Source organism: Parus major, linkage group LGE22 (genome assembly GCF_001522545.3).
Source record: "Parus major isolate Abel linkage group LGE22, Parus_major1.1, whole genome shotgun sequence".
NCBI classification, from domain to species: domain Eukaryota; kingdom Metazoa; phylum Chordata; class Aves; order Passeriformes; family Paridae; genus Parus; species Parus major.
Genome location: NC_031798.1, coordinates 9768 through 74659, shown reverse-complemented (window position 1 = coordinate 74659; position 64892 = coordinate 9768). Strand labels below are relative to the sequence as shown.

Sequence of the window (64892 nt, the reverse complement as noted above, 5' to 3'; positions counted from 1 at the left end):
GATTCAGGGTCCCGGGGGATCAGGGTGGGAACGGGGACCTTGAGGAGTGGGATGGAGATTCAGGGTCCCGGGGGATCAGGGATGGGAATGGGGACCTTGAGGAGTGGGATGGGGGATTCAGGGTCCCGGGGGATCAGGGTGGGAACGGGGACCTTGAGGAGTGGGATGGGAGATTCAGGGTCCCGGGGGATCAGGGGTGGGAACGGGGACCACGAGGGGTGGAATTGGAGATGTGGAATTGTGCCAGACGCTGGGAAGGGTTGGGGGGTGTCAGCCCCACTCCCTGGCCGTGATTACAACCCCTGGTCCTGGATGCTCTGGGATGTGCTGGGAGGGAGGTGGATGTGCCTTTGCCAGGGATGGAGAGCTCCGATGTGCAGGTGTGGCAGTGACACCCCGCACCAGATCTGCCCTCCATAACACACAAGAATTATTTCACGGAAAGGATGATCAGGCATTGGAAGGGGCTGGGTGATGGTGGAGTCGCCATCCCTGGAGATGTCCAGGGGACAACTGAACGTGGCACTCAGTGCTCTGGTGGGGATCAGTCACAGTTTGGACTTGGTGATCTTTTCCAACCTCAGGGATACTAGGATCTTAGCAATGAAATTTATGGGGGAAACAAAACGGCCATGCATGGGTCCAGTTTGTGCAGGTTCAGGCAGAGCAGCAGGAAAAGGAATCCTGTCTCCCCTGGGGTTCCACAGGGAGCAGGAGGTTGGAGTTAAAGGCCACTTTCTGCAAGTATTAACATTAAGTTCCTTTTCCCTGAAGCAGTTTCATATGCTCAGAGAGAAAAGGGACACAAATCCAGCATTAATCCATGGAAAAAGCCAAGTGCGCAGTCACACCACGAGTATTAATTAAACAATTAATGATGATCATCTGATGAGCGCTGCCTCCAGCCTGGGGGTCCCAGCTCAGGGAGGACGTGGAGCTGCTGGAGCAAGTCCAGAGGAGGCAACAGGATGATCAGAGGGATGGAGCAGCTCTGCTGGCAGGAAAGGCTGGGAGAATCGGGATTATTCAGCCTGGAAAAGAGGCTCCGGGGTGACCTCGCTGCGTCCTTCCTCCTTTCTCCTGCCCCCAGGGTTTGGTGGAACAGCTTTGGAAATGCCTCCCCTGCACCTGCTGACGGCTCCAGGGAAACTTTCCTGCCCAGCCAGCCTGGCCCTGGCTGCAGGACAGCAACACCCAGGACTGTGGGATTGTCCCTCAGCGCCTGTTGCCAGCGAGGGGGAACCGGGAATTCTGACCCGCGAGGGGCGGTGGTGGAATCTCAGCATCCCCACAGACCCTGAGTGGGCTGCGTGTCTGTGGATCCCAAACGGGCTGAAGGTTCCCAGATCCCAAAGAGTCTGGAGCTCAGGATCCCGACCAGGCTGATGTTCCCAGCTCGCTCCTGCTGTCCCAGGGTGCTCCAAAGGAGCCTCGTGCCTGGAAAGAGCAGCTTTTGCGCGCCCCATCCAGGAGCGGCTCCGGGCGGTGCCTGCCCGGTACCGGCTGCTGCTCCACGGGAATTGCCGGGCTGTGCTGCCCCGGAGGCTCACCGAGCCCTCGGAGAGCCGGGCTGCGACAGATGGACGGGGTGACCTGCTCCCAGCACAGCCAGCAGGTCCAGCCGGGGGATTACAGCCCCCGGAGCCGGGGGCAGCGCCGGGGAGGGAGCGGGCACGGCTCTGGCTGTGATGAATCGCATTCATTAACGCGCTCCTGGCCCCGCCGTTCTCCTTCAAATCCCACCCCCTGGCCCCTGCAGCACCGGAGCGCGGTGAGACGCTTCTCGTTGAGATGCAGAACACTCCTCTGCCATTTCCAGGAGCCAGGGGACACGGTCGGAGCCAAGGGACCGGGGGAGGGTGCGTGTGTGTGTGTGTGCGTTGGCATTTCAGCGTTCCCTGCCCACTCCCACTCCCTATTATTCGGTCTCCATGGAGTCCCGAGGGCTCCGCTGTTGGATCTGCTCTGTTGTTACTTTTGCTCTCTGTAGCTGGAAATTTTTAGGACAGAAGGTGTGTTTATATTTGGGTTGTGCTCCCAGAGCTCCTGCCAGGGTGGAATTCCACCTGGCGACTCCTGTTGGAGCTCAGGCGGGTCCCAAACCACGGATGTGTTGGAGTTGTCAGGGATTAAGAGCTCCGTGAGTGTTAATTCTCTTTTCCCTGCTCGGGAGCAGAAATCAGCTCCCTCCTCCAGCCCTGCGTGCCTCGGGAGGAGCTCCTGGGGAAGGCAGCGAGGCTGGAGCTCCACGAGGAGCTCCCAGGAAAGGGAGGCTCAGCTTTCTCTGACCCAGAGCACACTCTGCACGTCCCAGGCAGCACTAAAGTCTGGCCCAGAGCTTTTTCCTCCCCCTCCCTTTCCCTCGGCTCCAGGAGCATCATCCCGGGATGCGGCTGTCCCCACCTGCCTCCTCGGGGGAGCATTTCCAGCAGCTCAGCAAGAGAGAAAGGCTCGGCGTGGGGGAGTTATATCATTTATATCATTCTTTATATCATCGTTGTTAAGAGTAGCAGGTATTGATGTACAATGCATCTGTCATCTTATTGTGCTTCCTATGAAAATGTGTGTACATAGTACAGATACCGGAGAGAATTCCACACTTTATACACTTGAAGGCATTCAGAGATCAGTAACAGAAAAAAAAATGGCACAAGAACAAGGCCTAAACTCTACTGAATGGGTATCTACACTGGCATGATGCATATAGAGAGATATATATATATATGTACACATATATATATAGTCATATATATTATATATAAGAAATATAAAATGCCGATGATATAACAACAAAAAAGCGTTTTCTTCAACAGGTGAGCCTCAAGGTCAAATCCCAGCCCCATCTTTAAAAGCTTGAATGGGAAAGAGAAAGAAAGAAAATAAATAAATGAAACGAGATGAAACGTTAGGAGAAATCCATAAGAAAATTTATGGATGTGGCCGACCCGTCGTCTTTGGGTGATTGCTGGATACAAAGGACTGACCCCCAGTTCCTAATTTTGGTCAGGAAGCAAATAATAAGAATAAAAATGACAAGAATAAAAACCCAAAACTGCAGTTTAGAAAAAAGAAAAAAAAATTACTAAAAAGACTTATTGCAAAAGCTCTTAAAGATAAGTAGCACTTGGGCCCGGGGAGGGCTCTGGCCTGGGGGCTTGAAGATGGGCTGGGGGGCCAAGCAGGGACCCCAGAGGGGAGTGGTGGGCGCTGACAGGCCCGGGGGGCAGCGACCCAGTGGCCACGGACCCCAGCCAGGGCAGGGCTGTGCCAGGGAAGGGGCAGTGGTGGCCCTGGGAACCCACAGACACCCCAACCCCCCCGGGGCAGCGGCTGTCGGGGCTCAGCGGGGCTGGAGCTGAACTCCAGAGCCCCCCAGGACCCCCGGGGGGTTTGGGGCTCCGGTGCCCACCCAGCCACGGTGGTGCCAAGGGGGTGTCCCTGGCTGGGCCGGGCTGGGGGCGGTGGCCACGTGGGGCCAGGGGTTTCCTTCTGCCTTTCTCCCCAAGGATGGCTGGGTTTGGGGTCACCTGGGAATGGGGGGGCTGCAGGGCAGTGCTGGAACTGGCCAGGCTGCCCAGAGCCCAGGAGGGGTGGACGGGGAGGGACAGTGGCCGATGTCCTCAGAGCTGAGGTGGCACCTCCCAGCTGAGCCCCTCCGGTGCTCCCGGGACTGATCCCGGGACTGATCCCAGGGCTGATCCCGGGACTGATCCCAGGGCTGATCCCAGGGCTGATCCCAGGGCTGATCCCGGAGCTGATCCCGGGACTGATCCCAGGGCTGATCCCAGGGCTGATCCCGGAGCTGATCCCGGGGTTGATCCTGGGGTTGATCCCGGGGCTGATCCCGGGACTGATCCCGGGACTGATCCCAGGACTGATCCCGGAGCTGATCCCGGGGTTGATCCCGAGGCTGATCCCAGGGCTGATTCCGGGACAGGGGCCAAGGAAGACGTTGTGGACAGGTGGAGGTGCTGCGTCTTCGTGCTGGGAGCTCCCGGGCGAGCCGGGGCTGCGGTCCTGGGGGACAGAGGCGCTCTCAGGGGACTCCCAGCTTGCTGCCCTGGGCAGGGCACACCGGGGGCTCCCCGATGATCCCCCCACCAGGCACAGGGGGCCCGGCAAGCTCGGCCAAGGCATTGGAGTAGGATGAGCATGGAGACGACGGAGGACAGACGGACAGGGCTATGGATGGAGACTGCGGCCGAACGGCTGCTTCTTCTTGGCTTCTGGGTTTTAGTTAAAAAGGCCGAGGGGAGCCAAGGGGGAGCCGGGGCAGGCCCGTGCCCTGGCCCACTGTGCGTGTCGCTCCCGCTCCGCGGGACGGCCGGGCTGGAGCGTCCTGGAGTCTCTGAAGGAGCAGAGCAGGCGCAGAGCAGCTGCCGCGGGGGCTGCGCCGGGGTCTGGCATTGCCCGACCCCACTGCCCGCCCCGAAATCCGAGGCCGTCGCTCTTGTCCGTGTCCCACCGTGCCGAGGAGCAAAGGCCCCCTAGATGTGTCTCTCCGCTGGCGCCGGCGGGGAGAAGGGCAGCTCTCGCAGGGCTTTGGTAGCTCAGGTTGTACATCCAGACGTCGGTTAGCAGGTGAAGTCCTCAAAGGTACCCCGGGCCGGGTGGTGAGGTAGGATGTTGGCTGCGTACGTCATGCCTGCTGGGTGCCCCCGTATGCTTTCACAGGGATTCTGCAGGATAAACGGGACGTTGGGGCCGCTGGCTTCATCCAGGTCCTTGCACAGACCCAGCGCCATCCCCCCACAGCATCTCTGCCTGGGATCTCTGCTCCTTTCCCAGGCGCTCCCCAGAACTGACTCCACACCCCACAGCGCCTCTCGGGCAGCCCCTGAGGAGCAGGAGGGGATGAACAGGAGGGGATGAACAGGAGGGGATGAGCAGGAGGGGACCGTGCTGTGCCCCACACTCACGTGGCGCTTCACGTCGTCCATGCTCAGCGCAACGCCCTTGTCTGTGTTGTTCCTCTTGTGGTTCTTGCGGCACTTGCCCCGCCGGCACAGCCGGTGCTTTATCACCTGCCAGAGCCACGTTTCAGCACCATGGGGCTCATGGGTGGCTCTTCCCCATGTCCCACACGAGCACAGCTGTGGGATGGAGGAGACTCTCACCTCGTAGGCGTAGTCAAACAGCTCCAGCACTGTGAGGATGCTGGCCCCGATGAACAGCCCCATCTGGCCTCCGATGTCACCTGCAGAGGAGAGGGAAACCATCAGGGTGGCCTGAGTCCAGAGTCGGGGGGCAGAGGGAGCAGAGAAAGGGGCAGAACTTGTCACCGCTGTGACCTGGTCACGGCAGTTGGGTGCCCTGTTCCACGTCCCAGTGCTTTGGGAACGGGCCATGGTGACAGGGCCAGCACGAGACCACCCGGCTGGGGGACTCTGGCTGGGGACTGTCACAGGCTCCCCACAGCCACCAGCACTCACCCAGCAAACCAGCCACCTCGTACGCCTTCTTCTGCTCAATTGTCTCGTAGTTCAGGGCCTCAAAGAAGATATCCAGCACCAGGATGTTCTCCCTGCTCAGGACAGAGCGGCATGAGGCTGAGGTTTGGGATGGAGAGACCCGAGCCTGCCCCACCACTGCGGCAGCAGTGCCTTACCCGATGTACTGCTCCGACTTGTTGTACTTCTTGGCCAGGTATTTGGCCGAGGCCTTGCTGGGGATCTTGACCATGGAGAGCTCTTTGCCGTAGCGGGTCATGTTGCAGGGCATCTCGCAGATGCAGTACTCGTTGTCCTTCTCCACCAGGAAATCTGTGCAGGGAGAGAGGGGCATGGCGAGATGGAAAACCCCAGCGCCGCAGCTCCGTCCCACGGGGCCGGGCAGCCTCACCTAAGGCCGGATCCGCGCACTCCTTGTACTGCTCCGGGGTGCAGTAAGGGGCATCGCCTGGGGAGACACAGAGCAGGTTTTCCAGGTGGGACCACACTGGAGGGCTGGGCGGGGGCCAGGCCAGGCACGGGGCTCACCTGGCATGTGCACCATGCGGCAGTTGCAGTTCTCCACCAGGTAGCGGGTCTCGCAGTCGATCCGACAGGCCGTGATGCTGTAGGTGTCGTAGAACTCCGAGTCGCCCGCCACGGCCTTGCAGTCGCCCCAGGGAGGCGGCAGGTAGATGAGCTGGAAGGGGACAGAAGCCAGGAATGAGGAGAGAACACTCTACAGTGTGGCAGGGGACAGACACCCTCGTGGTATTGCTCCCCAGGACCATGCCCTCCTCTCCATCCAGCGTGGGGACACGGGCACAGCGAGGAGGATCTGCTCGTGCAGGGTGGGAGGGAACATCCCAGACCTGCCCGGTTCCTACCCGCTGCTCCTGGCAGGACACAAAGGTCTGGAAGCCGGGAGCCACCCCGAAGCCCAGCTGGTCGATCAGAGGAGGCTCGTCCTGGCTGTGGATCTGCACCTTGATCCCGGCTTCGAACGAGGTCTCATCTGTGGCAGAGAGAATTGGGGTGAGCACAGCGCTGTCCCTGCTCTGAGGGGCTGTGCTGAGCCTGCTTTGAGAGGGACCACAACTTCTGCCTCCCACGCTTCCCCTGGGCCAAGTCATTCATCCACGTGTCCATCCATCTGTCCATCCACTTGCATGTCCTTGCCCCCTCCACCCCGACCCCCCTGCTCCACACCCGGGAGTGGCAGGGAAAGTATTTGCCTCTATTTATAAACAAGTGATGGCTGCGTCTCTAAACGATGGGGAGTTGCCATGGCAAAGAGCAAAGACAAGGAGGAAAAGGGAAAGAAAAGACCAGAAGTGATGAGAAATGGAAGGAGGGTGGAGAAGGGAGCCTCAGGGATCTGGATCTGTGCTCTGGGGAGCTGGGAAGGGGCTGAGGAGGTGGGTAGGGGCTGGGTAGCACCCCAGGATTGAGTGGGCCTGCTGGGGCAGTGGCTGACCTGTTTCCCCCCACACTGGCAGGTACTCGTCCTGCTGGATGTCCAGCATGATCTCCAGGCCATTGCCAGTGCCCCCCTTCATGGTGATGAGCCGTGGCTTCCCGTCCTGCCCCGCATTGAAGGTGTAGCACTTCCCGTAGCGGGTGAAGACCTGCAGGAGAGGACACGGGGTGAAGCTGGGGCCCCTCTGTGTGGAGCACGGGGCCAGGAGAGCGTCCCCAGCCCCAAAACTCAGAGATGGACTTGGAGGAGACACTGCAGATTCATGGCACCTCAGCCCCAGAGAGCCCACGGCAGCTGTGGCTCCCCAGGGTGGTGGCACTCAGCCTGGTGCCTGCACCGGTGCCTCCTCCAAGCCCTCCTCCACCCCTGCAGAGGACGGGGCTGGATGGGATCCTGGACCTCCCCATCCCTCCTCGGCCGTTCCAGCTCTCTCCTCCGGCAGCCGGCACGGCCCCAGCACCGTGGAGCTGCTGCCAGCCCGGGGCATGTGAGGGCAGTGGGATCTCACCACAGGGTGCCCCACAAACCCTGATGTCACCAGGACGGAGGTGCCGGGCACCTCCTCAGCCATCACAGCCCCGGGGATGTGCTACATGTCCCATCGGAGGATGTCCACAGCCGGTGCCATCCCCAGCCCCGGCAGATGGGGCTGAAATATCAGCCTGTCCCTGAGCAAGCTCCAAGGGCAGCATCACCTGCCGTGCCTGATCCGACACCGATCAGCTCCAGAGCTGCTCCCCGTGCCGGGCCACCCTGGGGCTACTCACCGGCGCAAAGTCCCCGGGGCCGCAGCGCTGGCCGCGGTAGCTGCAGCTCAGCAGCATGTCCTCCAGCTGGTGGCAAGTGCGGTTAAAAAACCCGTACAAATTTAGGGGCTCGTCCTCCTCCCAGGGGTCGGGCTGGGCCGGGGTGAAGCCCAGCTCCATCCCAGGCTCGTAGTCGACCAGGGGAGCCAGGTAGAGCAAGTCCTGGTGGCTGAGCTGCGAGAGCCGCACACGGTTGATGTTGCAGAAGGTGACGGCAGGGAAGATCATCTCGGGGCTGTCCTCCTCGCTGAGCAGCGTGACGTGGTGGTACTCCAGGTAGTAGGCGATGCGGTCGGCCACCTGGTAGAGGAAGACGGAGAGGGAGAGGAGGAAGGCCAGCGCCCACAGCGCCTGCCGGGCGCCCAGACTGCCTTCCACGAAGATGTGGCTCAGCCCGTGCAGGGTGCAGCTGCTGGCAAAGGCCACGAAGTCTGTGGTCGCCCCTGTGTCCTCCTCATCATCTTCATCCTCCTCCTGCCCATACAGGAACTCATCTGCTGCATCTTCTCCCTTCCCAGTGGCTGCAGCATCTTCTGCTTCTTCCTCACTGGAGAAGGAGATGGTGCAGAATATCTGGAGAGGCATTGCCCAGCCTGGGGGTCCCAGCTGTAGTGTGGAGTCCTGGCTCTGGTGTGGGGGTCCTGGCCCCTGCCCTGGCCCAGCCTGGGGGTCTTCAGTCAGTTCCTCGGTGGAGAGAGCAGGGGAGGGGGAAGGAGAGGAGAAATGGAGAAGGGAAAAGGAATGAGGTGAGCGGGAGTGAGGGAGAGGAGCAGAGGGATGCTCGGAGCGGCCGGAGCCAGGAGGGTATATCAGGAGCAGCAGGAGGGGAGGAGGAGCGAGGGGCGGTTCCGCGGGCTCCCCGGGCCCCCTGGGACCGGCCGGCTCCGGCTGCCAGGACAGAGCAGAGACATCACCGGCTCCAGAAGTGCCGTGGGAGCTCCCAGCACTGCCTGGGGGCCCGACGGGCTCCCGAGGGGCACACGGGGTGTGCAGGTGTGCAGGTCCCCACACCGTGCCCTCCATCCTTGCGTGGTCTGGCCCTGGCAGCCCAAGCGGCCGCTCCAGCCAGGCCCAGGCTCTCCCTGCTGGGTCCCCGGCTGTCTCCAGAGCCACCATATGCCAGGCTCTGTGCACTCATCCCCAGGGCAGCTGGAGCCAGAGGTTTTCCCAAAATGCCTGGTTCAGTGGTGGATGCTGTGGTGTCCTCAGGCTCCTATGATGCATTCCTCCTCCTGCCCTGGCATTGCCCATCCCTGCAGGCTCATCCCCCTGTGCTCAGGGCACTGCCGTGTGCCCGTGAGAATCCGGCAAGTCCGACGTTCCGAGTGCTGTGAGTTCCCCTCCGAGCAGGGCTGGTCTTGGTGATTTGGGGCAGGATTTGGGTGCTGTGCTGGCAGTGAGTCCTTCTGCAGAGCCTGGTCGGTGCTGGACGTGTCACCTCGTGCTTCAGACCCCAGTGGGGCACAGGGAGCCACCTCTTCCCTCAAGGAATTGCATCCATCCTGAGCCAGCTGGGCTGGGGGTCCCAGGGAGCAGCTCTGGTGCAGGATGCTGGGATGGAGCTGGCGTCTCCTCTCTGCAGCAGCGCAGCCCCTTCTCGTGGTTTGCTGTTTTCCTGTGCTCAGCACTTCATAAAAGCATCCAGAGACCACAGAGCAATCTCCAGCCCCATCCCGGCACCGCCATCACCGGCTCAGGGGGAGAATCTAAATCTGGCAGCACTTGGATGTGCAGGGGCTGGATGGGAGGTTTGGGCTGGTGCCTGGGTGAGAGAGACTCACCCCAAGCCCTCAGTTCAGCCGCTGTGTCTCCTCCCCTGTGCACCCTGCAGGGTTCCTGAGAACATCCCGGCACACACAGACACCACAAATTGAGAGAACAAATCAGTCAGGAACGCAGAAAAAAAATCTGATCTGGTACCAGCACAGTTATTGAGATTCCTGGGCAGGTGATGCCTGTGGGACAGGCACTGGGGGATCCCCACCAGGAGCAGGGATCTGTGATGTGACAGAGGGCTGTCCCATCCTTGGGCTCCCCAAGCTCAATATTCCCTTCGGTAGGGCCCTTGTGTAAGAGGGGAGCTGGCAGATGCTGCTGGGGACCTGGGAGAAAGTGTGGATGACCTTGAGGGTGAGCGCCAGCGCCACAGGATGAAATTTCATCAGGCCAAGATCAAGGTTACACCTTTTGGGAGCATCCCAGAGAATCTGAGATGAAAAGTCCTCCTGGAAAAGAGAGTCAGGAACATCCCAGAGAATCTGAGATGAAAAGTCCTCCTGGAAAAGAGAGTCAGGAACATCCCAGAGAATCTGAGATGAAAAGTCCTCCTGGAAAAGAGAGTCAGGAACATCCCAGAGAATCTGAGATGAAAAGTCCTCCTGGAAAAGAGTCAGGAAGGTGGACTGAGTGGCTGGGAACAATCAGGACGTGGGGCCAGGTCCCAGGTGCCCCGTGTCTGATGGGGACAAGCTGCAGGGCAGGGCTATAACAGCACCAGGGCTGCTCCTGGGAGGGGGTTTGCAAGACTTTGGCTGGTTCAGCCCTGTGGGAGCAGTCTGGGAACACACTGGGCTGATCCCACACACACACTGGCACCGGAGGATGCTCTGACAGGCAGGAGCAGGTAGGAGCAGTCTGGGGTTGGGCTGGGATTCCTGGTGCTCCTGGGTTCCTGTGCCCTGGCTGTTAGCAGGGAGAGGAGAAGGGAAATGGAATGAAGGAAATGCAGGCTGAGGGGGTTGTTTGGCCCCGGCGGGGCTCGGACAGGTGAGCGGTGCTGCCCGGGGCCATCAGCCCGTCCCCGACGGTGCGAGCGAGGGGCGGATCCGCTCCCGGGGCGCGGGGAGCTTTAATGTCTCTTCTTGCGAGCAATTGCAGCAGGGAGAGAGAGTGAGAAAGCTGCTGTAATGAAAACATTCCATCATCGACTGGGGCCATTAACCTGCTTCGCTCGGCTTAAACAGCTCGCGGGGAGCGCCGGGGCTGGTTCCCAGCAGCCGCGTGGGGCGGGAGGACGAGCAGGACCCGGCTCCGGTTACCGCCACCTGTCCCAGCACCGACACCCGAGCCGGGCTGAAGGTGACCGGGGACAGCCGCAGCCTCGAGCACGGTGGCACCGGAGCCAAGGGGAGCGCGTCCTGACCCCCAGATCGGGGACAAAATGTGTTGCAGGCAGGGAGGTGCCGTCCTGGTTTGTGCGAGTTTTGGAGATGCTGGAGGAGTCCTTGGGCTCGTTCCAGCTCCTCCCTCGCCGGGAGTTATTTTTACCCTCTCTCAGGTAAAGCTTTGGCGGGGGCGAGGGACGGGGGAGGTTATAATTAGCCGTGACATCAGCCCCCGTGGCGGGTGCTGGGATGATGCCGCCACACCCGACCCGGCGCTGGGCCCGGGGATGCTCCGCGCCCTCCTCCCCGCCCCAGCGAGAGGTGTGGGCTGGCAGAAGGAAATGGGATTTTCCTGCCTCCAGCGCCGTGTTTGGCCGCTGTCCCGGGGCGGTTCGGCCCCGCTCGATGCTCTGCAGCTCCTCACGGGCCTGGGAAAGGAGGTTTCCCGGAGCGGGGGAGCACGGAGGCGGCGGGGGGGGAAGCGGGAGCGGGATTTGACGGCAGCAACAGCACATTTCACAGCCTGTCACGCTTTAATGGCAGAGGAGATCAAAGCCGGGATGGAGTTATTCATAGAGATAAACCAATCCCCGAGGAGGCGAGGAGAAAACAACATTGCAAGTTCTGTTATCCCAGGTCTCCGAGCCCCGGGGAGGCTGTCGCCGAAAGCGCCCCGGGAGCTGGACCCGCTCGGTTTTGTGACGGGCGCTGCCCGTCCCTGCCAAAGCCTGGCTGAGCTGCCCACCACATCCCTGGGGGTGGCCGGAGGTCGGAGCTGGCTGCTGGGAAGGGATGGGATGAGGGAGGACATTTGGGGCAGATGGAGACCCCACAGCCGGGCTGTCCTGCTCCCACCGCGCACCCGGGCGTGCCAATCGAAAAGGAGAAAAATGAGGTTTTTCCACGCGTCTTGGCCCAGGGATGCGCTTTGCAGCTCCCAGAGCTGCCAAGGTGGTGGTGGAGGCACCGGCAGTGCTGCCACGGCCGCTCCGGGCGGGATGAGCCGCTCTGGGACGGCTCCAGGGCTGCAGATCCCTCCCTGACCCTGACGAGAGACAGAGCAGAGGCAGCCAAGCAAGGTGGGATTGCCCGGGCAGGCGGGATCTGTGCCGGGACTAATCCTGCACCCCTTATCAGATGCTGCCACCTTGCCTCAGCTCGCTCCGCCAGCCAAGCCGGGCGCAGCTTGTGTTATCCGGCCCTTTATCCCCCAGATTAGACGCTTCACAGTGGATTAGCATGTCACATTCTAATGCAGAAAAATTGATGATTAAAAAGGAGTTTTTCCTCTGTATTATTCCCCACCTCCGCCTCCTCTCCACCCCGTCCCTGCAGGCCCACCAGCCCCAGCCTCGGGCACGGCTGATGCCGGAGCCGCATCCCCGGATCAAACAGGGGGTGGGAACCAGGAAGCCAAAGGTGCCTTTTCCAAGCCTCATCCCGGCTGCTTCTGGTGGTGGGTCCGGCACTCCAGGTCCCTGCTCCATCCCAGCCCCGCGCTCCCCGCTGCACACTCAGCACCTGCAGCACAGGACTTTAATAAAAAGCACATTATGGTGAGTAATGTGCGAACTGGACTTCATTATAGAGCCAGGGCCTCCCTGGATCCCGTTGTTCCATATGATTTCATATCAGATGAGCCTTATCTCCTCTCCAAACGCTTCCATTTAAACTCTATTAATCTTTCAAAGCTTTCCTGGGCAGGCTCTTCCCAGCCAGCCCTGCCGGGTGCCAGTGCTGCTGCCCTGGGCACTGAGGCCACCTGCAGCCACCCTGGCTCGGGGGGCTCAGCCAGGACCCCCCCGCAGCTCTGTGAGCAGCCGAGCGTGTCCATGGAGCCTCGGCTGTGATCCGCCGTGACGGCTCCGCGGCCGCCGCATCCTCCTCTCCAGGATCTGTTTACGCTCCTGTAATTGAAGCAGTTTGTACCGCTGAGAGCTTGCCGGTGATTTAGCCGCTGGCAGAGTCCCTTTGTGCCGAGCAGGGGTCACCAGGACTCCGCCAGGACGCCGAGGATGCTGCCGAGGTGTCGCTAATTCCCGTGCATCCAGGCTTGTCCCTCCGACCCTGATCCCGACGCCTTCCCGTGTTTCCCGTGGATCACGAATTACCCCTAAGCAGGTTGCGATTTTTTCCGACATCCTTCACAATCGCTCAGACAGTTCATGCAGGCAGATTCGAGCCGCCGCTTTTATTGGAGGGGGGAAAAAACCCACGGTGTTCCGGTCTGGTTTCCTTGCTGTGCTCGCTCCGGCTCCGCACGTATCACGCTTTTCAAATCTAATCTAATCCAAGCAGAGCAGTCACACAGCCCTGGCATGTGGTGCCTCTGGAAGGGTCTCCCTGTCCCTGCCAGGAGAGCAGAGGCTTAAAATCCCTGATAAATCACAGAGTGGGTGGGAACACCCTGCTCCAGCCCTGTCCTTGAGCTGAGAGCCTGGATGCAAACACACCAAACCCTCCATACAGAAAAAAACCCTCCAAAAATAATTAATTGGTTATAATATCCAAGTGTCTGGGCTGTATCAATAAATAAAAGCCGGTGAGGAGCTCCTTGAGCCCTGGCTGGAGTGGGAATTGCAGCGCTGCCTCGGGAGCTCCCGCCAAGCTCCACAGGCGATAAAACACAGGTGGCTTCAGCCAGAGAAATTAAACTGAGGCAAAAAGGCCATGAGACAGTTCATTCCCTGGTCTCCCTGTGGAGATCTGTGGCTCCAGAAACTCAGGGGATCTGCCCCCTCCAGCCTGGCTTCTCCCCACTTGATATCAGGCAGAGAGGGAAAAATGGCACCAGGAGGTTCCTGGGCAGCTCCTTTGGAGCCCTCAGAGAGCATTTTGCTACTGCCCAGCCTGGAGCTGGGAAAAACACCAAAAAGAGGCTGAGGGGAACGACTTGGAACCCCTCATATGCTGGTGCTGCCCAGGGCTGTGCTTCCAGCCTTTGGATCCCTTGGGACACACGTGCCCTGTCCTCAGCTGTGAAATCCTCACCTCCATTGCACTCAGATACCACTCGAAAGCCTCCTCATCTCTTCCAGCAGCCACAGATGCCATTAGAGCTTATTAATAATCATTAATAATTCATTTGTTAATGAGTCTTTGTGTGAAAAGGCGTTGCAAGAGGAACAGGATTGGTCAAGGGTGAAGCTGAGATGCTCTGAGCTCTTGGTGTGACACCTCTGGGGGTGTGGGACCCCTCCGGGTGTGCAGAGTGCTTTGGGGGGTGACATCTCCACGTGAGCAAGATGTGTGTGACCCCCCTGGGTGTGTGCAGAGCTTTGGGGGTGCGTGACCCCTCCGGGTGTGCAGGGGGAGCTGCCTGGGCTGGGCACGGTCCCTGGGCAGAGCCAGGGACTGAATGACACCGGCTGAGCCTGATCCTGATCCCGCAAGTCCTTCTCCTGTAATCCCACCAGAGCTGTGAGGTTCAGGATGTGCCATTCACAGCTTTAATGAAGTGGCTGTGAGGTGCAGGCACGTGGCGGCCTCTCACTGTGCCACGTCAGGGCTGTGTTCTCATCCCTCTTGTTCCTGATCCTCTTCTGCCCCGTCTTGGCTGAGACCAGTGGTGGTGGGCTCGGTGGTGCTGGTCCCACGGCTCCGGGGCTGTGGCATCACCATCCTGCCGCAAAGTGAGGAACACCCCGGCTTCCCGCAAGAATTCCCGTCCGCCTTCGTGTCAGTGCGGTGAGCAAAGCCACAAACAGCCCAGGGCTCCCCGGTCCTGCCTGACCGGCTCTGGGAACGTTCGGGTGAGGCTGGGACAAGGAGGCAGCTGAGGAGCAGCGCCTGAGCATCTCTGCTCCGTGCCCGAGGGTGAAACAGCTCACGGCTGCTTTCTGGATCATTTGCTTTGAGCAAAATACGGTGATACGGGAAAATCTCCGAGCTGCTGAGCAGACAACAGAGTTGGGGCACTCCCAACCCGCTGCGCTTCCCGGGAGAGCCGAGAACCAGCAGCAAACGGCTGCGGTCCCGTGCGCGGCGCCTCCTCTGCTCCATCACCTCCGATTATCTCGTGCCGTGTCCCGCTGGCTTTGCTCCATTCGTCTGGAAAACGGGGCAACCTCGGGGGTCAGAATCCGGGAGAGGGGGATGAGCCCGGGCGGAGTTTGCCGATGATCCAGGTGAGGATGCTCAGCCGGGCCCCTGGGAACACCAGCGGGATGCCCGAGGTGAATCAGTGCTCGGAAAGAACGGATACATGCCAGCAGTTTCCAACGCTTATAAGTTATTTAGGAGCCTGTGTGCCGCTTTAAAAAGTGATTTGCATAAATCACTCGAGTGTCTTACAGAATTTGTAAATGCACCGGCTCCGTTGGGGACTGTGGGGGATCTGCTGGGGCTGGGAATGCTGCTGGGAACCAGCCCCAAACCAGGACTATCGGGGGCCAGTGGCTGTGCCTGGTGCCTGCACGCTGTCCCCAAGTTGTTTTTCCAGAGCCAGATGGACCCATGCAGTTTGTTTATTAACTGTCAAAAGCTCCAGGAAATGTCTGGTATCAGTAATTCCCGCGCCCGGTCTCTCCAGCTGCGTTGGAGATGCTTCTCACTCCGGCTCCGTGATTATCCACTAACGCTGCGCCACGGGGGAGCTCCGCTCGCCACGGGGCTCCGGGCTTGTGACTGCTCTGGGGCCGTGTGGGGCCAGCGCTGCCTTTGGGGTCCCCTGGAAGGGGCTGGAGCCTGGATCCCGTGGGGCTGGGAGCCAAGGGAGCAGAGGAGCAGTAGCAGCCCCCGACTGAGGACCCCTGAGCTACCGTGCTCATCCCACCGGGATCCCAGGGGTGCTGCAGGACACCCCAGCACCCACCAAGAGGGCAGGTTTGAACCACACCAGGGGTTTTGTTTCAAGGGGAGAAGGCACTCGTGGTGGCAGGAGCAGAGCTCCAACACCCTCAAGCTGGAGCGAGGGCTGAGCAGGGAGCCCAGGGGTGCAGAGAGGTTTTGGGGGTGCAGAGGGGCACACATTGGGGTTTAGCAGAGTCTGAGGGGCACAGCAGGATCTGGAGGTGTCTCGTGGGGTTCACCAAGGCACAGCAGGGTCAGAAGGAGGGTGGGGAGGCTCAGCAGGGAGCAGTGGGGTGCTGTGGGGAGCAGGATCTGTTCTCCATCACAGGAGCTCCTGCACTGCTCTGGAGATGGGAGAAGGAGGAGAGGAGGAGTGTGGTTGGGGTTTGCTGGGACTCTGCAGACCCTCCCCGCTCCCTCCCTGGCTCTCTCTCTGTGCTCCCGGTGTTTCCAGGGCAGAGGATGCAGAATCCAATGCAAAAGGCAGCGGCATGATCTCCACGTCAAACTCAATTCTCCCTAGTGCCAGCTCAGCCCTGGAGCCTCATGGAAACGGTCCAGAGGTCTTAATCCTCTCCAGCTCATCGAGGCTGTCCCATGCACGCTGCCCAGGGCTCTGGGCTCGCCTGCCGTGCCCCGGAGCGGGATGGGGACATGGAGCTTGGGATGGGGCTCTCCCTGGCACGGGTTCACAGGGTGTCAGAAGGAAAAGCTGTGAAAGCACATTGTGCCACGCCAAGGCAGCGGCACAGCCAGGCACAGCCACTCCTGTCCCCCCCTGGCTGCACCGACCACCCAAAACGAGCTTCCCAAGCACGGGGCACCTCCCCGAGGTTTTGTGCAGCCACAATTCTCATACTGAGGGGTGGAAAGGAAGCTCATCCTCTGCGTTTCTCCTTCCTCCCTGGGATTTAGAGCCCAGAGCCAACACTCGTGGGCCTCTCCCTTGCTGGCTGAGGATCCCTGTGGATGTGCGAGGCTCCAGGGGAACCTCACGGGGAGGGAGGAAGCGCGAGTAGGGAGCCGGGGGGGAGCCGCGCGTTCCCGCAGCAGGGGGAGGGCTCCAACTCATAAATAATGAAGGAGGAAGAGTGAAACATTGATCTGTGCTGCTAATGAGGGTGTCAGGGAGCGTGGCCCCGAAATGGGGAGACAGGGAGAGCCCCCTCCTGCAAATTCTGTGCCCTGCCTGTCCCATCCCTGAGCGAGGCTCTGGGCACAGCCCTGGGGATGGGGACATCTCAGCCCATGTCCCTCGGGGCTGTGTCGTGACAGGGAGGTCAAGATGTGCCCCCCAGCTTTGTGTTTGCCTCTCCAGGCTTTAAGGTCATGCCAGGGTTTTGGGGAGTAGGTGACAGCACCTCCTTAAGTGTCCCTGTCACTGTCCTGGGCTGGACAGGAGGGGAGCTTTGGTGGACACCAAGCACCGCCCTGGTGCTGGAGGGGCTGTGGAGAGCCAGGGCAGAGCTGGGGTGGGCCAGTGGTCTTTTCAGAGGGTTCACTCTGCAGTATGGGATGAGTCTGAGCCTGGTCAGCTCCACCAGAGTGCCCCTGTACCCTGGTGGGGACACGGAGGGGGATGAGCAATGCCAGGACCCCCGATGTGGCTGCCAGTGACACAGGATGAAAGAGGAGGTGGGAAGAGCTCAGATCATCCCAGGCTGGGCTCCTCACGGCATCCAGCACGAGCCCCTTGTGCCAGGGGAGCCCTGTCCTGGCTGCAGATGGTTCTGTGAGCTGACCCTGGGCTGCTCCGGGTGGGCGCTTTGGGGGGACACGGGCAGTGTCCCCATCACGAGGGGACCCTGCTGCGGTGCCTCTGCTCCCCCGTCCCGGCAGCAGGACCCGGGCAGGAGGCGGCTCCTCCTCTTTTCAGGTCAGCCCAGGTATTTCGGCTCCGGCAGCCCCTCATCTGCATTCGCCGCGGCTGCCCCGAGCCCTCCCTTCTGCCAGGGACAGATAAGGCGGCACCGCGGCGTGTCGGGCCCTGGCGCTCCATCAGCATGCGGCCAGCATCGCCCCCCGGCCGGCCCCGGGACCCCCGCCTGGCCCCACGGACCCCCGGCCGGCCCCACTCATCTCCAGGCTGTCCCCATCTTGTCCCCTGCTTGTCCCCAGCTGCCCCAGGCTGTGGGGTCTGGGCAGCCCCCAGACTCCCCCTGGCTGGATCTGTCTCCATCCCCTCTGGATCAGTGAGAGAAGAGGGGCAGCCCTGGATGCAAAAGCGTCCCTGGACACTGAAGGGGCTCCCCAAAGTGCAGAGGGCCCCCAGCCCCTGTGGGCAGCGTGGGCTGATGGTTCATGCCCAGGGGCTGGACCCCAGCCCCCCCAGCCTGGCCAGGGCCCCCAGGCCCAGAGCAGCAGCGAGCCTGGCTCAGCCCCTGGAGAGGGAGCAGCAAGGCAGCAGGGATTTACTGGTGAGACAATCCCCTAGAAGCCTCTGAGAGTGCCAGGAGCCCATCCCAGCACCATGCCAACCCCTGCACACACAGATCTCCCCGTGCCGGGCTGCCAGGGGACCCCAAAGAGCAGCAGGGATGTAGCAGAGAGCCACAGCTTCCTCTAATCAAATCCATTAAATCATCCCAACCTGCTCGCGAGGAATAATCCAGGCAGGAATAACAGAGCAGCTGCGAGTCTGTTTGGCTTTTGCCGGTTGAAGGGGATGCAGAACACAGGGATTTCGAACCCAACAGATGAAGGGAGGGAGCTGGGATGAAGGTCCCTGAGGATGGTTCGGCGCAGAAAATGCTACGGTGCCCTGGGAAGAGCCAGCGTCGGAACCGGGCTCAGGCTGGAGCTGGCCCTGCTGGAGGGGATCCAGCCCCCTCCGGGCTGCAAAGTGCCTCCATTTAACAAATAAAACGCCTCATGGCTGACAACAGACACCTGCTCGTGGAAAGAGCCCATGATGGGAATTTAATGCTGATGATTAAAATCACCCAAACCGTGCCGGGACCTGGGCGGCAGCTCCACGTAAACCCAGCCATGACACAAAGGGGACAGCCCTGGGCTGGTGACGAGGATGGGGACCCCGAGGAGCGCAGGGCCACGGGCTCCAGCTGCTCGGGAACAGCCACCGCGGCTGCCGAATTGATTAGGCAGCACCCGAATAGCCGGCACTGTTCCATTCCCAGCTGGATGGGGCCGGGCAGGCGCAGGGATAAAGGCTTTATTGTGTGCTGGATCCACCAGCACAAGAACAACCTCCATGGCAGGGCACAGCACGGAGCCGCTGGGACCCGTGTTCCCAAGGGATTCGGCCATCCGTGCTCTCCCTGCTTTCCCACTGGAGCCTCCTCACCATGGCAGCTTCCAGCCTGGCACAACCCTGCTTTGCAGAGCCCAAATGATCCCGGGGAGCTGTGCCCACGTGGGAGCAGCCCAGGGAGCTGAACGGAGCCACACGTGCTCCTGGGGACAAGCTAGACCTCCCCAAACCCAACAACACCCCCTTAGTGACGGTGCTGCTGGTCCTCTCCGAGCTGGAAGGAGGCAGGAGCAGCTACAGGTGGACAAACACCCTCCTTGCATGGGGGAAAGGTGGCACTGGGCAGGGCCCACGGGTCACTCACCACTTTGAAGTCTTCGGGGGTGCATTGCTCCCCACGGAAGAAGCAGGACAGCAGCATCTCCCGGATGTCGTGGCCAGCCCGATCATAAAACTCCAGCATGTTGAAAGGTTTGGGCTTGAAGTTTCGGAAGTTGGCCTTGTCCTGCAGGATTTCCAGCTGCTTCTCATCGGCTGTCTGGATGTCTGGGATCTCATATCTTGGGGGAAAGAGCAGGGAGAGGCTCAGGCCTGGCTGTGGTGGCTGCTCCTGCTGGCAAAGGCTGCTTGGGGTTGCCAGGAACTAGCCCTGCCTGGGCTCAGCACAGCCCCACCTTGCACGTGGCATTCCCAGAGCATCCAACAGTGCAGAGTGGCCCAGAGGCACACGAGAGATGGCAGAAGGATGGATGAGGAGAAGCTGGGCATTTGCCACATTCCAAACCCATCCCACTTGCCCCGCTGCTGGTCCAGCAGCACCAGCCCTGGTTGAGGCCACCCAGCCACCTGCCCTGTGTGGTGTCCTGGTGAGGTGGTGGCCTTGCTGGGTGAATGTGCTGGCTCTCAGCTCTGTATCATGCCTGAAAACCCCTCTCTGGGGCATGAGTGGGGACAGCAGTGAAGCCCCTTGGCATTGGAGTGGGCAGGGAGTGCACCAGGCTCTTGACAGTGGCTTGGAGCCACCACAGCCATGGGTGAGGGGCTTGCCTGAGGCATGGCACCATCCTGGGCTGTGGGTCACACTCAGTGGCTTCACCTGCTGGCACCACTGGCCTTGCTGTGTGGGTTGGTACCCAGGACATGGCACTGGAGCCAGGAGTGATGGCACCCAGGACATGGCACTGGAGCCAGGAGTGATGGCACCCAGGACATGGCACTGGAGCCAGGAGTGATGGCACCCAGGACGTGGCACTGGAGCCAGGAGTGATGGCACCCAGGACATGGCTCTGGAGCCAGGAGTGATGGCACCCAGGACATGGCACTGGAACCTGTATCAACCCCACAAGACCCCAGGGGGTGGCCCTGGCCTTGTTGCATGTGCTGCACACTGGGGATGGGAGCTGCGTGCACTGGAGCCATCTGGGGCAGCCTGGTGTGGGAGCCACGTGCCCAGGAGCATCAGCAGGACCTGGTGGCTCTCAGCTGCACCCAGACTAACTGAGATGTCACTTGGGGCCACCTCCAGGCACCAGCACCCACCTGTTATTGAGCAAGGCCAGGAGCTCTCCGGCGTGGTACAGGTCATTCTTGGTCACTCGGCTGAAGCGAAACTCGTTGAGGTTGCAGAAGGTGACGGCGGGGAACGTGAGCCTGGTGGCCGCCACCTCGTCCAGCTTGGTGACGTGGGGGTACAGGAAATAGTACTGGATACGGTTGGTGCAGACGAGGGCGAGCAGAGCCAGCGAGCCCAGGAAGCAAAGTGCCCAGACCACGCGCTTCAGCGACAGCCGCTCGTACGAGAAGATGTGCGAGAGCCCGTGCAGGGTGGAGCTGCTGGCGAAGGCCTGGATGCTCACCGGCTGCCCGCTGTCCACCTCCTCCTCGTCCACTTTCAGGTCCATCATGGTCAGTGCCAGCACGCCGGGGTGGCCACTCTGCCAAGAAGGGAGCCCGTGGATGCCTCGTGGGGGCTGAGGGTGCCCAGCCCACGGCAGCCCCGGGCAGGGACGCGCCCGGCAGCGCCCGCGAGGGGCAGATGCTGCGCTGTGCCCTGCTCTTGCCCCCGAGCCTACATACATACATATATATATATATATAAATACACACAGACATGCATATATATATATATATACATACATATATACATACATTTATGTGGATGCAGCCTCTTGCATTTCCTCCCCTCCCATCTCCTCCCTGCCCTCCCCATCCCACGGCAGGACTGGGGTGCTGTGCCCCCCCCCGCCCCCGCCTTATCTCCCCCTCCCCTCCCACCTGCCCCCGCTCCCCCTCCACCTCCCACAAATGGCACCGGCGCATCGACAAACAGATGAAGGAATCGGGGATGCAAACCTGGAATCAGGGCCGGCGGCCGTGGCTGGAGCTGGGTTCGTGTCGCTGCCGCTGCGCCGTGGGAGCCGGGGCTGGGATGAGCCTCTCGCCGCCGGCTGGGAACACGGGAGCGGGAGATGTGCAGGCACCGAGGGTGCTGAGGCACCGAGCCCGGCAGCGGCGGGTGAACCGGAAAAGAAGGGGGGGGAATAAAAATAGCCTCGTTGGTACCTTGGTGCAAGCGTGGGAGCGGGGATGCGCCGGGGCCTCGCTCAGCGCCGCGCGGGGGGACCGCAGGCGACCATCGCTGGAGAGGAGGCAGCTGCCGTGTGCGAGGAGATAAGAGGAGGAGAAGGAAGGCGAGCAGGAGGCTGCTTCCCTGCCAAACACATGGATACCTCCCCCTGTGGCTATCTGGGAGCTGGTGATTTCTTCAGATGCATAATCCGCATGAAGTCATTGTCTGAGCGCTGGTGGGGCCGGAGGCCGCGGAGCGGTGAGGGGTGCCGCAGGCCGGTGGGCAGCGAGGAGGAGGAGAAGGAGGAGGAGGAGGAGGAGGAGGAGGAGGGAGAGGCGCAGGAGCGGCGCTCCAGCGATTGCAGGCGCTGGCAGGGGCTGTTGGTGCTGCTGCCGTGTGCATGTGGGTAATGTGTGTGTGCGTGTGCGTGTGCCGCTCCCATCCCCCAGCGCCTTCCAGGGATGCTCCGGCTCCTCGCTCCTCGCTCCGCCGGAGCCCCCCGGCCCCCCGCCACAGCCCTGACCCGTCTCTCCCTCTCCGCGGCCTCCCCCGCCCTTCAGCCTTCACCCGTGGTGGTCCCAGCGGCGGGGCGGGTGCTGGGACACCCCGGCCTTGCTCCTTTTTGGGGGGCACCGGTGGCCTTCCAGCTCTTTTCTGGCCGTGGGGAGCGCGAGTGTCCACTCGAGTGTCCGCCCCGGGCTCAGCCCGTGCGGCCCCGCTCTGCTGCCCGCGGCTGGTCCCTGTCACGCCTGTCACGATGACAGGGACTGACCCTGCTGGAGGCTCCGGGCCTCGCTCAGGACACGCCGCCCCTTTCCCAGCACCGTCCTTGTGCCGCTGTCCCCGGGCCAGGAGGCACCGGGCGCTCTGCTCCTCCCCGGGGCAGAGCGGGGGGGGTCGCACAGCTCTGCCCAGCTCCCCCCAGTGCCAGCACATCTCCCACTGTCCCCGGCAGGAGCGGGGTGCCCCCGTCACCCCGGCTGAGCCCCCCTGGCAGCGGCTCTGGGTGCGGAGGCTGCGGCAGGCGCCCGCCCACTGCTCCCAGTAAGGCGGCTGCAGTCAAATGGAAAAGGATGCTTCAATGTCCTTTACAAGTGTGATGCTGGAAAGGGACAGCCAGACCCCAGGGTTGTCACAAGCTGTGTCCCTGCCCAGAGGTGCCTTCCCAGCGCCGTGTCCCCACCTGAACCGCGGCAAACGGGAGCGTGGGCATTTAGGGATACAGCAGGGTGAGGTGCACGGACCCTGTTCCCAAAATCCCACGGCTTGGGCAGGCTTGGTTTGGTCCTTTCCTGGAGCATCCTCTCCCCTGCCCGAGCAGGAGCCCTGGCTTTTACAGCGGGAGCTGCTCGGGAGCAACACAGGTGGGGCACAGGGACACCCCCTGAGGCAGTGCCCCCCTTGCTGGGCTCGGGGACAGCCCTGCCCTGTGTGTTGTTGTGTCCCCAGTGCTTGGGGACGTGCCTGCGAGGCCGGGAGAGCAGCATTAGCATTCCCAGTTGGCACCAGCTCTGCCTTTCCCCTCCCCGCTCCGTTCCGCAGCCGGCATCGCTCCTTGCCGGGCCGACAGCCTGAGAGCTGTCCCTCCATTAGCGCTCCTGATGGGAGCCCGGAGAAAGATGTGCTGCTGGGATAAGGGAGAAGGACGTTTAGGAAGTGGTTGTTCCCTCCTCCAGATCGTTCTTTTCTTCCAGATGAGAAATCACTCTCCTCAGGGGTTTTATTGACATTAAATCCCCCGGCAGCACGGGCAGGGGGCGAGGAGGTCTCAGGCTGGAGCAGGTGAGCACCTGGACGTTCTTGGGAGTCCTTGATTTCTACAAGACACCCCAGGAAAGAGGCTCTGCTGCATCCCCGGGATGGAGGATGTTTCCTGGGGGGTCTCGTGGAGCTTTTGGGGCCCCAGAGACCCCCAAGGACCCTTTTCTACAGGAGCCAGGCAGGAGGAGAACGGCCAGAGGAAACTTCCTCACCGCTGGCCCTCATCCAGGGAGAACGCAGCTGCATCCTTGGAATCGAGTGGAGCGTGGGGACTGGGAGCGTTTCCGTGTTATTTTTTGGGGAAGCCACGTGAGGCTTGTGTTAATTCCTGCTGGAAGAGACAGCGGAACCAGCCGAGGGCTGTGGGATGGGTGAGGAGGTAACAGCCCCAGGTGACAACTGCAAGACACCAAGGTTTAAAGGGGCGGGTTAATGAGGGGTGGTGAGGCTGTGAGGGAGTCCTCCTGTTAAAAATGGGTGCTCAGAGCACGGATTCAGTAACCAGGGCTCCCCTCAGCGTGCCCTCAGATCTAATTAGAATGGAAAAAGTAATTAAGGGAAGGTGCGACAGAGCTGAGGCTCCCAGCGAAGGCTCTGGCAGACAGGCAGGAATCTGGGAACACCTCGGGAGTTTGGGCCAAGGGATAACTCAGGGCCTGGGGCTCTTTTCTCACCTTCCCAGCAGAGCTTGTCCCTGCTCCACCACACACACCCCAATTACGGGAACCAGCTCCCCTCCTGCTTCTTGGAAGAGCGTCCCCAGGGCAAGGATGGATAAGTGATGCTTTTCCACGCTTTTTTGGTGTCGTGTGCTATCCCTCCCTCCACGGAGGCAGCCCTGGATTGTAAATCGCTTCTTTACCTGCATCCGCTGCTGTCCAGGAGGCAAATTAATTAATAATGGTCAATTAGTGCTGTGGGTGCTGGAGGTGCTGGGCACCGCTGTGTCCCTTCCTGGAGCATGAGGCTCTGGGGGTGCCTGGCTCTGCAGTCCGGGACTGTATTTGTGTATTTAAGAGATTTAATTCAGAAGTCACCCTTGGCATGTGGCAAAGCTGCAGAGGCAGCCCTCTCCAGGACATCCAGGACAAAAATTCCAAAGGAGAGGGGGAAAAGTTCCATCCCCCCATAAACGTGGACCGAGTGATGTGTAAAATATCTTCACAGCCGATCTCTGCTAATGGGTTGCAAATTGCTTCCATCAGCTCCAGCATTACAGATTGCCGTCTGAAATTGCTTCCAGGAGCCCATTTTGGGGCCAAACACTTCCTAGCTTGGGGAAATAACCATCAGCATCATTAGCGACAGTAAATTGTATTCAAATGAGGCACCGTGGGGCCTTATTAGGACTTCTTATGTGTGCCTTTCTCGCTGGTGGGGCAGCTCCAGCGTTAGGGACTCTTGCACCTGCACAGAATCCTTTAAATGGAAAAGACTTCCAAGATCATCCTCTGACTGCCAAGGCCAGCACTGAGCCACGTCCTCAAGATGTCCTTTAAAACATCTTTGAATCTTAAATCCCTCCAGGAATGGTGCCTCCACCACTGCCCAGGACTGCCTGGGTTTGACAACATTTTCCATGGAGAAATGTTTCCTGTTTTCCAGCTCCAGGTGTTGGGTAGCTGGAGGAAAAACTGGTCTTGCCATTAAAGATGGGCAAAGTCGGCCTCTGCCAGTCCCTGCTGGCCATTCCCATTGCTTTGTGCTGCTCCTCGAGGCAGCGCTTTGCTCCAGCTCTGAACCAAGAGCAGCTCCGTTGTCTCCACAGAGATCCTGGTAGAGGTCCAGGGTTTCCTAATTCATGAGCACATCGTTAATTATCTGCTGGAAGCCAGAGCCTCGGCATCTTGGTGAGACTAACGAGGCTATTAACAGAGCTGCTTCTTGCCATGCTGGCTTGGGCTGGCCCCGAGCGCGGTGCTGTCCCGGGCGGGTGAGCAAAGGCAGAGACAAGCTTTGTATCACATCCCCTGGCACCTGTTCGCCTTCCAAACCACATCTGACCACTGCTGAGACCTTCCCAAAGGAAACCATCTGAATCCCGGGGACAGAGAGCCCAGCACAGTCAGCTCGGTGAATCCGTGGGATCTCTAAACCGAGCGCATCCCCAGCATCCACGTGGTGATAACTGGGGAAAGGTCACAGCCAGCCTGGGCGGAGGGTCGAGCTGCAATGCCCAGAGCTGCTGCTCCCAGGAGTTCCCCCTGGGGTTATCCTGAGTGAAAACAGCAGTGTTTAAACCCAGCAGTGGCCGCTCGGAGCCGCTGGGTCAGCGGGCCCCGTGAGCGGCGTCTCCGGGTGATTTATGCCGTGTTGTGCCGTGCTCTCGCTTGCACCCGCTTGGCTCTCCCGGCGTGAGGAGCAGCCAGTCCATTAAACACTGAGTCATCCTCAGCAGCATTTAATTTTGTGAGGGGCAGCAGTTTGGATAATTAAAGGCCTCCATGGCCAATGCCAGCGGCTGTGGAGAGCAGGGCTGATGGGGAAGGCGAGGACACCCGGCAGCGCCGGTTAACCCGCCACCGAGGAGGTCCAGCTCTCCCTCCCTCCCCTCTCCCCCTGCATTTTGGGTTAGGTTTTAACCTTTTCCTGCCTCAGACAGGGGCTTCCTCAGCCAGGTGAGTGTGATGATGCTTTGTGCTATTTCTGCCTGGATTAACCACGTCCTGATGGGATCTCCCATGGGCAGATCTGCTATCTGGAGGCCTTGGCTTATTAAAAGGACAAGCTGTTCAGGGAGTTGGTAATAAAGCCATGAAAGCTTTTACGAACCAGAGTTGAAGGCACTAATATCGCTGTGCTCTGCGTGGGTGAGAAATTAGACAAGAGTTCCTCCGTGCTGATGGGGTTTTTTTCTCCCCCTATTCATCTTTCTCAACAATTATCTTTTATTTTGATATCTTTCTATTTAAACCTTCAGAACTGTGCTTGGGATGAAAAGGAGGTTGAACTGCTTAACAACCATGCACCTTGAGGTGCAGGGTGGAGGCACGGCGCCATGGGGAAGGTGGTTGGGGCTCTCCTGGGGTTTTGACAGCAGGAACCATCCCCAAGAGCCAGGCAGCAAATTCCCTGGGGATGGAATCCTGTGGGAGGGCAGGAACACCTCCTCACCAGCAGCCTGGGGAAGAGCCATAACGCTGCTCCTGTGTTGCACCAACATTGCACGCCTGGGGCTGGATAGCTGGGAATTCCTCTTCCTGCTGCTCATCACCCTTTCATCTGGGTGCCCCTCACCTCCTTTGGGGCTGAGTGTGGTTTTTGTAGCCCTTTCAGAGTTGTTTTTACTCTTTTTCCATCCCGGAATCTCGCAATCAATCGGACGCATCTTTCCGGAATTGTGGACAACACCTTGAAAACCGAGGGCGGATGGAAACCCTGTGGAAAATCACCAAGATGGGTGTGTGGCTTCATTAGCTTGAGCAATTAGCATGAGGCAATGCAACACCACTGGCTCCTGCTCAACCACTGTCCTGAAACGCTTCCCCTGTGCACAAATTCCACCTTGGGTGGGTCCTGCCATCCTCACTTGTTTCACCCAGTGCCCAGAGAAAACATCTCCTGGGACACACAGAGCCCTGGGGCTGCTGCCCTGGACTGAAGGGGCTGAGGATGCTCAGGCTGGATGGGATCTGTACATGGAAGTGTGGGGCAGAGACCAAACAAACTCATTCCACAGGACACTGGGTCAAGCAGGGATCTGTGAGGTTGCCAGCAGTCCTGCAGCGCTGCCCAAAGCCATCCCTCCTGGCTGCTTGCTCTCTCACCGCTCTGATATCCGTACCCGAGGCTGGTTTGGAGCTTCTGGGCCCTGTTGGGCCACGCTGGTGTTCCCAGAGCTGTGTCCAAAGGCCAGGAGCAGGTCATGGCACACAGGTGTGTGTGTGTGCTCAGGTGACATCCCAGGATGTGCCCAGTGTGGCACAGGACAACAGGAACCCCCAGCCCCTCCCTGGGTGTGGATCCAGCCCATCCTCCTGTGCTGCCCCACTCCATTTCTGCACCCACACTGCCCTGGCTTTGCTGGCTGCTGTTTGTCCTCGTGTCCTTGTCACTGCCACAGCCCCCATCTGGATCACTTTTTCTTTTATTCCCTCTGACACTGGTTGTGGTCACAACAAAACTCATCTCATTATGGAAATGCTGAGGGTAGCTGGAAGGGGAAATGGATCCCTCCATCTGGGAAGTGCCAGGTCGGCTGCAGAGCCGGGTTGGAGGAGGCAGCTCGGGCATCTCGGGTGTGTAAAAACCGCTCCAGCAGCAGCTCGGGGCTGCGGGAACCAAAGGGTTAACGCTGCCGGCATCCTCAAACGGCACCGATGGGAGCAGGAGCCTCTCCATCTCCGAAAGCTGGCAAACAAATTAAAGCAATGTTGCAACTAATGCGTTTCTTTGCAGCAGAGAGGAGGGGAAGAGAGGCTGAAAGGCTGCGGAGACAAAGGCGGTGCAGATGGGTGCTGGGGGACCCGCGAGCGCCACGTGCAGCGCTCCCAGCTAAGCTCAGATCTGCTGCCACGGCTCCGTGACAGCGGCCGGAATAACCTGGGGAGGATTTACGAGAACCACAGCAGGGCCAAAGGGGGAGCCTGCCTGGAAAGGGCTGTAGCTGGGAATTACTCTGGTGTTGACGCTTCTCGGTGCTCGTGTCCCATTTCCGCGGGAGGGATTGTGCGGTGCAGGGAGGGGGAAAATGGCCCTGGATGCTCCAGGAGATCAGCTCATCTTCCTCCCAGCAGCCTCCCGACACACAGCAGTCCAGCATCTCCCACTTGGCTCCCCGGGCTCTTATTTGCATGGAAGAGAAATTAAACAGAGAGATGCAAATCCCTTTAAACAATTTAACGGAGCTGCTGGCCCCGGTGGAGCCGGGTCTGGGGCTGGTGGATGCCCAGGGGGAGGAGGTTGCTTGGCAGAGTTTGGTGTGTGGGCTGGGGGAGTTGGACCCACAGCCACTGTCCAGGGGCTGCTGCTGCTCCCCGGCGTGGCTTTGTCCTTGTCCCCTGTTGGCAGAAATGTCACATTTCTCTGGAAGGAGGGGCTGTGTCCCCTCCCTCGGCAGCCAGGCCCATGCAAGGAGCAGATGGAGCCCATCTTGAACGTGCAGTCTCAGCAAAAGAAAAGCCAATAATGGAGTTAATTACAGACGTTATGTGATCACAGGGGATTCCCAGGGGATGCTGGCAATGGAGCAGCCCTTTGCTCGCCATCCGCAGCACCCGGCCGGGGGCTGAGCTGCCCTCCCTGGGGATGGCTCATGCACAAACGCCCTGGATGGACTGACTTGGAGCTCTGTGGTTCTGGGGGCTGTATCCATCCCTTCCCCTGGGGTTTTCCTGGCTGTGTCTCCTGGGGCAGATTCACAGGGTGGCTGGAAGTGCCGAGCAGTGTCTGCTCTCCCCAGGAGCTGCTCCTCCGGGTGTGAATACCTCCGTGAATACCCCGAGGGCAGAGCAGTCTGCCTTTGTCTCACCGCTGAGAGAAACCAGGAGAGAAATCGCGGCCGCTCCTAAACTCCTCGTTTAAAAGTGAATTTTAACTTGGAAGACCACAGACCCCTTACCTGGAGCCTCTGGGGCAGCTCTGCCCTCTCTCCCCCAGCCGTGCAATGTCTGATCAGTGACACAAGGGACTTCCCAGTGGAAAGCGGCAGCTGGAGGATGTGGATGTGCTGGTTTGCCCTCTTGGTGCTTCTGCTCTGCTCCCCATCAGCTGAGCTAATAAAGTTTGGACTCGTTAAATCCACAAATGGTTTCAAAGTCGATTGCCCTGGGCTGGCTCGCATCTCCCGCCCACCCCTCCCCTCGCCTCTCTGCCGGGGAGATAAGGATGGCAGTGGCTTTAATTCCTCACTTATGCATCGACTGCCAATTCTCCTGTCCGCTCACCCTTGATAAATATTGCACAAAGATTTGGCGGCCAGTGTGCCAGAGATAAAGGTCCGGTCTCACCAGATCTCCTTCCTCTGTGCCTTTTGTCTCGTTATGTGTCCAATTTGTTAAACAACACACCTGCTGCAAGAGGCTCTTCCCATTCCCTCTCCTGCCTCGGATTATTGCTAAACCTCTGCGTGAGCCTCCAGCCTGGGCTGGGAGCTGAGGGCTGGGGAAAGGCGCTGTCATTTCCAGGCCTTGAGCTGTCATTGATCGGGGATCAATAACGGAGCTGCCTTGGCTCAGAGCTCTCCGGGCCTGGCAGGATCCTCATCGCTGCTGTCGTGTGGGGCCGAGGTGCTGCCGTGTCATCTGTGAGCCCAGCCCTGGGAGCAGAGCCCAAAGCAGGATTTGGGGATGCTCCTGTGCAGGAAACCTGCAGAAGAGAGTGTGCCAGGTTTTAGCAAGGCTAAAACCCTCCTTTGCAGCCGGGTGCTGGCTGAGCTCGGTGTGGGGTGCAGGTGAGGTGCTGTGGGGGCTGTGTCAGTGGGAGCTGTGCTGTGTCTCACCCACCCACCCCATTTGGGTGTGCTGGGACTGGCTCCCCCAGCTCAGAAACCCAGGACCCTGCAGGCAACAGCCCTGATGCTGCATCTCCTGCCCAAGCCTCAAATTTCAGGGCTGCTGGAAGCAAGGGGACAGACAGAGACCATTGATTGGGGTGGAGAGGGAAAAAACAAGAGGGAAGGTCTCAAGAAACCTAATCACTGATTATAGATCTGGCTGGTGACATGGTAGAGCTGATTCCCCCTTTGCATCCTCATCCTGAGTGTTGTCTCTCTCATGAGAAGATCAAATTAAAGAAGAGACAAGTGTTGCTGAGGTCTGGATGTCTTTGAGCTCGATGTGGCACACAGGTGTGTTATTCCTGCTGGAACACCAGCTGTCCCAGGCAGCTTCAGGGGCTATTTGCCTTCCAGGTCTCTGGACTCCGCAGTTTGGCAGTGGCTCTGACAACATGGCTTGATCACTATCGTTTCTAAATCCATGAGAAATGTCATCTGAAGTGCAACAAATAACGGTCTGATTATCTGCTGGATCCTAATGCTACTCCCTGGAGATAACAAGCTGCAATTTTCCCCCTGGGCCATACAATAATCGCCCCAATTACTCCCAAGCAGTGGTTATTAAACTCATGGCACCGCTTTCGTTTACAAAGCAAAAATCATTAAGCAGGTGTGTGTGTGTGTGTTTTTGCTGTTTGGCTGGGAGTGACCGAGGTTGTTCTTGCTTTGTTCTGGGAGAGGAACTCTTGGTGGCTGTGGAAAACCTCCATGGCTTTCCCACCCTGTGTGGCACAGTTCTGTCAGGAACGGTGCAGAGGAGCCTCCGGATGATCGACCAAATAAAATGCAGTTGGTGTGTGTTAAATGCTGGGGTTGGTATCCCGGAGGATGCAACCTCTATCCAAGTATAACGTGGAGGGATTTAGGGAGATAGCGTGGTTAGCTGGGATGTGATGGGCATTTCAAACACAGCCCAGGCCCTGGCAGGAGAGGATGTGCTGCCGTGCTTTGGCTGGACTGCAGGTGGGAATTGCAGGGGGTGCCCCACGGCAGCACAGGCTGTGGGGTGTCACCCCTCTGCCCCATCAGCCTGCAGGGAGAGGGGACAAGGTCCCCTTTGTCCCAGCAGGCTGTCACTGGGGTTTGATGTGTCACCACACACACGATGGCTCCCACACGAGTGTGTCCTCACCCGGACACCGAGCTTCCAGCTGCTCAGGGAGGAGAGCAGAGCCAGAGCGAGCAGAGGGAGGGATGACCAGGACCAGGGAGGCAGCGCTGGTGAATTATGCATGACTCCAGGAGGGGAGTGTTATCTGCACGGACAAAGGCCTGTGCCAGCAGCCCGGCTCCGCTGTACCTGTGCCTTCCTTCGCCCGCGCTTTATCTCCGCTCCCAGCTTGTAATTCAGCCCAAATATCAGAGGAAGCTGGGAGATTAATTTTCTCTGTTTGCATGGCAAAGGAGAGGGGACACGCTCTCACTCCCGACTCCCAGCTGTTTAATCCTCCACCAAGGCCTGCCGAAGGAAAAGGCAAAAAATTTATCAGTGTTGGCAAGTGGCTGGTGTGGGGAGGGGCGGTGGAGCCTGGGGCCCCCCGTGAGCAGGTCGTGGGCACTCACAGCAGGCTTCATGTGTGGTTTTGGGCTCTAGGAAAATGCAAACCCTTCTCTCCCCAGGTCCAGAGGAGGGTGTGGGTTTGGGAGAGCCAGAGTCATTTTCCTGTGTCCCTTTGGGGTGGGAGCCTTCACGGCTGTGAGTCGCTCAGATATTTAAGAGATGACAACTGTATTAACACAAAAACTAGATAAAGATCCCTTGAGTTTAAAGACAGAACCATCAGCTCAGCTCTTATTTTCCAGCCCTCTGCCTTAGCTTACTCCCTGGCTTAAATGAAATCATAAATATCAGCCCACAAAGGTCCTTTGTCACCGCACGCAGCTCCCGGCGACAAGAGGTCATTCATTAAAAGCCAGATGAAGGCAATAGAGACTCCCTTTGTTTTTTAAGGAGTTCAGGATAAGGCCGTGGCTTTGCTGGTGTTAATGCACTGTTTCACTTCGAGGAGCACGGCGACTTCGGCTCCTCCCATCCGAGTGATCTTCACCCCGAAGCTGATGTAGGAAACACCCCGGCTTCTCTTAGGCGGGACACCACACATGAACCTGGTTTGTTGTTGGACTAATGGCAAAAACAGGGTCCTTCTGGCCCCTCCTCACAGACCCCATGGACTCCTCATCCCCCTGCTCCCAGCCCCCGTGGGTGATGCTCTGGCCACATTTTGCCCAGCAGCTCTCACCCAGCGCATGAGCCTGATGCCATCTGCCGGCCTCTGCCTCCGGCCAGCCAGGAGAAAGCAGAAATTAATTCCCTAAAAGGTCCATCTTCCTCTGGCTAAGCCTCGGCTGCCCTCGCTGCTCAGCACGATGGATTTTTCCCTCTTGCTACAGAACAACTCCTTTTTAACACCCCTGCTGTATGAATGCATCAAGGAAATGCATCTAAGATTTATTTTTTTCTCCCTTTTTTTTTTCCCTGGAGAAAGGTTGCTGTCTTAAAATGTCTAATTCCGCTTGCCTCCCCCTGCCTTTTTTTTTTTTTTTTTTTTTTTTTTTTTTTTTTTTTTTTTTTTTTTTTTTTTTTTTTTTTTTTTTTTTTTTTTTTTTTTTTTTTTTTTTTTTTTTTTTTCTTTTTTTTTTCATTTTTCTTTTTTGAATGACTGTTTATGAAGACCATCGTGCTCTAACTGGTTTTGGATTAAAAGGAACTTAATAAAGGTTTCCCCTGAGCACAAAGCTGCACAAATGGGTTTGCAATTGCAGAGTTAATTACAGGAGCTGGGCAGAGCAATCGGTGTTTGCAAAGCTTCACCAGAGGATGAGGCTGGCAGGGAGAGGCTTGGCTTTGCTCTTTGCTCACACAGTGAGGCACCAGGGCAGGTTTTCCTTCCATCCTGCCCCAAAAGATCGAGGAATGGGGTCACCATGGGCACAGAGCCCTGTCACATCTTGGGGTCACATCTTGGGGTCACATCCTGGGGTCCCTGGGGTCGGCCAGAGCTGCCCAGTGAAGGGTCTGCAGTGGCTGGAGGTGGAGAATGGGCTGAAGACCAACCCAGTGAGGCTGCGGGAGGAGCTGGAGGAGAATTTCTGCTGCCTGAGAATGTGAAGTGCTTCCGCCAGTAATCGCCGGAATCATCAAATTAGCATAAATTCTATTAACGGTTTCCCAGATGAGACATTTCAAGGCTTCTCCCCCCCTTCCTGACACAAACAAAAAGGGAATATAATTACTTTGCCATAAAGCAGCTCCTGAAAAGGCCCTCAGTCCTTCTGCCTTTCTTCTCCGGCGAATAAAGCTCCAAATGAAAGGTGCTGCTGACCTCTCTGCTCTCATCATTCATCAACCGAGGAGGAGGAAAAGAGGCTCCACAAAGGTTTTAGGGCCTGGGGCTGAGCAAATGCTCGTTTGCCAGGTCCACAGCACAGGCTGGGGGGGTTCTGAGCAGCTTTTTGGGGTGCTCAGATCCTGCTGCCCTCCTGATTCAGAGGAGGATTTGGAAGGACGATGGTTGAACACATATGGAAGAAATGTAATTTGTGTAACACAAGCCCAGCACCTACTGCAGTAACTCACTACAAGCACCGCGGGGGCAATCATCTAAAATAATGTGCTTTTTTATTGGCACGAGATTGCGGATGACAATTTGAAAGAGAACAGAATTTGCTTATGAGCAAAAGCTTCCTTAACTCTTCAGAACGACACTAAAACAACTCGCCTGCCTATAAATACGATCTGCCAATAGAGACATCTTAGCATCTTGGAAGATTTAATTACAGGCAGGAGCTGCAGGAGGCCCCGGGCTGGCACCAAAACAGCTGAGCCTCATCTCAAAGGGGGGATGTACCTGCACAAGAGACTCTGCAGAGCCAGGTGTACCCTTCAACCTCCAGCTTCTTCCCAGACAGGGGCAAATTGGCCTTTTGGGAGATCTTTTATTCTATAAGTTCATTTATCAAAGTCAGAGCCTTTCTCTTGCTTGGCTGTTTGCTCAGAGGATGAGTTGTGTCCCTTCTAGGCCTCACTTCCCCTATAAAATGCTGATAATTTTTGCTCTCTTCTTCACAGTAACGTTTACTTTTCCAAAGATCTCGAGGCTTTTTACAATCTATTACAAATTAATTATTATTAAGTTAAAACAAACTATATACCCTAAATAAAGCAGTTCCAACAAAGCAGCTGGATGATGAGAGCAATCTGCTTTATGAACTCCCTTTTCCACTGCGCAATTTTAAGCATTTAGTTCCGCTTTCTAATTGCTAATATCCATTCTTCAATTACCCGCTGTTTTGTTTCAGATTTAAAAGATTAAAGCACGTTGTTATTTTATTATTATGTGAATTCCCTTTGTGTGATTGTTAGGTTTGGGTTTTATCTGCTTGCATATTAAACGCCTGCACAGGGAAGACTCGTACGTGGCTTGAAATGCGTTTCGCCTTTGGCGCAAGTTGCCGGCTGTTACTCAAATCAACATTTAAAGACAAAAATCAGGCAAAGCATCGTATTTCTCAAGCGCCAACACTTCATAAACAGCCTCGCGGTGAATCTCAACCCTCACCCGGCTGCAGCCAGCCCCTTGCAGGGACCTTTGCAGAACCACGGCGGGGGGCTCAGGCCCTCACGAGCCCTGTGCCAGTGTTTTTGCTGGAAATGAGAGCCAGGGCTCGGCCTGAGGAGGGATTTTCCTGCCCAGTTCAGCCCCTCTGGAGCGCTGGACAAGGAGCAGGCCCAGGCCTGGGGGGTCCCGGGCCCTCACGGAGTCCCCGTTCCTACGCAACGCGGTCTGGCACCAGCGGCCAGCACCAAAGATGGCGCCCGGGCGGCTTCAGCGCGCGCGCGGCCGCGCCCCAAGAACGGCCCTAGAGAACGGGGGGGCCCATCCTCAGCAAACATGGCGGCGCGCCGGCTTCAGCATCCCGCTGCGCCCAGCCAATGACACACATCGGTGGGGCCGGACCGCGCGGGGATTGGCTGGAGGCGCGGATTCAAACCGGAGCGCGGGGCGGTTGGGGATGCGCGCGCCTCTGAGCTCCGGGTGAGGGACCCTGAGGGGAACCTGGGGGCGCTCCGCTGAGGGACCCTGAGGGGAACCTGGGGGCGCTCCGCTGAGGGACCCTGAGGGGAACCTGGAGGGGCTCAGGTGAGTGCAGGGATGGGCGGAGGAGGGCTGGCGGCGAGCTGGGAGGAAGCGGGCGCTCAGGGAAGTGCGGGGGATCCGGAAGGCTGAGGGGAGCGGCGGATCCCGGAGCCGCCCAGGCCCATTCCTCAGGGTTATCGGAGCCCCGGTCGCTCGTCTTGGGGATCGAGACCCATCTCCCGGCCTCGGGGGTCGCGGCCTCGGGGGTCGAAGCCCACCTCCCCGCCTCGGGGGTCTCGGTGGGCGTGGGGATGGTGATGCTGGTGCTGGTAATTGAGGCACCGAGCTGGGCCTGCCCCGTGCTCTGAGTTCGCAGGGCAAGGGCAGAGCTCTTCCACACGGCCCAGTCCGCCTGATAGAGAAAGTACTGAGGGTATCGGTGTGCCTGTGAAGTCTGTACTTGTGAAACAGGTACCTCAAAGCCTTCTGTGCTTGTTGTGATCCCTCCTGGCACCTCTCCCAAGCTTTCCAGCACCAGCGCATTTCCCTGCCCTGCCTGCCCCAGCCACCTCTCGCATTAGTGAAGTCATTTCTGTCTTGCTGAGCTGGAGACTTTCCCCTTCGCTGCCTCTGTTTATGCCGTTGTTGCTGCTGTTTGAGAGAAATGTGCTGACTGGTTGAATTTTAACAGCTATTTGCAGGAGGAGCTGTAACTTAAAATGCAGCTAAATTTAAAACTGTATTAAAATTCCCCGGAATGTTGCTCCTATTTTTATCTTACAAAGTGCTGAAAACTTGCAGGTTTTTTGTGGCCTATATAGTACCAAGATATTTGTAGACAGGGCATGGGCTTTGTTCTGTATCCTTTCTGCTGGGAAGGACTTGGGATCCCTCATCTTGCCTTGGGTTCTGACCCTCAGTGCTGTGCTGGAGGATAGTGGAAACACTAAGGTGGGCAGATCTGCCTCTCTCCAAAGCTCTCTTATCCATAAACTGTGGAGAGCTGTGGATTTTCATTCCCAATGGAAAAAAGGAGATGCATAGATCTCCATAAAACATGAGTTTTGTTCGTGCAGCTTCTCGAACACGCCTGAAAGCATTACAACCAGTAACTCTGAGGCTGGTTCTCTTCTCTTTGGGCTGGTTTCTGCTCGGAGGTGGGAGGGAAGGGCTGGGCTGTCATTAGCTGTGTTTTTTTGGCAGGAGGATGGAGATTGCCATGGTGAACCTGCGGGGTCTGTACGAGCAGCTCACGCGCCAGGCCGAGCTTCTGAGCGAAGGAAACGAATGCCGTGAGTTTTGTTCCTCAAGAATCTGCTGAAGATGCTAAAACCAGCCCAATCTGGGTTTTTCCTTTATGGAGAAACATCGAGTCCCAGCTGAATTTCTATGCAGGGCCACATTCTGCTCGTAACAAACTGTGCTGCTTGTGCAATGTCTCATGTTCCAGCTCTTCTGGCTGGTGCTGACAGGTCTGAAAAGTGGATCTCGTGTGGCTGGGTTCTCCACACCTCAGCTGGGAGCAGGTTGGGCATCAAGAGGAAGAATTTCTTCATGGAAAGGGCAGTCAGGGATTGGAGAGGGCTGCCCAGGGAGGTTTGGGATCCCCATCCTTGGAAGTGTCCAAGGAATGACTGGACGTGGCACTCGGAGCTCTGGGCTGGGTGACAAGGTGGGGATTTGGCACAGATTGGACTCGGTGATCTTAGATATCTTTTCCAGCCTCAGGAATCCTGGGATTCTGTGTGAACCGATTCCTGCTGTCTCCTCTGCTTGCCCAGCTAAAGCTTCACGTGTTCTCTCTCCAGAGTTTATCCAGTTAGCAAAGAACTTTGAGGAGTACCGGAGGGAATGGCAGAAAACAGAGCACGAGCTCGGCAGGTACAAAGATCTCCTCATGAAGACAGAAGCTGAGCGCAGTGCCCTGGACGTGAAGCTGAAACACGCCCGCAATCAGGTGGATGTGGAGATCAAACGGCGACAAAAAGCTGAGATGGACTGTGAGAAGCTGGTGAGTAATTCCTGTTATCCATCAGCTGTTGGGAGGGTGGAGACAAGGCCATTTAACTGCATTGATCAGTGGCACTCTTGGGGAGAAAAGGGAAAAAAAAGCAAGGAATTGGTTCAGCTTCTTGGAGCAGCCTTCTGCTTTGATCTGGGAAAGGAGACTGAGCTGCCATTACCTGTCTGAGCTGCCATTACCTTCCTACAAGCATTAGCAGCCCACTGACACAAGTTCTGAGAGCTTATCTCTGGTATCTCAAACACTTGGGGTCTTACAGTAATTAAACACAGAGTGTCCAGCTGCTGATGTTATCTGTGCTCACAGGAGCGGCAAATCCAGCTGATTCGGGAGCTGCTCATGTGTGATGCCTCGGGCAGCATCCAGCTCAGCGAGGAGCAGAAGTCTGTCCTCGCCTTCCTGAACAGGCCACAGACTTCTCTGGGAAATGCAGGCAACAAAAGGTAAGGAAACAGCTTTTTATTTGAGGTGTCAGGCATCAATCCAGCTGTCGGCCTCTGTGACACATTCCGCACCCATGTCAACAGTTTTCCTTTTTGTTCCACTTTAAAATACGGCTCTTCTGAGTCAGTGAGATTGTTCTGGAACCGTGACTGACTGAAAGCCAAACTGATACAAGCTGCTTCTAATTTTTGTTTTTTAGGCTGTCTACAATAGATGAATCTGGCTCAATTCTGTCAGACATCAGCTTTGACAAGACCGATGACTCACTGGTAATGTAACTCCACGTTCTGAAGTTCTTCTCCCCTGTAAAGCCTGAGGGGAGGGGGTTGATCTCCAGAGACCCTTTGTGTTTAGATTACTGGGATATTAACCTGGCTGAGCTGATTTGCATTTCCCGGGTGTGCTGTTGGCTAGAATTTGATGAAAGCCCTGGCCAGGGGCTGTGTGGTATTTACCATTAACCAATGTATTTCCCCCAGGACTGGAATTCCTCGGTGGTGAAAGCTGTCAGGCTGAAGAGGAGAGAGAAGCGGGTATTGTTCAATTGTTCCTTGTCACACAGTTTCCACTGTTCCCCCTGGCTGCCACAATGCCACCATCTGTCACCTCACAGCCACCTGTAGTGACCTCTGAGCCACTGAGCAGTCAGACCTTGCATGGATGTGCTGTGAGGGTTTAGATTGAAATTTAGGTCTGATGCCATTGTTTGTCTACCGAAAATAAGTGGAGTTTCTGTATATCTTGTGGTGTTACAGTCTGGGGTTTGCTAGAAAACACTTGGAGATTATTAACAGCTCCCAGATTAGGGGAAAATGGTGACATAAGGGGAAAGTTAACATTTTTCTATGCTGTAAAGGAGCTGGTGCTTGTTCTGCTTTAATCTGCAGAAGATACAGGTGGGAAAGAGCCTTAAACCATCACCTAGAGGAACTGGGAAGAGTCTGGGATTTGCTTAGTTGCTGTTTTTTGTGTGTGTAGTTTGTGGGTTTGTTGGGGTTTTTTGTCCTCTTTTCTTAGGCTAGCTTTCTTTTTCTGAACTGAATTATAAAGCTGGCTAGGAAAATTATCTGAAAGAGGTTTTCTAGTTCTTCCTGGCACCTCGAAGGTTGCCACAAAGCAGAGGTACCTCTGGAGGACTTGTCTGCACACACCACAGATGCACGAAGCGTTCAGTCCTCCTAGTCACGCTGAACCAGTGTCATGCCAAGTGAAGAGCATTCCTGCTCCTAAACAAGAATGTGCTCTCTTTCCAGCGCTCTTCCAGGAAGTTTGCTGAAGGCCCCCCAGCTCCTCAGAAGAAATCCAGATCCATTAGCAACACAGCAGACCAGGTATGGTGGTCACAGCTGGGTTTGTGTGCGCTTGGCCACGGTTCCTGCCTGTTTCCAGGGCCACTGGCACTCCTGTGTTCTGTCAGCTCTCCTGTCACTGGTGTATTTGTCATTCCAGGCTAATGAATCCATAGTAGCAAAGACCACTGTGATGGTCCCCAATGATGGTGGCCCAATTGAAGCCATTTCTACCATCCAGACTGTGCCTTACCCTCGGAGGAGCCGGAGGAAGAGCGGTAGGTTCAATCTCCATCCTGTCCTGACACAACTACCTGGCCTATCCTGAAATGTTCGTTATTCCAGGACCTGGGAGCTGCTTCTGGTTTATGATAGCTGTGCTTTTGGGGGCAGAGGGTTATTCCAGCCAGTCAGCCTCGTTCTCTTGTGTCTTCCAGGTCCTTTGCAACCCTGGAACAGCGAGTCCAGCATAGGCAGTAAGCAGCTGGAGTCCAAATCAGACACCGATGGCTCCAGCACCCCGCAGCACAACGGGGGAGTGAGGCTGCACGACTTTGTTTCAAAGACGGTGGGTCTACAGGCAGGAGGAGCTTGGAAAAGCATCTCCTTCCATCTTGAAATGTGTGTGATAAGAGGCTAACAGCTGTGTCAAGGGAGGTTTAGGTTGGATATTGGGAAAAGGTTCTCCCAGAGGGGCGGTCGTGCACTGCCCAGGCTCCCTGGGGAATGGGCACAGCCCCAAGGCTGCCAGAGCTCCAGGAACATTTGGACAATGCCCCAAGGGATGCACAGGGCAGGATTGATGGGGTGCCTATGCAGGAGCTGGACTGATGATCTCTGTGGGTCTCCTCCAGTTCAGGCTATTCCATGATTCTATGGCTATGTCTCGGGTCAATACCTGCATGGATCAGGGAACTGTTACCCAGTTTAATTCCTGCCGAGTTACCACACTGCACTAATCTCTCCCATCTGTGTGCTCTGCATCACCAGGTTATCAAGCCAGAATCATGTGTTCCATGTGGAAAGAGAGTCAAGTTTGGGAAGATCTCTCTGAAGTGCAGAGACTGCAGGGTGGTGACTCACCCGGAGTGCCGGGAGCGCTGTCCTCTGCCCTGCATCCCCACGCTGACGGGCACTCCGGTCCGCATCGGCGAGGTGGGTCTGTGCCCTGGGCCCACCTTGGCTTGGGGACTCTCTCAGCTCCAGGGCTGCCTTCCCCAGCAAAAGCTCCTGTTGCTCAGAGCTGCATAATAACATGCAAATGAGCTCGCTAATGCATCATTCCACAAGCAGGGAGGGGGTGTAGGGGTGTGATGGTAGGAGGGCGTTGAGTGGGGAAGGTGGCAGCTCTGGGCAGGCGATGCAGCGTTGTGCTGATGGATGTGATGTTTCTTCATCAGTCCTGAGAAGAGCAACAATTCTTGTTTTCAGACCATAGATCTTGCTGTGAATTCCTGAGAGAGTATTTTCCATGTCTTGGTGACTGAATCAGTCTTTTTTTTTTTTACTTTCCCTTCTTCCTTTTAGGGCACCTTGATGGATTTTGTCCCTTCTACTCCTCCAATGATCCCTTCCATCATCGTGCACTGTGTTAATGAGATTGAGCAACGAGGGCTGCATGAGGTAAGAGGAAAATGAAGTGTGAAACAGTGCTAATGAAATGGGTTGTGCTGGTAGGGAAGCACAAATTTTTAACCCAAATATCCTGTATTTATGATATGGACTGTGCTGCTCAGTGAGTGACTGAGGTGTGGAGAGAAGGTGGGGATGGAAGAAAATCAGTTGACCTCCTCCTCTGAGCCAAGCTTTGTGCCAACAGACAGGCATTTACCGCGTCTCTGGCTGTGAGAAGACTGTGAGGGAACTGAAAGAGAAGTTTCTTAGAGGAAAGAACATTCCTTTGCTCAGTAAAGTGGACGATATCCACGCCATCTGCGGCCTTCTCAAGGACTTCCTGCGCAGCCTGAAGGAGCCCCTCCTCACTTTCCGGTTAAACAAGACTTTCATGGAAGCTGCAGGTGAGGAATTGCTGTGTGACATCTCCAGCTCTTTCCTGAGGCTCAGTGCTTGTGGTTTTGCTGTCAAGTGAGCCAGCAGGCCTTGCTGCTCTGTGGAGTCCTCGTGCTTGAATTGTAGCTGGGCAGGATACAAGATTATTAGCACAGCATGAGCAGTTTCTGGCTTATTTTTCAGGGTAGCTGTGGCTGTGAGGGGCATATTGCATCTTCTGGGAGTGCTTTCTTAGGTCTAAATATTATTTTTTCCTGCTAGAAATCTTGGATGAGGACAACAGCATTGCTGCTATGTATCAAGCAATTGGAGAACTGCCTCAGGCCAATAGGGACACCTTGGCTTTCCTCATGGTCCACCTGCAGAGGTACGTTCTGAGGGACAGTGGGGTTGGAACCAGGTGATTTTGAAGGTTCTTCCCAACCCAAACCATTCTGTGATCTGAAAGGGGAAGGTTACCCCACGGGTGTTTTTTCTGATTGGGTCTGGTTACTGCTTGTGAGCATGAACAAATTCTGGAACAAACCCTCTGCTCCCTCAGAGGCCAAGTGTGTGTGGGACAGGGGACTTGTGTCACAAGTGAAGGGGTGAAGCTACATTCTTTTTGAATTTCTTATCTTGCAGGGTGGCTCAGAGCCCGGACACCAAAATGGACATTTCCAATTTGGCCAAAGTCTTTGGCCCCACCATAGTTGCCCACGCGGTCCCAGATCCTGACCCCATGACCCTCCTGCAGGACACGAAGCGTCAGCCCAAGGTACAAACCTTGGTGACTTTCTCTCTTCCAACCCAAACCATTCCATGATTCTGTGATCAGTGACTCACAGGGGTGTCTGTAGGTCGTGGAGCGACTCCTGCTGCTGCCCATGGACTACTGGAGCCAGATGATGATGGTGGAGCAGGAGAACATTGACCCAGCACACGTGATTGAGAACACCAACGCCTACTCCACTCCACGGACACCTGAGATTCAAGGTAATCCTGCCTTTTCCTCCCTTACTAAAAACAGCAATCCCAGCAGCCTGGGAGGCTCTCAGAGCTTCACACAGGGAGAGGGAAAAGCAAAGTCTGCCAGGAAATGCCAGATTTGTCTAGTGCTTTTGACAGATGCCAGGGAATGCCTGATGTTCCCTGCATGGCAAAGAAAAAACTTGAGCTGTCTCCACACTGTGCTGCTCTCTTTTGGCAGTGAGCATTCTGGGACCTCTCACCACCCCAGAGCAGCAGCTCTCCAAGACACCCTCATCCAGCTCCCTCTCCCAGAGGGTCCGCTCCACCTTCAGCAAGACCACCCCCAAGTAAGTGCCCGTGGGTGCTCTCATGCCATGTTTGGAATGACTGCAGGTGGTTTGGGTGCTCTAGGAGAGCAGATGTTTGGGGGCAGTCAGCATTTACTGCTCACTAAACCCTCCCTTAATCTGTGCTGTGGGAGCAGCAGCTGCCTGATGGGTAACAAACATCCTCCTGTGTACACAGAGGAACTTAGTTTGGGAGGTGGGTGAAATTTGGGTGAACGTTCCCTGCAAGAGGGAGAGTATTAAACTTCTGTGTCCAGCAGGAGGATGATACCTTGTTATGTTTGGTCTATGTTATACCAACAGGATATCAGTATGGAATCAGAATCCATACTGATGTTCTTGTGTTTCTCTTGAATTAGATTTGGGAGCAAAAGCAAGTCAACACCCCAGTTTGGGCATCAGGGGAACTTCTTTGCCTCTCCTATGCTGAAGTGAAGACCTGGGAGTTGGTCTTGTCCTGGCATTTGCACAGCAATGCTCACATGTGGAAGAAGTACAGGTTGTCTCTGTGGCCCCTGGCAGCTTATATTAAATGATGTTTTGCCTTTTATCTTTCAGCTTAACTGAGACTTTTAATGGGATTTTATAGTGCAATTTATTTTTATTATCTAATGCTGTGCTGAATGTAGTATTGGTGAAAACAGTAACGAGCAGGATTTGTTCAGTGCTAATCATTAAAGAAACTCTAGAGAATTGGCATTTTAACTAACATCTGTTTTTTTCCCTGTGTGAAGTAGAGCAGTCACAAAATGAGGGTCAGTTGGTTGGGGTTTTTAGGACTCCATAGGATGTTGTTGACACAGCAGTGCCTGAACTTTGTCAGAATCCAGGTTTTCCATCAGCACAGTCTTTCCCACCTGGCTGGTGGTGCAGCTGCAATCCTGAGGATGGCAGTGTTGGACTGGGCTGATGGCAAAAGCCTCTCTGTAATGAACTGCCCGAGGGACTGTGGCTTCTCCAAAGGAACATTTCCTGCTACTATATTTTATATATTTATATATATGTGTTTGCAGGGGTGAATTCTGTAGAGGAGGGTGTAGATACAAAGCCAAAGGGATTCCTGGGGAGCCCAAAGGAGTTAATGCTGCTCATGCTGGTGAGGGGAAGGAGGGTGGTTCAGTGGGGGTGGAAGTCCTGCTTTCCCAGGATCTGGGACCTTGCCCTGTGTGAAGACACCTGTGGAACACACAGGAGATTATCAAGTGGCTGTTTTTATTGAGCTTTGGAAAACTGTCCTGACTGTGCAGTGAAGTAAATGCTGATGTTTTACACAACCCACAGTTTTGTGTGCTCTGGCTCATGGTTTTAATTCGTGCTGTGTATTTTCAGCCAGGCATGTGTGGCCTCAGTGGAGGCTGAGGGGCTGATCTCTGAGGAGCTCCTGCCCCAAGGACTGATCCCAGCCCACTTTGCTGCCCTGGGCTGTGGCTCCTGTGTCCAGGGGACAAAGGAGGGTGACAGGTTTGGTCCCAGCTCTTGTGCTGGGAGGTGAAATAGCCCAGGGTGGCTGTGGTGGCCTGGGCTGTTTCTCTTTCCCCTTGGTTGTGAGGTCTGGGGGGTGAAGTGTTTGTACACTGATGCTGGGGCCACCGAGCAAGGGGGTGTTTCTGGCCCTGGGTTCTCAAACACACCAGGTGTGCACCAGAGGGGCACTAAGGTGTGTTCTCCTTACCCAAATTCTGGTTTTGGGCACACTTGGTCCTTTCCTGGAGCATCTCCCAGACTAGGTCCTTGCCTGTTCCTCACTGGAGCAGGAACGTGGTCACTGTTGGTGGCACCTGCTGAGGGACACCTGAGGAGGCCACCCCCACTCAGGTACACAGAGGTGACCCTGGCAGTGCTTGGGGGAGTGACTGGGATGGGGGATGCCCACCTGTGCCTTCAGGTAAGGGCACAAATTCCAAGTGGGAAGGGCTGGGATGGGGGATGGAGAGTGAGAACAGTGAGGAGAGGGCAGATCTTTGGCATTCCATGCTCTGGATGCTTCAGGCTGCAAGAAGACACCAGCAAGGATAATTCACACAGAGAAATATTTATTGATCAAAGAATATTAAAAGCCACAGTTTGGCTCCAGAAACAGGGATGAAAATGTCATTCCTGGTGGGAACCAGTACAAGAAAGCTCCTGGTTTACATCCAGGCAGGGGCAGGCGTGCGTGTGCTTCTGAGGATTAGTGTAGATAAAATCACCTCTGTGGGCTCCTTAATCAGCAGAGTTAAAAGCATTTGGACAGAGCAGGGGCTGTCTGTGTCCTGTCCTGAAGGACTTCACTCTCATCACGGCTCCTCACCGATCCTGTGGAGGAATCCACCTCCTGGTTTGTTGCTAATGGTGGAATTCTTCTAATTAACGAGTTGATTTCTCACATTGCCCTAATCAGTGTTCAGTTCTGATCAGTGGCAGTTCCAAGGGAGGGTCCACACCTGCTGAAGATTGTGCTCAGACCCCGTAAGCCAAATTCTTCACTCTTGTTTTCATTCCCTGGGGGAGAAGCAGGACACAGCAGCGTGGCTGAGGTTTGGGCACTTGGTTACCCACGGGTGGGCCTGGATTTGATGGCTGAGCAATGGGGTGATGTGAGGAGCCAGCAGAATCACCATGTGAGGGATGGCACTGCTGTGCAGAGCCAGACAGTTCCTTTTGCCCTTCTAGCCCTGGGAAAAATCATTCTCTGCTCTCTCTGGCATGGGGTCATCCTCATCATCCAAACTGAGCGCAGCAGAGTCCCCGTACAGGTGCCGGTCGGCCTCTTGGAGGAAGCGGTGGATGTTGTTGGCAGCGTCGGGGTCACCGATGCGCTGGTAGATCTGAGCCATCCTCCTCAGCCTGCGCCCACAGTCCTTCCTATGGTCTGTCTGCACAGGAATGCTGTAAGCAGCCATGAACTTGGCTCTTGCCTTTTCCAGTGATCTCCCCCGGTACAGGAAGAACTTTCCCCAGGCGAGATTCAAGGCTTGACGGTACCTGAGGCTCAGGGTGTCGATTTTCTCCTGCAGCTCCTTGTAGATCTCTTCTTCCCGTGCTGGATCCCTCGCACCAATGAGCTCTGCCAGCTGCAGCCTGACAATTGTAAGGTCACGGTCTGGATGCGCCTCAACAATTTGCTGGAGGTGTCTGATGGCTGCATCCAGTATATTATTCTTGTCCTCCTGCTTTGCTTTAAGCCAGTGTTGTTTGTAGCACTGGGCCAAGGCCTGGTAGAGAAGGTGGTAACCCGAGTTCTGCTGCACGGCTCGCTGGGCGATCTCGAGCGCTCGCTCTGTCGACTGTGGCATCCTGAGAAAAACCGATAGTCTGAGGACCTCGGGGTCAGAGCTTCCCTCTGCACATTCTTCAGCCAAGCCAATTGATTTTTCCCTATCTCCTTGTCCAAGTAGCCTGGCCAAATATATTTTGGCTCTGTAGTTATTTGGCTGCTCATTGATAATTTCTTCCAACGGGGCTATGGCTTTGCTGGCCATATCAGGTTGCCAGAAGAAATTCCAGGAGGAATAAAGAGCCATTCCAAGCCCAGTACGGAAAGATCTGTTCTCTGGTTCGAGCATCAAGGCCACCTCGAAGCACTCTCTTGCCCGCTGCCCATTGCGGGCTCTGATAACCAGGAGGGACCAGCCTTTGTGTGCCTGGATGTGCGGGATCAGCCCCACGTCCCAAGGGCTTGGGCAGAGCTGCTGAGCTCGTTGCAGGCAGGTTTCAGCCTCCTGGTAGGAGCCCTGGAGGTAATGAATCCAAGCATAATTGCCATAGATGACCAAAGAGCTGGCAGTGGATGCCGGCTGCTCCTCCTGGTTGTTGCGCTCCTCAGCAGCTCGGAGGCTTTGCAGAGCTGCCGTGCTCTGGTTGTCCAGCTGGTGCAGGAATGCCTGGAGCCCCAGGAGAGCCACCTGGTTCTGGTGGGCCGTGTGCTTGATCTCGACATCCAACTTCTGCAGGACGTGCCGAGGACTGAGAGAGTCAACGTCCAGCTCCCAGGTGAAGTGACACTGGAGGGCGTCCAGCTTCTCCTTCAGCTGCTCCCTGCTGCAAAGGGGAAATGGTGAATTATGTTATGGAAGGGTGGGACCCTGGGCTGCCCACATGGACTGGGGGAAAAAGAGGAAGGGAGGTGGAGGAGGAGACTCTCTCCAGTTGCTCAACACATCCTTTGCACTCGGGCTACTAAAGACCCTCCAGATTGTTGTTCCAATCAGCCCATTTTTCAGTGAGCCTTCCCACTGGAGAGCAGCAGGGCAGGAGTGCAGTCACCAGTGCCTGGAGCCAGGGCTGCTCTCTTATCTAAAGGCCCTGGGATGGGCTGCAAAAAGGGAGAGCAGAGCCAGCCCCACCCATACACTGAAAGCTTCTTCACCTTCTATCAGTAGGGGCTGTGCCTTCAGCTGAAGGATGAAGAAATGGCTCAGAAAAGAGCCCAGCAAGGTAAGGAAGGTGTTAGACTGGAGTGTCTCTTCCATGAGGAAAGGCTGAGAGAGCTGAGACTGTTCAGACTAGAGAAGAGAAGGCTCAGGAGGATTTTAGAGCTGTGGAAATAACTGAAGGGAGGGTGCAAAGAAGTGCCAGGCTTTTTTAGTGGCGCCCAGTGAGCAAGAAGGGCACAACCAAGCCTAGAAAGCTCCATCTGGACATCAGGAAACTTAACCATGAGAAGAAGAGAGGCTTTGCACAGCTTTCCTGGACAGGTTGTGCAGTCTCCACCCTCAGAGAGACTCCAAAGCTGTCTGGATGCAGTCAGAGGACAAGACAACTTTCAGAGGCCCTGTGCAGCCTTAACCATGGTGGGATTCTGAGGCAGGATGGGCTGAGCCTTGTCCCCTCACCCCCTGTCTCTGTGACAAGGAGGGATGCTGGGCACTCACCTCATTTTTGCTGCGGATATCACGTCACTGTCGAGGGACAATGGCTTGGCTGCACCTCTCATGTGGCATCAGACCCTGGCCAGGACAGTCTGTAACCTGAAAGGCAGACTGAGCCTTAAATAGGAAAGCTCTCTCCTGGGTGGGGTCAGATGAAACCACTTATCTAGGATGAAACGAAACTGAAAGAGCTTAAACCACGAAAAGAAAGTGTCTTCTTGCTGTCCATCTTCCCTCCATAAAATGACACTGGATAGACAAGGAAGGGAATCCTGTGGTCAGAGCAGCGGGGTCTGAACTCCCCCCTGGAGACTTCTCCCTGCTGGAAAGGACTTTGGTGTTAGAGCTGTCAGGAGGTTACACCTGGTGTGAGGTGATGGAGGATCCATCAGAATGGAAATGCTGCTTCACCTTGATCGGTGAGGAGCCAAAGGCTGCAGGACTTTGTCCCCAGGACTCATCTGGATCTGCCCTGGTGGCTTTGTTGGGGTTTATCTCGTCTGCCTGGCACAGCAACCAGCCAGAAAAAAGGGGATGGCAAGTGTGTTTGCACAGTTTGGTGTGAGGGACAGTGGTGTCCCTGGGGTAAATCCCAAATCCTTCCTTAAGGAGCAGGAAGTGCTGACAGAGCTCGGGATGCTGAGCTCGGGGTGGCCCCAGGGGTGTCGTCATCTCACCAGGAATCCATTGCTGAGGCTTTGGCAGGTGACAGAAAGCAGTGGAAATGACAGAAAAAATAAAGGTAAAATGCAGTACACGTGGTGTGTCTGGGTGTAATGGGGGATTGCAGCCCTGGGAAGAAAGATTCCAGTAGAGAGAATAGTAAAAAATATATTAAAATAAAGTAGCCTCAAGTAAACTCTAAACTGAGAAGGAAGAAACCACCAGCCTTAAAATCATATTCCTGCCAGCAAAGAAGAAAAAACCCATCACTATTTCCCCCTCAGGATGCTGATGAGTCACTGCAGCAGAGCAAAGGAAGGAGGAGAATTTACTGCTGGAGGAGCAGGGTAGATGCTTTTATCCTCTGTGTTTATTTTTTTCTATTGCTGCCAACCTTTAAAAGAAAATGAGTAATTTGGCTATTAGTGTTAGCGCTGCTGGATGAACAATGAGTGATTGCTCTATCTTGATTAGACTGAAGCATTAATTAGTCAACCAATAACATCTAATTCTTGAATTCTCACATCAGCATCTTCTTTCAGCCTCTTTCTGTGCATTTGGGCTCCACCAAGCTGCTTCTCTCTTGCCTGAGGTGGCCAGGATGGGGCTGTGTGAGTTGGGTGCTGGGCAGATGTTTTGGCTGCCTGGGCTGGGGCAAAATTGGCAGGATGGAGGAGAAAATTCACTGCTTAAATCCCTCAGGCCTTGACAACAGCTCTTGGCTACATCTGCTAATATTAGGGCTGGTTTGAGGATGATTACAGTTCTGTGCAACAGCTATTAATATCATACAAAGCTTGGATGGAAGTCAAAAATAACAGCAAATGAGAAAAGTACCAACCAGCAGCCAAACAGGAAGTACAGGCAAGGCTCGGTGTTGTGAAAGATAAATGTTGGGAAGGAAAAGCAAAAGAGCTGCAATAAGATGCAGAGGAAAAAAAAAAATACTGATGTTTTTGCTGGTGGTTTGAAAACAGTCCTTGGCTTCAAAACATTCTGTTGCATCAAATAACACTGATCGAATTCTGAGCTGATTGAAAGGAAATCCTGCTTTATTTGCCTAAAAAACCACCTGTTTGTTATAAAGTTCCTTCAGTTGGGTCTGGGCCACAAGGAAAGGGCTCTGAACCACCAGAGTGAGCTGCAAAACAGACAGAACCTGGAAATGTTCTTCAAATAGTGCCTGCAGTGTTGGGAAGCTTCAAGAAGCTTTATCTGAGTAGTCGAGGCCAGAACTAAAAATACTTTGAGGTGTGGCCACAAAATTTCTCTGACAAAGTTTGAGTCCTGGCTGAATATCTGAATTCTTGCTCTGCTAATTGTCTATAAATTCCTCACTGGTGTTCAGGTACAGGTGAGGCTCCTGTGAGTAAGAGGATGGATAAAAAGGTGTTTTCAGTTTCTCTCAGTTTCTATTTCACCTTTTCAGCTCCTGGCAACTGCCCTTGGGTGTGCTCACAGCTCTGCAGGTTGGGTTTACAAACCCCTCCAGGGAAAGAAAGACTTTAAAACCTCATATTGGTACTTGCACAGAGCTATTTAATTTAATTTAATTTAATTTGTACAAGAAAAGCCTGGCTTGGAAGCTTGAGGAGAGAATCCTTTGCTATCCAGGTGCTGAGGGCCTGGCACAGGCACCCAGAGAAGCCGTGGCTGTCCCTGGATCCCTGGAAGTGTCCAAGGCCAGGCTGATGTGGCCTGGAGGATCCTGCTCTGATGGAACCACGGCAGGCAGGGTGGAACTGGGTGATTTTTTAAATCATAAACCTTTCTATCACCTCAGTGTTTTTGATGAGACCAGAACAGGTGATGTTTCTCCTAGAAAAGGGTGGTGAATTTCAAAGTTTTTCCCCTGCTGTCTGTTCCCTGGTGATCTTCCCCAAGCACAGGCTGGTGCCAGCAGATGGCAGAGGCTGCCCATGGATAACGCTGCTGGCTGGTTCTGTCCCCAGCCTGGCAAAAAGAGCCATGCTTTTACACCACTTTCACATTTCTGCCTCGCAGATGGGTTATTTTTTAACAATATTCCAACCCCCTCTCCTTTATTTGGATGAAAACATCGATATTTGGGAAAGTGGTGGTTTGCCACGGGTCAAAACAAGGAGGGAAAGCAGAGCAGGACCTTAGAGAGGGTGTTCATCCTTCTCACAGCTGAGCTCAGCCCAAGGGGGAGGACTGGGCAGCGTTTAAAATGAAAAAGGAAACATTTTTTTAAGTAATATAGACAGAAACTGAGGCCAGTATTGTCTCACCACGATATTTACCCTCCTTGTTTGCAAACACTTTGGATGTGCAGCCTCTGTGCACGCCCTGCTTCTTCCTCACTCCCATCGTGGCTCTTGCATCTGCTGGTTCCTCCAGATAAAGCTGGCCTGGACTTTCTGCCTCGCTCACAGTGGGGTGTGGGGTACCACCAGAGCCTGGATCTGCTGCTGGGGGTGATGCAGGGAGCTCTGGATGGAGCTGGCAGGGAATATCTGCACTCCAGACACTCCCAGCTCCCCCCAGACCGGCCAGGAGCACTCATGTGATGCTTTTCTCTCCTGAAACCTGCAGGGAGATCTGGGCAGCTGCTCAAGCAGCAAACAGAGCTGCTGTGCATTTCAAAACCCTGGGCTGAGATACCTTCCCAAAACACCTTTCTCCCGAATTATTCCATCTCCAAAACCACCAGGCTTTGCCTGTTTACAGCTGGGTGAGGCAATGAGGGCACTGCAGAGGCTTCATCAGCAGAGAGGAACGATTCCAGCGAGAAGATAGCGAGGCTTCAGTTAACTGTCCCCAGCTCCTCACCATGCCCACGTAGCCAGGGTGTGTCTGCAGGGCCTGGAAGACACTGAGATACCAACGGCCTCCCCTGGCTGCTCAGGGAGGGCAGCTTATCTCCCAGAGCAAAGCCTTTCCTGCTATCAGCACCCCGAGAGACACCCAACTGTCTTCCAACTGCTCTGATGGAGTGATAAGCCCGGAGTGTTTGCTGCTCAGCCAGCCTGGGAAGCTCCAGAGCACCGGGGGCTCATCTGGGGCAGGGAGAGCTGCAACAGCCTGGTTGTGAGTGCTGGGAGAGTTTGGGATGTTGGGAGTTCTGAATTCCTCCTTTTTTCCCAGCTCTCACCCTGTGAGGGGCTGTAGGGTTCACCCCAGCTGAGGGCGAGCAGCGCAGGCAGTGAAAGTTCAGGGAATTGAAAAAGGAAAGTTCAAAGAAAAACGGTGAAAATCCAGGAAGAATTTCTATGTGGAAAGGGAGGACAGGCACGGGAAGGGGCTGGGCTCCTGGGGATGTCCAGGGAAGGACTGGATGTGGCAATCAGTGCTCTGCTGTGGGTGACAGGGTAAGGATCAGGCACAGGATGGTCTCAGAGGGCTTTTCCAACCTGAACAATTCAGGTGTGAAACGCTGGAATTGGCTCCACTTGGAGCAGTACCTGTCCCTGAATTCAGACACCACCTGAGGGTGTCAGCATTTTGTTTGTGTTAGTTTTGCAGTGGTTTTCCAGGCACAGTGGCTGTGGTTTCCCCCAGAAATGAATCCATGAGGAGGTGACCAGGTATGAGAGAACCCACGGGATTTTTAGTGTTGATAACTAATAAAAGCCAGAGCACGAGGGGAAATCAGATCCTCTGATTCCAGCAGCTGCTCCAAAGGCACGTGGCTCTGCTGTCTGGGCATAAAAGTAATGAAAAATTGCGGTGTTGAGATTTTGATAAGATTGCAGCAGTTCTCACTGGCAATTAACGGAGGAGTTTCTGTCTGTGGAAGGAATCTGTGGCTCTCAGTCGTTCTCCAGACAAGAAGCTGATGGAGGGTAATGCCAAGAAGGCTGAAATGTGTCAAAACTTCAAAGGGTGACGGATCAGACGAGGATTATAATTGACAGAGGAGAGAAATCTCAGTGTAGTAAGGAAAAAACAGTGTAGAGATGCACTAAAATTAATCTCTAAAATCACTTTCAGGTGATTTGGGTAAGATTAAATTCACTCAGCAGGTGCCAGAAGGCCAAGAAGGGAACTTTAACCTAGAGAGGGTAGAAAATGGTCAAGGAAAAATGCCAAAGGTTTCTCTTAAAACAGAGGCTGAAGATCTGAGAGAATTATGTGGTGTTAGCATCTGGGAAAACAGTGGAACAAGGACTCAAAAGTGTTGTTTGTCAGCACCAAAGAGAATGAGAAACTGCAACGGTAATTGGGCAAGATCCAACCATCCCAAGCAAAGATAATTGAGCTAATTTACATCTGCAGTGATGTTCTGAGCGCTGCTCTCCCAGAAGAGGCTGTAAATACATAAAGTTTTATGGCTTTTGATACTGTTCCACATGGCCCATGAGAAAGAGAAAGAAACACAGCATAAAATCACTCCAGAGCGTAGCCAAGGCTGCGACTTGCCCTGCACAGAGGACAACTTTGCATGGTTTCTTTGCAGAACAGAAGGGTAGAAGTGAAGTGTGTCTTTGAGAGGTTAAAGAATTGGATCAGGAGTGGTGAAACAGGTCCTGGGCTGGGCAGGAGAATGTTTCCTTCTCACCTCTGTTGATGGAGGCTTCTGTAGATGGCTTGGAGAGGAAGGTCATTTTAATTGCCTTGAAATAAATAATTTTCTGCAGACAGATCCTGAAAAATCCCTGCTCCCTCAAATGCTGTGTTTCTCTTGGGCCTTTGCTCTCTGAAATGGCAGCTCTCCCTTCTGAGAAGGATTTTATCCTTTGCCAAAGTCCCAAACAAGAGATTACATGATGTGATTTCCTGTGTGAGCAGGACTGGCTTTAACACCCCACTGAACCTCTCAGCCTTGGAGGTTGAGGTTTGTTTTCTTGAGTGTTAGTTTGGCACCAAGCCAGCCAAGCCTTTGTGTCCTAACTTTTTATCTAAACACAAGCACAAAGAAAGGGGAGAATAAAAGCATGCAGTGTCTTCCAGAAAGAGAAAACAAACTCTAATTCTGAGTGTTCCTCCATCAGCTTGCAGGAAATGAAGGGACAGAGGTGAGATGTTTTCTCTAAGCTATAATTCCCCCCCCGTGAGACGACAGCTCCCTGCTCACTCCTCTGTCAAGCAGAGCTGGAGGTGGCCATTTCCCAGCCAGGCACGTCTAACAGCCTCATCCATTCTTTCCTTGTGGCTTTTTCTCCTCTTTTCCAGCTCAGAGCACCTGAAGCTCTGAGAAGGCTGTCGGAGCCTTCCTGAGTGGTTTATTTTTAGCAGCAAGAGCAGGCTCCAGGCCCTGGGGAATGCCATGAGTGATGTAGAAACACTTGAAAATACCAAACTCCCCCTTTTCCACACAAGTGAGCTCTTAAACCTGCCCAGACTTTCTAATGGCTTCATCCAGCCCTTGTGATCGTATTTCATTTCATGGGTTTTATTTGATGTTTCAGTCCCGAGATGTTTCTCCCCACGTAAATGTTTACCAGCTCCTTCCACTGCTTCTCTCTGAAGCACCAAAATCCCAAAATCTTGCTCTGGATGAGTCCCATGGCACGGGGCTGGCTTTGACCCCGTGAAAGGAGAGCCCCTGATTGTTTTCCCAGTTTTCCCCAGTTCCTGGGGAGCAGCTCCGAGGCTCTGCCGTGCGGGTGTTTCATCATTCCATCGTTTCAGCCGGAGCACAGCAGCCAAGCAGAATTTCCTTCGAGCTCCAGATAAGCAGATCCTGGTTCTCTGCTCAAGCAGCCCCTGGGGTTGCAGCTTTGAGAAAAGCCTCAAGAGGCTGAAGGGGAAGGAAGTGTTGAATGCTGTGGATGTAGGACATGAAGAGGAAAAACAACACCCAGAGGTGCAGCAGCTTTAAACACATTCCCTGAGCTGCTCAGGGTGGGCATCCCAAAGCTGCAGCTGCAGGTAAATGTTTTCTAAGCCCCTGTTTGGTGAGAATTCCTCAGGAATCAACAACAAAGAGTCAGCTCATTGTGCAGGGAGCCTCGATCAGCCGTGGAGAAAGTGGATCACATATTGAAAAATCGAGTTGTCTTTGTGAACAACATGAATGATCAGGTTACAAATCCCTACAAAAAAAACCCCAAACAATTCCAGGCTCTCTGCTGAGGGCTGCAGAGCGTGGCTCTCCCAGTGCTGAGATGTGAAACGTGTCAGGGCAGGCACAGCATTGCTTCTTGGAAATCACAGCTCTTCTCAGCATCAGCAGAATTCAAAAAATTTAATCATTTCCACTTCCAGAGAGCAGAGGGAAACGGCACCCGGCGCTGCACGGGCATTATCGGGAAGATGGAGCGGGATAAGAAAGTTGTGGTCAAACCCAGCACAAAATACTTTTAACCAGACTGATCCTTGGAAGAAAATCTTAGAAAAATCGATAACAAATCAAGGCCAGCAGTAACAAACCAAGGACTCCTGGAGAAGTATTCCCTAATTTCAGACAGATCCATCTGTGCTCAAGCAACAGGAACTAATGGAGGGCAGAGAAACACAGGCAAAGAGTTACACCAGGCTTGTAAATGCACAGATTGGAGGAAAATAAATGTGATCCAAGGGTCCAGGGACACAGGACAGGGACTGAGTGTGGAAAATCCTCATTTTGGGGCCACCTGCCAGAGCAGCTGCCAGCTGGGCAGAATATCCAGGAGGAGACTTGGTCCAAGAGAGACAGAACAGGACATGGATGTGATGAATCCCAGCTCCTGCCGTGTCCTGGTGCTTCCTGGTGGGATGGGAATTCCTCAGCTCCCGGGTGGTGGCTGTGTCACCCCAGCAGAGGTGACAGAGGGACACCCATGTCCTCATGCCGGGAAAGGTGTCCACACCTTCCAGGATCAGCCTCCAGATGGTGCTCCAGCCAGTTCCCTGGGATTTGCAAGGATTCGATTGTCTCACAGATGGCTTTTCTGGGCTCAGGGGGAAGGAAGGAGGGTGCAGAGTGCTCAGCCCTTGCAGGGAGCCTTCGGCTGCCTCTTCCTCTTCCTCGCTGGGGGCAGCTCCTCGTTCCCAGCTCATCCCCTGGGAGCCCCCGAGCTCGGGAATGAGTCACAAGCGAGGTCCCCATAGGAAAGGAGAGCTGTGGATTCAGAACCTTGACGGTTCTGGGTAGGAAAGGTTTATTTGTCTGGTTTGCTTTATAAATAAGCCAGAAAGCAGCAGCAGCTTTGTTTTTATGCTCTCACACTCGGCGTGTGGAGGAACCTCATCCAAGCCTTGGTCCAGGCCAGGGAGAGCAGTCCCTGTGTTTGTTTAATGACTCAGAATGCAAAACACCCCACTAGATAAGGCCAAGGAGAGGGGTCAGTGACTCTGTGGGACAGCACTGAGGACCTCCCTGCTCCTTCTGGCCGTGGAGTTTCATCCAGAGTTCCATCTCCATCCCTCCTGAGGATCCCACGGGGCCTCCTCGTGCTGTGGCTGAACCTTGCTGTGTTGTGTCTTGAGTGAGGAAAAAAGGGTTAAAGAGAAACTGGAGCAATTTAGTGGAGAAGAGAAAGATTTGAGGTCAAAGAGCAAAATGTTCCCGGAGGGATTTAGGCAGGGGACCTGTGGAGTCACCCAACAGATGACTCCAGGGAGAAACTGAAACCCTGAGAGGGAAATTAACCCTGTGCAGGCAAGGTTAAGCCTGGCATTTTAAATCTGTCTGCTGAGACGAGGTTGTGGCAATCCTGTTGTACAGGGATGAGGGATCAGGGATGTTACACCAGGAAAATCATTGTTTGCAGAGATGCCACAGGCAGAGGGGAGCCAGGTCTCCTCCTGACTGCTCCCTTTCCCTGCCCTGGGAACAGGAGAATCCCTCGTGTTCCCCCTCCAAGGGGTGTGGGGACAGAGAGCAGCATCCAGGAGGAGCTTTTTTATCCTGTGGGCTTGTTTGAATCTCTCCATCACACAGTGGTGTTCTCCCTTTCACAGGAACAGCTCCAGCCCCTTTTTTCCCATTACAAACTCCTGCCTTCGACACTTAGGGAAGGGATTCTGGTTGTTGCCCTTGGAGGATGATGCTGATAAATGGTGGGGATGGCTCTGGGTCTGACAGGAGGCTCTGCTGGTGAGCTGATGAGCCTCAAAACCCAGCCTCAGGCACAGAGAACTCTCAGAAGCTCTGGAGAAGAACAGAAAGTGCTTCAGCACTCTGGGGACGTTCAGCCTCCTTCTCCCATTGCAAAGGGCCCTTCCCTGTGTGGCTTCCCCTCCCCTCAGCCTGATTTGCAGAGCACTCAGGATTCCAACAAATCTGTAAAACTGGATATTTCCCTCACCCAGCCCACTCTTCCTTCAGCCCTTATCTGCCCTTACCTGTCTCCACTAGGTCGCTTTAAAAGTCCCAGACACTTCCTTCCTTTGTTTGTCTTGGCTGAAAGGGAAATGTCTTGTGTGTCAAAGGTTTAATGCAAATTCCTGTCCAAGCTCTTTACTACCTCTAGCCTTGGTAAATCAAACTCTTTCTCCCAAGTGGGGATTTGCACAGTGAATCAGGTTCTCTCCCCACATTCTCCCTCTCCTGCCTGCACGTGGGATTGAGATGGAGCAGCAAAACAAGGTGATAAATCCCCACAGGCTGCTGCAAACTTGGGATGGAAAAGAAGTTCTGGGTTTCAAATGTGTTTGCACAGAGCCAGAGTTTCTCAAGGGCTGTCCCAGCTCTCCTCTCTCTTTAGGAAAATCACCTGGGCTTAGAGACCCACAGGAGGGCAGGGGGCACAGCCTTGCTGAGCTCTGCCTGCACTCTGAGGATGAATTTCTCCATGGAAAAGGTGGTCAGGCATTAGAAGGGGCTGCCCAGGGAGGTTTGGAGTGCCCATCCCTGGATCCAAGGAAGGATGGGACGCGGCACTCGGTGCTCTGGGCTGGGTGACAAGGTGAGGATTTGTGCACAGGTTGGACTCGATGATCCTGCAGAGCTTTTCCAGCCTCAGGGATTCCAGGATTCCGGGATTCAGCGCTCTTTCCCCAGGACCCAGAGATGGAGGCTGACAGTTCCTGTCACCCTGGAAGAGTAAAAATCCTGGTGAGCCTGAGACACTTTCTTCAGCAGGAATCTGCTCTCCCATTCCCATCCCAGACCTCTGCTCACGTTTGGCTGAGAGCAAACAAGGACCTGGGAGGAGCCTCTGGAGCTCCAGCAGGTGCAGAACCGAGCTTGGGCCCGAGTTTGGTGCTGGCAGGGAGGGCTGGGCCGGGTGGCCACAAGCCGACCACGCCAGCAGGGCTTCGGTTGGGAGCCCCTTCCTTTGCAGGTGAGCCCCTTGATGTCGGCTCCTCTCCGCTCCTGCTGGCACCGTGCGGTTCTGAGCACCTGACTGCGGCACAGCCCGGGGCCAGCAGCTGCCAAAACCACAGCCCTGGGGAAGCCAGCTCGCTGTGCCTCGCTGGGAGCAGCCCCTGCTGCACCAAAACAAACCCAGCCCTTCTCACCCCAAAGCCACCGGGCAAACAGGAAGCTACGAGCAAGGGTGCGGGCTCTGGGGTAGGGAGCCCAGCTCCCAGCTGTGAATGGTTTCCAGGTCAGCTCTGGGGTTTTCCTGGCTGGCTGGCATCCCTGCCCAGAGCAGGGCATGAGCTGGGCACTGGCACTGCCTCCCTCCCCTGCTTTGCCCCCAGACTGAACGTTAAACTGCTGCAGCACCTGCCCCAGCAGCGGCTCAGGTGTCGGCGCTGCCGTTAGAGCCACCAGGAGAACTGGTGGAGAGCCAAGAGCTGGGGGCCAGCCCGTGCCAGTGCCACTGTGCCGAGTACCAGGGCTTCAGAGAAAGTCACACTCCCTCCCTCACCTCCCCTTGCAGCTCTGAGCTGCTCCAGGAATGTGGAATAAATCACAGAATCCCAGAATGGTTTGGGTTGGAGGGGACTCCAAGCTCATCTTGTTCAGTGTCCCTGCCACAGACAGGGACAAGCGCACTCCTTGCCCATCACCTTGCCTGGTTTACCTGGTTTACCCCTCTGTGACAGCTCCAAAATGAACCACGATGAGGAGGAAGAGCCTCTCCTGCTGCTCTGTGACAGCTCCAAAATGAACCACGATGAGGAGGAAGAGCCTCTCCTGCTGCTCTGTGACAGCTCCAAAATGAACCACGATGAGGAGGAAGAGCCTCTCCTGCTGCTCTGTGCCAGGATCTGTGGCTGGAGGGGGCAGGAACAGGACACTGATCTCAGCAAGGCACCTCCATGTTTCTCCAGCTCTATTTTTCCTTCCTGGTCCCATCCTCCTTTAGAACATGAGAATGTTCAGAGTGTTTCACCACCAGTGTTTGAAGCTTTCCATCACTGAAATTCCCAGAACCAGCCCTGGAGCTCCCTTGGTTCAGCACCTGCCTGCTGGTGCCTTTTCATCCATCTGTGGTGATTTGGGTCTGTCACAGAGGCACAGCAGGACCTTGTTGATGGCAATGCCAGAGCAAACAGCCACTTTTGTGGATGTTCCTGCTGAGTCCAGCCTGAGATGCTCCTGGTCCTGGCACTCACAGGCGTGGCAGGAGCCAAGAGCCACCACGGGACACGGTGTGGGGGGAGATGATGGATTACAAAAGCGGCCGGGAAATTTCTCATACATTTCCTGCAAGGTTTGAAGTCAATCCTCCCTGTATGACACCTCATCCCTCCTCTTCACAGCTGCTTCTCATTTCCCAGCCATACTCTTCCTGTTTTGTTAGCTTTTTATTTATTTTTTTTTCCCTAAATGATTTTTTGGGAAGGTGGGGGGCTGTGTTGAACAGCTGCACACAATTCCCCCCTGGCCATGCCTGCACCCATCACTATATATAGCCTCAGACAAGCCAAACAAATGAGCAGGGCTGGGGTTAATAATCATAAAATGGAGTTGAGCTGTCTCTGAACTGTGATTTACTGGGACCCAGGCCAGGCGAGATCCTCCTCACGCCCTCGCTGCAGAGTCGTCCGCAGGGACCAGCCCCTTCAAAAGAGGAGAAATGATTTTTAAATGCCTTTTCTCCAGCTGAAACTCGAGATGGGAAATGGTTCAAGCAGATTTGCCGGTGGGTGAGGTGTCCAGGGCGGTGCTGGCGTGATGTGGAGTGATGCTGGATGTTGGAGATGCCTTCTCCATCCTGAGAAGCTCAGAGCTGGGAGAACAGGTGAGTTTAACCTGGCTGTGCTCTCCTCCAGGGCTGAGTGGGAACATCCCAGCAGGAATCTGTGTTGGGGTTGCTCCCAGTCAAAAAGTGCATCCCACTGGGAGGATCTCTGGCTCAGAGGTGTGAGGGACACGGACATTTCATCTCCAAAACGCTCTTGGTGTTTGTCACACAAACAGAGACTGGGGACAGCTGAGCCCGAGCTCAGGGGCACCCTGAGATCCCCCTGGGGGTCAATATCTCCATTCCCTGCACAATCCTAATATTGCTTTAGGGTTCAGTCTGGAGGTGAAGCACCTGCAGGGCATTTCTGGGGCTCAAATCGTGTCCTAATTCCCAAGCAAGAGGCTGAGCCAGGCTGCTGCGTTCAGAGCCTCAAACACAGGCACAAGGCAGGGCTCTGCTCACCCCAATTCTGCCCCTTGTGTGCTCAAACCTCCCCTGCAGTGGCTCTGAGGGTGTCACACGTGTGGCACTGCCACCTTTGTCCCAGCCATGGCCCACCTGTGACGTGTTCTCTCCCAAGTCACCTCCCGGCTCCTCGGGGTATTTTTAGCCGCCGTTTCTCGCAGCCATAACTCTTCTCCTCCTGCAGAAACAAACCTGCTCCTTCCCTGCCTTCTATGGAGAGATGTGGCTGCAGGCAGCTCCCCTTCCCTGCCTCGGGCATCTGCTGCCCACGCTGCTGCTCCTGCAGCCTCTCAGCCACGGCTGCTCTGCTTTGTGTCTGAGGGCGCTTCTGGCACTTCTCCTCGGGCAGGGAGGGGATCTCAGGGGATGTGGGAGCAGGATTGTGGCTGCTGGGAGCTCTTGGCAGCACGTCAGGGCAGGTGGGAAGGGTCTGGGTGGGCTCAGAGCCCTGGGACCCAGCAGCACAACTCCATCCTTGTGCTTGGGCTGGAGGAGGTTCTGGAGGAGGTGCGGGCATTGGGGTTTTCAGCAAAGCTCAAAGTGTTACCCAAAGGTTTTCCAAAATCCTTCTGCCTTTTTATACTCTAAACACCATCTGGGGCCTGCTCTGGCCTGGTTGGTGACAGAAAGAGCAGCCTGGATTTTCCAGCATATGGACAGGACCCTGCTCATCACAAGGGTTTGGAAGAGACCTGAAGGCCCATCCAGTCCCACGCCCTGCCACGGGCAGGGACACCTCCCACCTTCCCAGGTGAGCTTTCCTGCTCTCTTCACCTTTGAAACACAAAGATTTCTCATCTTTTACCCTCTTTCTTCCTCCTGGGAGATCTTGGTCAGTCATCTCAATTAGCCAGGATCACTTCCTCAGGTCTGGAAACATCTCTTTGTTAAACAGGGCAGTCTCTTATCTGCTCCTGGCCTTTGAGCAGCTCCTTTTGGCAGCTCCTGCCTGTCCTTACACCTCACATGCAAATGATGCAAAGGTCCAAGTAGGCAAAAGTTTGTAGCTCATTACAGGATCAGGAGTGACCCAGTCCTGGGCACTCAGTCCTGCCTGGCTGGTGGCCAAGCTCCCTCCTCAGCACATCATTGCCTTTCCCCTCACATCTTTCCCTGTGATCTTTATTTTACCTTTTTTTTTGTTTGTTTTTTTTTCTCCTGTCTCAGAGTATCAGGTTCCTTTATCTGATAACAGTGCCATAAAAATGCCATGAAGGAGTTTTTTCACCTGTTGGACCTCTGCAGGGCTGGTGTCTCTGGGCCTTTAGAGGTGGGAGAAGGATGACCACGATCCTTCCTTTCCACTGCCATTTTTCCCATCAGCATGAAGGGGTAATTAATGCTTGGGCTGGAAATCTCCAGGACAGGTTGAGTGTGATTCTCCAATCCAGGAGCAGGGCAGGGAGCCCAGCTCCTCTCCTGGGAGAGTTTCTGTGCTCTCTGCACAAAGCAGGGCAGCCTCAGCGGAAGAGGCGGAGGATCCTCCCGGGAGGATCCTGCTGGCTGCTGGAGATTTCCCTTCCCTCCAACAGAGGCAAAACCTGAAGCCAGTCCCACATGAGGCCATCTGCTGCTGTTGGACGGGGTGGGGGTGAGGCAGGAAGAGCATCACTGTCTCCTCCTGGAGCTGAACCCTCAAGGTCCTTCAGCAAGGTGAAGGCAACACCCTCGGAAAGGTTTTGGAGGTGGAATTCCAGGTGGAAGGAGCCACCTCCTGACAAGACTCAGGCTTGCAGGACATCCTCACTCTCCTGCTTTCCTTCTTGCACTCCTCATCCTCACGAGCTCTTCCAGGTTGTGCTCCCAGTGTGGGAGCAGAGCCCAGAGCTGCTGAGCTGTGGCCCCAGCTCCTGGCAGATCCAGAAGATGATCTGTCCCCATCCCTCAGCATTCCTGCAGATCCAGAGCAGGCACTGCTGGATGAAGTTGGGCCCAGGATGTCGCTGTCCTGGGGGGAAGTTCTCATCTCAGGACCATCAGATGAGGAAACAACACTCTTCTGACCCCAAAATCCCAAAGCTCCTGTCTGGGAAGTTGTGCTTCAGGAGCTGAGCTCTGTCCCTGGCTGTGTCCTGGGACGGGGCTTAGAGCTTCCTGATTTAATGGTGATTTGAGGCTGATTTAAGGTGTCCCTGCTGTTAAGGGTGGAACAAGATCAGCTTCAAGGCCCCTTTCAACCCAAACCATTCCGGAATTGTGTGTGTGTACGGATTTATTTCCCACCTGCTCTCTCAGACTGCCCCTTTTCCCTTCGTTTCTCACTGAACAGCGCGATTTCCCTTCCCGCTGGGACCGGGAGCGCTGGGTTAATGCCACCGTCATCGGGTGTCAGCTCTGCACAAGCACTTAACCCTCTGCGAGCTGGGAAAAAACAAAAGGAAGGAGAGGAAAAAAACCCAATTCTGTGCCGGTGACACTTTCTCCCGGCCAACAAACAAAAGTTTTATGAGCTGAACCCTCTGGATGCTGCATTCCAGCTTGGTAACATTTCGGTAACACATTGCAAACGTTTGACTCATAGAAACTTGGACGGCTGGAGCCGGGGGAGGGGGAAGAGCGTCACATTCCCATTCCCGGGCAGGGTTTGGTTGTCGGATTTATTATTTAAAAAAAAAAAAAAAAAAAAAGAACTGAAACTTCTCTCTGTTTAATGAAAAAAAGTCCTGACGACTTCCACCGGGGTTCGCATTGTGTTTGGGAGTGAGGGGCTGGGGGGAGGGCTCCGCTCTAAGGGAGGGACTCGGGGCAGCCGAACTCGCTTTTCTTCTGCAAGTTTTTCCTTTTTTTTTTTTTTCTTTTTCTTTTTTTTTTTTCTCCCTCTGTGTTCCCAGGGCAGGGTTGGCTTTCTAGGTTTGATAAAGCATTTCCTTCCATTGTCATTCTATACGGCCTCTGGGCCCTGCGCTCAGTCCCTCCCCTTCGCCGTCCCCTCTCTTTCTCTCTCTCTCTCTCTCTCTTCCTGAACTTTAGTGAATCTTGAGATATAAAGAAAGCAGCTGCCTTCCTTAAGCACAGCTTGAACAATGAGACCTCCTCTCCAAGGGCTTTAATTCCTCTGGATGCAAGGACAAAGCCAGGGTGAGTAGCCCGCTGGTGGCTCCGCCGCTCCCCGCATCCCCGCTCCCGCAGCTCCCCTCGCTGTCCCCGGCTCCGCAGGGATCAGGGAGCTCCGCAGGGATCAGGGAGCTCAGGAGGGATCAGGTAGCTCAGGAGCTGATGCTGCGAGTGTAAAATCCCCTCAAACCCATCCAGCACCGCCCGGGGAAGTGTCCCCGCCGGACTCTGTCCCTCGTGGGTGCTGCTCCCAGCCAAGCCGTGCTGGACAAGGCTTTGCCACCCAGCAGCGTCCCTGGATTTGGGTCACCGCAGGCTCCCCGCCGTGTGAGACCGGGCAAAACCTGGCTCTGGGCAAGGTGGGAGGAATCCTGACCTCAAAGGCAAAGAAAAACAAACATGATGCAATCAGACGTGACTGCGCTGGGCTGCGGGAGGAAGATCTCTTCCCTTGGGGGCTGCGCGCTCCAGGGGATGCTGAAGCGGAATTTGGGAAGGCTCGGAGGGGGAGAAAACTCGTGCTCGGGGTGCAGAAGGAGGGCGGGGGAGCAGCCTGAGCCGTGTGAGCGTTGTCTGGGTTCTGGCTTTGCCCCGGGGATCCGCTTGGATCGTCTCACGCGCAAAAAGCGGGAGGCGAAATCCGGGACAGCTCGGCAGGAGCCTGGAGCGCGTTAATGAAGGGGATTTGGGACGAGCCATGAAGCTGCTGCTGGATTCGCATCTCCCAGGACGGGATCCCTCCCTTTACCCTCCCAGGAGACTGGAACTGGTTGACGTGGGGACCTGTGGTGGATCACACAGCCCGAGTGGGATGAGCCCCGGGCTGAAGAGTGAATTTCATGCGGCCAAACACAGCCCAGATGTTGTTATCTGGTGCCCCCCTCCCGCTTGGAGTTTCTCCTCTTCATCCCGGGCGTCTCCAGTGTCTGCTGGCTGGGATAAAACATGATTCACAGGATCCTGGGCCTCGTAAACAGGGAATGATCAAACAAGGCATAAAAGAACATTTTTATTGCTCGTTAGGGCTTCACTAAGACCGTCTGGGGCTCTGTGGCGGTTCAGGTAGCTGCTGGAGCACAGCATGTTCTTGTGGAACAAATGTAAGAATTCTCCTGTGTTCTGCAGCACAGAACTGCTCAAAACACGACTGGAAGCTCTTTAGGGGACCTGCAGAGCTCAAAGTCCTTAGAGAGCCTGTGCAGTCTGTCGTAGGATAATTCAGAGTAGGTTTGATGGAGTTTTGAGTTTTTCCCTCCATAAAATCCCATTTCTGGTCTGACTGGGACCAGTTCCCTCTGTCCCAGTGCAGCCGTGTTTGTTTGTATCATTTGTTCTTGATCTCTACTAAATCCAGCAGTTTTGGGCAGCTCTCTGGTTACCCTGACAATGGAAAAGGTGGTGTTGGGTTTAAGGTGACCTTAAATCCCACGGGCTGAGCTGAAGGACGTGGATAAAACTGGGCTGTAAAGCAGCAGAATGAGGTGGGTGAAATGAGTTTGTCCAGCTTTGACACCGAGCAGGGCTCAGGTCCATGGCTGGAGGAACCCTCCAGAGCTGTTGTGCCCCTGCTGGGATGGGAATTTCTCCAGCAGGAGCTGACTTGTGTTAATAGAAATGTAGATGAAACCTTCAGATTTAACGGAGCTTTTCAGGAGGCAACGAGAACTTCACCAGCACTGAAAGTCCCCCCACCTCAGTGCCCTGGTCCCCTCCTGGCACATCCCTGCTCCTGGCGCTGGCACAATGAGGAAATGGGCCAGCATTTCCATATTAGCAATCAACTTTCCAGGGATGTTGCATGGATTTTCCAGCGAGGGGAGGAACAGCATCAGCCACGCTGGGATGCTCCAGGCCAGGGCTGAGGTGCTGCAGAAGGACCAGACATGGTTTGGGGAGCCTCAGATGAGTGTTCAGAGGTCGTTCCTCCTGCACAGCAGCTCTGGGTTCAAACCATGCCTGGAAACCTCGGGGGCTGTCCCTGCCGGGCTCCCCATCCCTGGGAACGCTCAGGGTCCCACCTGGGGGAGCTTCTTGGAGTCTTGAAGGACTCACAGGGATTTTGTCATTCCTTGTCCTGGCTTTTCAGCCACATTCCTGTGGTGAAGCTGAGCTTGGGGTTGTCACATGTGGATGGGAAATGGGGACAAAAGTGCTTGGAAATGGCCACCTGGAGCTGGTGGCACGCTGGGGTTGAGGTGATAGGAGGTGGCTGCCCAGCTGTGACATCAACAGCTGGACCCGATGGTCCTGGGAGCCTTTCCCAACCTAAATCATTCCATGACCTTATTTCCATCTCCCCCTTGGTGTCTCCTGCACAGACACAGCCACGCTTTGTGTTTGCATCGTCAGGAAGATGCACTTTAAATAAATACTAATTAGGCTTGGCTAATTCATCAGGAAGTTTACTTTCAAAGCAAATAAAAGCAGCCAGCAGCCCTAGAGCCAGGAAACAGGTAAGGTTATTTATTGCCCGAGCAAACCAGGCGGGTGAGGCGACAAAAATCGTGTCTGAGCTCAGCCTTTAGTGGTGGCTGCACCTGATGGGTCTCAGATCACCAGCAAAATGCTAGATAATGAAGTTTTGTGTGGTGGCCACACAGAAAGACCCTGGTGGCCACACACATTCCCCCATCCTTGGAACTGGCTGTCCAAGACATCGAGGGGCTGTCGGTGACTCTGGAATAGTTATTCCCTCGTTCTGGAGCTGCTTTGCTGTTGTTTTGGCATCTTTTAAATGCAGGACTCACGTGAGAAGAATTCCTTGTGCCTGAAAAACCCATCCTGGTACAAACCTACAGCAGAGCCCGGTGGGATTTGAGGGGCTGCCCTTGCACCTCTGGATTGAGGGTGGAGCAGGAGGAGATGGAGCCTCGGGGGTCACCAGGTGCTGCTTGGGGGGTGGAGAGATACAAACACAGTCCCAGGACAGCCTTGGCTTTTCCATTTCTGCCTTTCTGTGCTCACTTCCATGCTGGGAGGGCAGATTTTCCCAGCCAGCCTGGCTTTGGAAAAGCCCAGAGCATTGGGCACGTGGGGAATGAGCAATGCTGGAGCTTTGGGGCTGAGGCTGGGGGACCCTGGGATGGATGGGATGGATG

General features: G+C 55.5%; 3 protein-coding genes and 2 long non-coding RNA genes across 9 annotated transcripts; 2 read left to right on the top strand and 3 right to left on the bottom strand.

Annotated features, from left to right (window-relative positions):
- Positions 1-2468: 2468 nt before the first annotated feature.
- On the bottom strand, positions 2469-21810 carry ASIC1 (acid sensing ion channel subunit 1). 3 transcript variants are annotated; one of them, XM_015652068.3, is made up of 13 exons: positions 21384-21810; positions 21174-21268; positions 20361-20755; positions 19186-19381; positions 6907-7057; positions 6317-6444; positions 5979-6129; positions 5842-5898; positions 5609-5762; positions 5433-5524; positions 5118-5197; positions 4920-5024; positions 2469-4679 (listed from the first exon to the last, which is right to left on the bottom strand). In XM_015652068.3, the coding sequence occupies exons 3-13, from the start codon at positions 20723-20725 to the stop codon at positions 4575-4577; spliced, it is 1584 nt and encodes a 527-aa protein (XP_015507554.1). In that variant the 5' UTR covers positions 20726-20755; positions 21174-21268; positions 21384-21810; the 3' UTR covers positions 2469-4574. The 3 variants fall into 3 exon arrangements, with proteins under 3 accessions (XP_015507554.1, XP_015507553.1, XP_015507552.1); XM_015652067.3 differs by having other exon boundaries at positions 21174-21810; XM_015652066.3 differs by lacking the exons at positions 19186-19381; positions 20361-20755; positions 21174-21268; positions 21384-21810 and adding an exon at positions 7677-17633.
- Positions 21811-27220: 5410 nt separating this feature from the next.
- On the bottom strand, positions 27221-28916 carry LOC107215694. The gene is made up of 3 exons (XR_001525203.2): positions 28712-28916; positions 27769-27935; positions 27221-27501 (listed from the first exon to the last, which is right to left on the bottom strand). It is a non-coding gene; the product is annotated as an uncharacterized LOC107215694 (long non-coding RNA).
- A 5773-nt stretch (positions 28917-34689) lies between these two features.
- RACGAP1 (Rac GTPase activating protein 1) lies at positions 34690-43069 on the top strand. 2 transcript variants are annotated; one of them, XM_015652080.1, is made up of 17 exons: positions 34690-34788; positions 35929-36017; positions 36534-36736; positions 37055-37191; positions 37392-37461; positions 37672-37725; positions 38446-38523; positions 38642-38759; positions 38919-39049; positions 39472-39636; positions 40009-40104; positions 40301-40499; positions 40753-40858; positions 41116-41248; positions 41331-41466; positions 41681-41789; positions 42149-43069. In XM_015652080.1, exons 2-17 carry the CDS (start codon positions 35933-35935, stop codon positions 42222-42224), a joined length of 1896 nt encoding a protein of 631 aa, XP_015507566.1. In that variant the 5' UTR covers positions 34690-34788; positions 35929-35932; the 3' UTR covers positions 42225-43069. The 2 variants fall into 2 exon arrangements, with proteins under 2 accessions (XP_015507566.1, XP_015507567.1); XM_015652081.3 differs by lacking the exon at positions 34690-34788 and adding an exon at positions 34837-35196.
- Positions 43070-43800: 731 nt separating this feature from the next.
- On the bottom strand, positions 43801-46776 carry LOC107215700 (interferon-induced protein with tetratricopeptide repeats 2-like). Of its 2 annotated transcripts, none has more exons than XM_015652077.2 (2): positions 46643-46776; positions 43801-45809 (listed from the first exon to the last, which is right to left on the bottom strand). In XM_015652077.2, the coding sequence occupies exons 1-2, from the start codon at positions 46702-46704 to the stop codon at positions 44438-44440; spliced, it is 1434 nt and encodes a 477-aa protein (XP_015507563.1). In that variant the 5' UTR covers positions 46705-46776; the 3' UTR covers positions 43801-44437. The 2 variants fall into 2 exon arrangements, with proteins under 2 accessions (XP_015507563.1, XP_015507564.1); XM_015652078.1 differs by having other exon boundaries at positions 43801-45806; positions 46643-46767.
- A 3214-nt stretch (positions 46777-49990) lies between these two features.
- LOC117245579 lies at positions 49991-61395 on the top strand. Its single transcript, XR_004500384.1, has 3 exons — positions 49991-56246; positions 58191-58329; positions 59367-61395. It is a non-coding gene; the product is annotated as an uncharacterized LOC117245579 (long non-coding RNA).
- The last annotated feature ends 3497 nt before the right edge of the window (positions 61396-64892 follow it).

Excerpts from the sequence above, each read along its gene's own strand:
- RACGAP1 (XM_015652080.1), top strand. The coding sequence starts at position 35,933 with ATGGAGATTGCCATGGTGAACCTGCGGGGTCTGTACGAGCAGCTCACG. Across the intron at positions 37,462-37,671 it reads ACAAGACCGATGACTCACTG|GACTGGAATTCCTCGGTGGT; the intron begins GTAATGTAACTC and ends TATTTCCCCCAG. Across the intron at positions 38,524-38,641 it reads TTAGCAACACAGCAGACCAG|GCTAATGAATCCATAGTAGC; the intron begins GTATGGTGGTCA and ends TTGTCATTCCAG.
- LOC107215700 (XM_015652077.2), bottom strand. The coding sequence starts at position 46,704 with ATGAGAGGTGCAGCCAAGCCATTGTCCCTCGACAGTGACGTGATATCC. Across the intron at positions 45,810-46,642 it reads ATATCCGCAGCAAAAATGAG|CAGGGAGCAGCTGAAGGAGA; the intron begins GTGAGTGCCCAG and ends TCCCCTTTGCAG.
- ASIC1 (XM_015652066.3), bottom strand. The coding sequence starts at position 8,831 with ATGGTGGCTCTGGAGACAGCCGGGGACCCAGCAGGGAGAGCCTGGGCC. Across the intron at positions 7,058-7,676 it reads GCCCCGGGGACTTTGCGCCG|GTCTTCACCCGCTACGGGAA; the intron begins GTGAGTAGCCCC and ends CCTCTCCTGCAG. Across the intron at positions 5,025-5,117 it reads TGTTTGACTACGCCTACGAG|GTGATAAAGCACCGGCTGTG; the intron begins GTGAGAGTCTCC and ends TGGCTCTGGCAG.